The sequence below is a fragment of the Atractosteus spatula genome, assembly GCF_055471065.1.
Source record: "Atractosteus spatula isolate fAtrSpa1 chromosome 10 unlocalized genomic scaffold, fAtrSpa1.hap1 SUPER_10_unloc_8, whole genome shotgun sequence".
Taxonomy (NCBI): domain Eukaryota; kingdom Metazoa; phylum Chordata; class Actinopteri; order Semionotiformes; family Lepisosteidae; genus Atractosteus; species Atractosteus spatula.
In genome coordinates, this window is record NW_028296628.1 from 480,596 (window position 1) to 552,684 (window position 72,089).

A 72,089-nucleotide genomic window follows, 5' to 3' on the forward strand; every position below is an offset into this window, starting at 1 on the left:
GAAGATACATTTTATCAGTTGAATGCAGTCGATACTTTCGACTTTTTATATGATGATAGGACCTACAGTACATTTAGGGCTCAGTACTGATAACACTGCTGCTATTGATGGAGTAGAAATAACTGATGTACTGGCAGTTTTTTTTTCTGAGGCAAGAAGTCCTAGAACACCTCCTATAAAAATGTTAAGATTCAGAGCAAGAAATATTTTTCCACCTCACCTAATGCTATTGCATTAACGAGGCTGAAGTTGGCTTCTTATTCGCCAGCTGCTGCTTTGCGTTTTTCGTTCCATCTTAAATGCTGCTGCTGTGATGTTATGTCGTCTTTCGCCTGTAGATGGCTCTCTACAGTCATTTTTAAAAATACTTATCCGGATGTATTACTGTACATTTCCTCAGTAAAGGGGAATATGTAAGTAGAGACTGTCCAAATTGCATTTTTGTATGAAACACATTTCAGAAACACAACTCACAATAAAACAAACTGGCATGTTATACCAGGAGTAAATAAGACAAAGGCAAAACGTAAATTCACTGGCACTTTCTGCATATTTTCCACGACCTTGCCTTCTGATCATAAAAAGTCTCAAACTCTTGCATTTTACAAGAAATTTTAATATAGCAGTTTTAAATGGGACATTTAGAACATGGCATATGAGACTATATGGTTAACTGAGGATGAGCAGAGGGTGATCGAACCTACCTCCTGGTTATAAAAATGTCTAAAAATTCTGACACAGATGTGTGAGAGACAATGGAAAAGACTATCAAAATCCTGAACTTCAGGACATTGTACTGTACCGTTTTTGAAATACGACCCTCTGAACATGGCATGAGAGAATACATTGTCAAATGGTAAATGCAATGTTTGCTATATTGCTAGGGCCCTCCCTCCTGATTTTAAAATCGTCTCATATTTCTGACATCAAGGTGTGAGACACAATATAACAGACTGTCAAAATCCTGAACTTCAGGACATTTTATGATACCATTTTAAAAATATGACCCTCTGAGCATGGCATGTGAGAAAATGGCATGTGAGAATGCATTGGGAAAAGGTGAATGCAATTTCTGCTGAATTGCTATGGCCCTCCCTCCTGATTACAAACTCGTCTCACAATTCTGACACTGAGGTGTGAGACACAATGTAACAGACACTATTAAATTGTGAAGTACAAGAGATTATACTGTTACGTTTTTTTTTAATATTGACCCTCTGGCATGTGAGGACTTGTAGTCAACAAAATAGCACACATTCTGCCAATTTGCTTTGTCCCTCCTTCCTCGTTACCAAAACATCTTAGTATACCGACACTAAGGTAAATGTCTCTAAATCCAGAAGTTAAGTTGTCAAAGTATATCGGAGTCAACCGATATTGATCAGGTTCTGCTGATGCCGAGCCCGCAGCCTTCACCATAAGGTCCAATTCCCCAAGCCTACTGACCTTATATGTCCATCCCTTCTCGTCAAAATTCGTATTTTCACAGGGTACCCTTCAGAAATTGCAGTATAGAATGAAAAAACTCCAATAGATCTCGGCCGCTGTTGGCGATTTTCCTTTAAAAACAAATGATTCTCCAGAGATTTTACGGAGTGTATCACTTACACCGAGACCGAGAAGTGTTAAGCTGTAAATGAGTCTTTGTGGCTCGGTTGTTAACCAAAAGGGTGGTGGTTTGAGACCATCCAGGGATGCTATGAGCCTTTTAATGAACACACACTCTTCACTTCATTTCTCCATGGCCGGTCTTGTACCGCAATCAAATACAGAGCTTAGGTTCTCATCTGCATGTTGCAGAGCCTTACGCAACTCGTACCAACAGCTGGGGTTTGATCCCTGCACGGGCTATTAGTTGAAAGACCATTGTAAATGACGTGTAACAGCTTTATCCAGCTGGCTTTCATGTTTCATACTAAATTGCTATCTTGAAACCAAAATAATTAGAAATATGGAACACAACCGTTGTTCCCCAAGAAGGAAAGCTGTTTTACACTGACGTCACTCCTTTTTATTTAATCCAGATTTTAAAGACAACTCCGCCCTCAAAGGAAATCAAAGGAAAATGTTGTATTAGCACGAGCTGCACAGGCTCTGAATCAGACCATTTCAATTAGTCTGATCAGTGCAGGACAAGTTAATGTAGAATTATTGCTTTGTCTATCTCTTTTTTGTATATAAATGAATGTCTCTGAAAACTTAATGTTAGTTTTTAATTTAGTTTTAGTTTTACGATGTAGGTCATGCGTTGACATATGCACAAACACACGAAATGTCTCATTCCTGATTCAGCTCATGCTCCATAGGAGAGAAAAGATTCCTCCTGTTTCTCGTACAACCATATCAGAACAGAAGCCCGTGTCACCCAGCTCTGATTCAAGATTGAGTCGCATCTTCAACATTTTGTTTTTGTTTCTGATCATTATTTTCTTTAGTTATGATCAATATTGAACTTTTTCTAAATGAAACAAAAATAATCAAACATGCAGGTAGAATTTTTTAAAAGTATTAGGAGTTGAAAGGGCGCTCCTTCGGAATAGTCGTCAGAAAATGTGAGAAAAGGAAGGTTACGTAAACTCTCACACACAGCATTAAAGATTGGAATCTGATCATAAAAAACTAGCTGTCTCCCCGTCGGTAATCAAACCCCAGTTTCCCGCGTGACAGGCAGGGACACAAACAACTTTACTAACTAGGAGCGCTTACTAGCTATTAGGAGGCATTTACTCTTAAGTATGTTACTGTTTTGGGTTTCGACTTTAATTTTCCCTATACCAGTTTTTTACAAAAGTAAAGGCACACGGCACATGTGTGGCACATCACGTCCGTGTTTAGTGACAACTACCTCAGAGATTGTAAGCTGGGTAGTTTCAGATCACTTTTTTTAAAGGTTCAAGCAAACCCGAATACCTTTGCAAGAGACATTTCAGAATCGCAGTCAAATCCAGTACGATTGCTGGATCCTTCGAATTCGACTGAACTATAGCACAGATCTGCAGTCCACGATTAGAATACTGTAGCTGTGTTGTATAAGCTATACCACCCAAAATAGTTCTAAAACAGGAGATGCATCCTTGTTTAAGAATGTGGTATAAAGTGAAATGGTCTGGGAAGAGTCCTACGTTTGAACAGTTCAAAATAGACGTAAAGGGGTATTTACGGACTCTTTCGAAATGTAAGAACAAGCTGTGCGGACCTTATCTTTATTTACCTTGTGTAATCGTTTTTCATAAAGTGTAATTGTATTATAGCATGTGCCCCTGACGATTTTCTTGATACGTTATATGTGCTCTTGTTTGTATTGTATGTAGTTTTGTTGTTCAAATAAAACGTAAAAGACACAACTTTCCGGATGCGGCTGCTGTAAAAATAAAATGACATCAAGGGTGCTGTACGCAAAGGTCTGAAACCTGCTCCACAGCAGATCTTTATCCAGAGGTGTTAAAGAAGTCGAGATCTCGCCATGAGAGGGGAAGCATCTCAGAAAAAGCAGGTGCAGTCGGTTCCACGGTCATAACGCCACTAAGTCGGGCGACAAGAGCAAAACCCACCCGACCTCCTCCGAGCAAGTAATGAGACAAAGAGACAATGCACAGCGGGTAGCGTGGCCGAGCGGTCTAAGTCGATGGATTAAAGCTCTAGTCTCTTCGGGGGCGTGGGTTTGAATCCCACCGCTGCCAGGTGCTTCTGTCGGGACCCCCTTTCAGCTGACTTCAGACGAAAGGGAGGGAACCGCTTTTTGGCAGTCTCTCGAGAAACTAAGCAAAGTGTTTAAAGATACTTTCTCAGCTTGACATCAAGGCACAAAACAAAAACCTTCTTGCGTCCTCTCAACCCAAAAGCGCTTTGCCACTTTTTGCGTTATGCAGGGAACGACATCTGCCCAGATCACTTTTGTGTCAATGCAAATCGTAGTGTGCCCTCCGTTTTAATGTTGGCTGTGCTGGCGTGCCGCTTCTGTCTGTGAAACTTGAATGTTCTGCTTCTTCACACCAAATCGTTGGCGGGGGTTGAGCTTGTTAAATCTTTGCGCATAGCGCTCCTTTGGAAGTACTTTGTCCAAGTTCAAAAGCGATCGTGGGATTTACTTCATGCGTTCAAGAAGCATGCCTCGCACGACAGATTTAAATGGGGAATGGAGCCTGCTTCTTGCTGTTTTTCCTGTGGTTGCAGTTACAAAGTTGATCGTGCTTTCACATTCTGTTAACAGTATTCACTGGCTGAGCTTTATCAGTTGGTTCCTAAAGGAATCTCTGCTTCGGTTCCAGAACAGTCATCTGTAGTGTGTTTTTTTCCGTGCCCATGGCAGTCTTTTAGAGCTGGTAGTAATGGCGGCGAAGTTAATTTTTTATCCTCTTTAAAAGAATAAGGATGGGCTGGGGTGAGCTGCATTTACCACTCTTTCAGCTAAACGCCGAACTCGCGAACTGATTACACTGCAGAGCCACAGGCTCCTCGCTTTTCTCCATTCTCTGGGTTAGGGTGAAAAAAAAACACTGCTGGTATTAGCTGGCCTGCTGGGAGTACCTCTTCTTCACTGATAAGCAAGATTTGTGTTTCATCTTTCGCAAGCTGTATAGATTTCTTTCAAAACAAGTTGTTCCAGAAAGGAAACGAACACTTGCATTCACCTGAATTAAAAGGCATGGGATTTGCCCATAAGGATAAATTCTGTACAGTAAGACAGGAAGAAAGGCACCGCTGGGAATCGGACCCAGGATCTCCTGTTTACTAGACAGGCGCTTTAGCCAACTAAGCCACGGCGCCAGCAAAGTGCCATCCTTTGAAAGCCACTTGGACACGTCTCAACTGCTCTGAGACATCTGCGTTCGGGGTGCACCGAGCCTGCTCGCCTTGCAAGTTGCCTCATTTACGTGCGATAGCTCCAGCACTAAGAGAAAGGATGATAAATAGCTTTTATCTGGCACTTTTCATGTCAGAGGATCTCAATCTGCTTTCCGTGTACAAGAGGATGTGCAAATCATGTAGCTAAAGACGTAGACGACAGTGCTCCGCTGAAATCTTGATCTCACAACCCTCGGCATGACTCCGCTGTGTTCTGCTTTAGACAAAGGGGGGAAAAGACTTCTTTCATCACACGTTTTGCACAGTTTACGGTGTTTGCAGTGCTCTTTCTTAAATGAAAACCAGGAATCGGCACCATATGAGGTGAGACTAGATAATATTGGAACAAGTAGCCTCGCCATTCCATGCGTGACGTGAGCAAAGTGTAATTCCTGTCTTTATAGTGTGCTTGTTAGAGACTTAGCTGGCACCCAGAGCGCTTTAAATCCAGGAGTCAGCAGCCCAAGATAAGAGAGCTTCCTTCGTCTACAGATGCAGCCATTCAAAATGCGTGAGGTATTTCGCGGCATACCCCGGTGGGCGTGTCGCAGTTTCACGCGGTATGACGCAGTTTACGTGGTGTCACGTGGTTAACTATCCGGCGTTGCCTTGTAAAACCGCCAGGGGGAGCTTAACCTCTCATGTACAGCATTTGAGCCTTTAATTTTGAACTGTGTATTACAGCACGTTAATCATCAGTCATTAAAATGTTGGTATATTTTATGAAAGCAAGATTGCTCAGTTGGACAAAAGTACACAACCTACCTTTATCAGAAATATTTATGCATCAAAGCCTTTACTGAAGATATTACTAATAGTATTAATAATGGATGACTTTGGACAAGCTGTATACTCAAAGTATAATTTCTTTAGCACATTTGTACAAGCACTTGGAATCTGTCCAAGCCATACTTTGTCAGGCATTTTGTTTTACTTCAACGGGCATAAAAACTTCCTTGCTTTTAACAGGGCGTTTCATAATTTCTAACTACGAAAATGATTTAAAATGCGACACCTATCATTCAACTAGAGCTTAAAATATCACAAGGATCCTCAAGAGCACAGCAAAGAGTGTTTTAAAAGACACTTGTATTTATCAACGCTTTCTTTTCCGTATACCAGATTTTATGGAACCACTTCAGAGGGGTGTCAGCCAGTCAGATTCCAGGAATCGGCACTTTAAAGGAAAAATACACACCGGTATTCCATTTCTCCCTAACGATTTTAAGCATCGAAGTATTTAACTAGCATGTGAAATAGCGTGTGAAAAAGTGGTAGTTTTAAGCTTTTCTGCTAATATAATATGGAATCGCGTATCTAAAGAATTTAATAACGGTATTCGTGTGCTGCGACAGGGCTGTGTAGGGCTGTTTTGCCTGCCTGTTCATGTGAGCTGTCTTGTAGCCGACTGGTCTAGGTGCGTGACTACCAACTGGCAGGTTGTGTGTTTGAATTCAGCTGGTGCTGGGCTTTTCTGTTAACAAACATTTCTTCGAAAAAATAGAATAGCGATATTATGGACAATCAATTGACTTTTATATTTGAAAATATCGCAACATGATCGATATTTGCGATATTTTGAACATATCTTCCCTTCTGACAGCGGTTCCTGCTTCTATTGTGTGTGTGTGTGCAACAGAGTAAATTTTTATGGAGAAATGGAGGCTGGACAGTATGCGTTACAATATAAACATTTATATTGATTTAAATCGTGTTCTGATTTAAATCGCAAACGCGTGTTTAATTATGTGTTTTTTAATCATAATCAGGCTAATGCATTTCTACATTTTCTGTATGAACCAGCTTAGAGGTTCATACAGAAAGACAGCTTGTGTTTAAATTGAGTGTAAGGTAATTTATGCTTCTAAAGTCATGGTCAGCATTTATTATTGTACTGTGCTGTAAACTTTTTCTGTGCCTAGTCACATTATTTTATAGCGTTTTTATTGCGTTATTAAATCCGGTGGCGCTGTGTGTTAGTTTCCTGACTCCTATTATTTAAACTGCGACACTGATCATTCATCTCTAAATAAACTTTATTTTATATAGCGTTTTAAGCGAATAGGTAATTAGATTGCTCATAAACCTAATCACTTTTTCTACATAAACACAGCGTGATTGCTCTCTGAAAATGCTTTTCCTTTATTTTTAAAGTAGGCTCAGATTTCAACTATAGATCGTATTATTATAAACTTTCTTGGAAAAATGTATTTTATGTAAACCATGTTTGCTATTAATTCATTTAGGGCTAAAATACGTTCAGTGTCTTCCAATCGAGTCGAGTTGACATTGGAAGCCTGCCACACCCGGACTGTTAAACCAACGCATTACCACGTCGGCAGTATTGGCTTTAGTATTCCCCCCCTCTCCCCTCAATTCAATTCAAGGTGTTTTATTTGCATGACAGATGGGTACAAGCAGTGTTGGGTATGTATATTGTAACGCTTACGGCAGACAGGCACTGTGTAAGAGCCGGCGCACCAGAGCAGCGCACCGAGGGAGCGTCTGCATTTATAACTTAGTTTTTAAAATTAGTCAAGCAATATGAAGCATCTCCTTTTACTTAGTGCCTGAGCATAAAAAGAATAGGAGCATACTGCAACGCGTGTGAAGTCCATAAACAATATTAATTTTGGAACTTAAACATACAGTATATGGCTGGTCTCGGTACTTTAAAGAAAACATACACACCAGTATTCCATTTCTCCCTAAACATTTTAAGCATCGAAGTCTTTAACTAATGCGATACCGGAGTCAACAAGCATACTTTTAGAATTTGATTAAAAGGGAATATAATATGGAATCGCGTATCTCAAGAATTTAAAGACCAGACAATCGCAAGCGCATTTTCAATAAAATTATTTTATTCATTCAGCAGTTTGTGAGAGGGACATCCAGCAGGGAGAGACACACACACCGGTTTTCATTGACAAAATTGTTTTTTTTCAATTCCTCTTGTCTAACAGGAATGTTTTGTTTGTGGACAGACTGTTAGACAAGAGGAAAAGACCGCCTCCTGCTACGAAGCATTTCGTTGATCCGATCACGAATTCTTTTCCAGTCGTACGCAGCAAGGGTTGAGAATCTCCGATTCACCATCGTACTAATGGTTTCCTGGAGATTGCAAGGCAAGGCACTTTTGCCTCTGGACCCATCGAAATTTACAGACGTGGTCCACCCCCAGTAAATTTCAAAAGTCACAAGATTTCGAAACACGAGGGCGGCGTAGCGGTCGGCTCTTGCTTTCCCGTCTATGCCGATGCACTGCAAGTACAACCCCCCCTCCATCTCCTGGGTGATGGGTAGCAGTTGGACATCTGGGAGAATTATTCGTCCCACTGGCGTCTGTGAATTCCGCTGTGCTTCCTGGGGGGAGATAGGCGGCGGGGACAGCATCAACAGATTCCTGCGCGGTGGTGAACTGAGAGGCCGGGATGGAGTGTCCTGAGGCGGTGTGTGCTCTGCGGGGGGCAGAGCTTCCGCCAGGCATTGCAACCTACGCGGCGGGGAGAGGCACTTTTCGGGAGACAGCTGCTCAACTGTTTGACTGCTGGAACATACTGTCTCCTTCCTCTGCATTTTCAGGAGTGTCTCTAGCCTCCCAATCCTCCCCAGTAATGCATCGTACTGCTCCCGCTGCAGCCGAAATGTCTCCATACAGGTGCTGCTTCTACAGGTTGGCACCCTGGCCAGTGGCCGAGAGCAGAGACCCACGGCCTGTGGCAAAATAACATAATTCATGTAAGAAATAAAGTCACACAGTAGTATTCATCAGTCGCGGAACAGACGTCAAAATAAACTTTTCTTTTTTTCCGTCTTACCGCTTTCTTTTTTACTGTCCTGGTGGTAGATCGTTTTGCCCGTGCGGTGTTTTCTTGAAGAACAGGCTACGAAGAAATAATTATAATTGAATTTAAAATTCAAAACGGCAATAATACCTTGTAATATGCGCTGTAATCGCGTATTTCAGATGAAGTCTGCTGTATTTGCTTACCCTTCGCTCTTTGGAAGCTGGGGCGGCAGAAGCACCCCGTCTCTTCCCGTAAAAGGTCTTGGTCTCCATACTGTACTATGGTCGCTGTAGTGCAGGTTCGCAGTTTTTTTTTTGTGATGGGAGCTCACCCAATCCCTTGGTGTCTTTATACTATATTCACATGTACGGCTAGAGTGTGTTCATTGTCTTCCAATGAAAGGCGGGTGCCTTTTGCCGAAGTCGGGAGACATTGGAGGCTTGCCACACCCGGACTGTTAAACCAACGCATTAGCACGTCAAAGCGCATTGAGGACCCGGGCGCAATAGTTGTTTTGTCCCTTGATTTACTGATCTGCATTAATTAAATCTTGTCAGTCAGGTCTTTTTTTCTCTATTTCAATTGTCGTTTACACATGCACGACTTTAAAAGCTAGCAAGACAGGTTTCGATTCACATTAGCTGGTGAGCCTTGTTAAAAAAACTAATGATAATGTAACATGCCACTGTTTGTTCATGAACAAAGTTATACTGAGATTTCCTTAGATACGCGATTAAAAAATAAATAAAAATTTGAATCTCCTGTGGAACACATTCCATAAGAATCAGCGGTTCTACAATATATATCGCCTTTAAAGGTGGCTTCTTAAAACGCTTTACGGGATAAAAACAACCAGAACAGCAGCAACAACAATATTGTATTTCATTGCACTTTGAAAACCAAGTAATAACTTAACTCAGTACGTGCAAACGTTTTGTATGTTGCTGTCGTGAATGCCTGCGTACCCATAAGTATCTTATTTGCCTTGAGTCCTGTCTACAGTATATTTGTCCCCCTACCCCCTCTCTCCCTCAATTCAATTCAATTCAAGGTGTTTTATTTGCATGACAGATGGGTACAATTCTTGTTGGGAATGTATACAGTACTTTGATATTTACACCCGGCGCGGCACCGAGGGAGCGTCTGCATTTATAACTTAGTTTTTAAAATTAGTCAAGCAATATGAAGCATCTCCTTTAACTTTTAAGTTCTTAAATTCTTAAAAATTCTTTAGATATTCTTTAGATTCTTCAGATACGCGATTCCATATTATATTCCCTTTTAATCAAATTCTAAAAGTATGCTTGTTGACTCCGGTATCACGTTAGTTAAAGACTTCGAAGCTTACAATGTTTAGGGAGAAATGGAATACTGGTGTGTATTTTTTTCTTTAAAGTACCAAGACCAGCTATATACTGTATGTTTATGTTCCAAAATTAATATCGTTTATGGCCTTCACACGTGTTACAGTATGCTTCTATTCTTTTTATGCTCAGCTACTAAGATTTCCCTTCAGTGGTAAAATTCAATATCTACAACGGGCACAGTAAAGACGTTTACAGTAAGTCTTTCTACGACAGACCAACGGACCACGAGTGCCCCTGTCGGTCAACCAATCACGCACCGCGGTATTTTGCGTCATCGCGCGTCACGATGCACGACGCCGTAGCCAATTACCTGCGGTACGTGTCTGTACCGCGCACTTTGAATGGCTGCATCTGTTTTTTGCGTGAAGGGGGGAAACCATGCGTGTGCTGCAAACGATCTTAGTATCGAAGTGCCGTCCCACATAACCGATCCGAACAATCTGCTTTACAGAGGAGCACTGCCGGAGCTTATCGTTGGCAAACTGAAGACCAGGCCGACCTCTTCTGTGACTCTTGAACACTGAATCTCAAGGTTGTGAATTCAAGCTCCACGCTGGCGGGAAATTCCATAGGTAATGATCAAATTCACTTGCATGCTAATCAAAAGAAATATTAAGAAACTTTTCCTGATACCAGTTTCATAGTGACTTTGTAGGTGACATGTTCTTTATGAGAATAATGTTTCGTATGCGATCAATAACAGCACCAGAAAAAAATACCGGAAAGAAATTATCTGTCACTAAGGAAATTCATTAAATGAAGCCAAGACATAATCAGAAAATCGATATCAAGGAAATGTTAATCACTTTACATGTTCTTTAGCGTTTTTATATATACATACTGATAGACATTCAAGGCGTTCTAGTCGCTGTACTCTAAATGAAATCACAGTACAGTACAGGACATGCAGTGAGGAGCTCACGCAACGAATACTCTTGAACGCAACAAAAGTAATGGCACACGGCACACGGCACATCACGTCCTAGTTTAGTGACAACTACCTCAGAGATTGAAAGTTGGGTAGTTTCAGATCACTTTCGATCTTAGTATCGAAGTGCCGTCTCCCACATAACCGATCCACAGAAGAACTGTATCCAGAGGTGTTAAAGAAGTCGAGATCTCACCATGAGAGGGGAAGCATCTCAGAAAAAGCAGGTGCAGTCGGTTCCATAGTCATAACGCCACTGTCGGACAAGAGCAAAAGCCACCCGGCTTCCTCCGGGAAAGTAATGAGACAAAGAGACAGGGCATAGTGGGTAGTGTGGCTGAGTGGTCTAAGGTGCTGGATTAAGGCTCCAGTCTCATTGGAGGTGTGGGTTTGAATTCCACTGCTGCTAGGAGTTTCTGTGTTACAACCACCAAGTGGAGCAATGTGTTAAAAGCTACTTTATCAGCTTAACATCAAAGCAGGGAGAAAAAAGTGTTTCTTCTTCTCAACACAAATTCTTGTTTCCACCTTCAGCAGGGAAGTTTGTCTACCAAGATCACTTTTGAGTCAGTGCAAATCACAGTGCGCCCTCAATTTTAATGTCGGTTGTGCTCCTTTTATCTGTGAAACGTTAATGTTCTGCATTTTCAAGTCGAGTCATCCTCAGGGGTAGAGCTGATTAAGTCTTTCCGCATAGCGCTCCATCAGAAATAACTTGTCTAAGTTCCAAAGAGATTGTGGGTTTCACTTCAAGCAATCACAAAGCATACCTCACATGTCAGATCTAAATGGGGAATTTGTTGGTTACAAAGCTGAACGTTTTTCCATGTTCTGCTAGAGTATCCACTGGCTTGCCTTTATCAGCTGTCTTGGAAAGATAAGCTGTGCTTCGTCTCAGGAAAAATCATTAGTACTGTCATTTTATTCTGTGCATATGGCCGATATTTAAAGTATATAAAAATCACGAGTTCATAGATTTATCCAAATATCAACGGCACCTTGTAAACCTGTGATAAGAATTCCTTCAATCCAATGGTTTCACTCCAGGGAAAAGGCAGGGAAACATAGAGAATTCTTATTTAAAGACAACATCCGTATTGGATTGCATGTCAGCAGGCATCACTCAGAATTCCTAATATGATTTTGAATTCAGTTTTGCAGTTCTTTAGTGTTTAACTACTTTCAGAGAGTCCTTTATTGACCTTGCTGAAGCAGAGAAGCGACATAATCACAAATGTGACCAGTGTTTCTGCTGTTTCTGGTTAATAATGATTATTATTTTGTATTTTGATTAGTATTTTTCGTAGCGTTCTTCCTCAGCTTTTAAGTTATTTGGTGAGCAAGAACCACTGAGAACGAGTCTGAATCAATCAAGAACACATACGGTACTGCTGTCCTGTGTACAACTGCTTCTTCCTAATTGAGCTTTTCAGTGTTGAAGAAGACGTTTCCAATTTCGATTGCTGGTTTCAGAGGATGTGCTACAAGATCACAGATTCATTTGAAAAGATTTGGAGATACATTGGCTGGGATTCAAACCTGGCTCAATTGCATGAAGGCACCTATACTCAGCAACGAGAGGAAAGGAGAAGGGGCCAGAGGTAGTGTGGCTGAATGGTCTAATATGCTGGATTTTAGGCTCCACTCTCTCAGGGGCGTGGGTTTAAATCCCACTACTGCCCAATGTTTTAAGACCTTACTTCCTGTGATTTGTAATGTGGTCAGTAAAAGCACTTTATGTAAGTATCTCTTATGTCAGCGCTACAAGTCACTTACTGCTCCACAGGTCCGGGGTTCAATCCCTGGCATCTTCAGGTGTTTTATATTACTGTACTCACATCGCAATCTTCTGTTGAGTGAGAACTCTTTGCTCGTGTTCATAGAGAGCCAGGTTTACCTTTTGAATCTCACCCGGGATTTCCTGAGAGATCATTCAGCGAGCGAGTCCTCCCTCTGGACTCGGCACTGAGCTGAAAGCTGCACGAATTCCTCACTGTGTGTCCTGTACTGTTACAGGTGGTCCAGCATAAATGTGCAGCACAGTGACATGAACACCTTCAACTTTTTCTGTATGTGAAGGAAAATGCAAAAGAGTATGAAAAGTATTGATTGTATAAAATATCCATGGTATAACTCGAGAAAAAACTGAAGCCCAAAACAACGACTTTTGATGATTACAAGAAATTCAAGAAACACAACCGTCCGCAGATGGATTTGGACCCTGAACTCTTAAGTTAAAAGAACAAAAGCGAAGTAAACTCTCTTCATTGTCTTATAGTTTGTGAAACAAAACAATTTCTTACTTTCTTAATAATTTCTTACGATTTATATAATTTTAACAGAATCACAATTACAAACATTTGGGGTTAAACTGTTATTCACATACTCTAACGAAGAGAAACGTTATTGTCTTCCGGTGTGTGAGCCCATTTCTCAAAAAATAAAAAAATAAGTTATATAAATTTAATTTTTCTATTTTTTAGGCTTGCATAGTCTTATTCATATTTCAGTTAAACCTTTTCTTCTGTAGTAATTTCATTTAATATTAAAATTAGTCCTGATTTACAATTTTTGGACATGGTTCATCTTAAAGAATTTTGTAATAAGTTTCAGTTTAGGAAAATCGTGCCCAGAAGCTACCAAAACTGGTAATGTTCACATAATGTGTAATGCAATAGCAGCAGTTGGGGTGGGACAAAAAAGGCATTTCTTGGTATGAATCCTAAAATTTCATAGATGGCGTTCTAGGACTTCCAGCTTCAGATGAAGCTGTCAATACATCATAGATTTGTACTCAATCAATATCAGCAGTGTTATCACTACCGAATGCTAAATATAGATCCTGGCAATACTTCATGAGTTGTTCGTTAGAAAATTGTTTATATTTTTTTAACATATTTTCCATACCAGACAAAAAGTCGAAAGTTTCAATTTCATGCAACTGATGAAATCTCTCTTCGATGGAAGTTATAAGTACAGTACATCCAAAATACTGCGGAATCAATCAAATTTACATGTTTCTTGTGGATCCAGAAGATCATTATGAGACTCAAAACATGCCTGTCTTTTCTTTTTTCGAGGACGAAGGAGTAGCAGCAGGAGTAGCAGTAATGGCAAGAACGTGTTTAGAGTTCAGCACTTCTCATTTTTAAAGCAGAGCCTCGACTCAGAAAGCAACGCCCGCGATAACAGAAATTGCAGAATTGGTCTGTTCATGCTGCCTACACGCTTTGAATTGCTGGCATTTTCTGCAAGTTCCTTTTTGAGGGTTCATGAAATTCCTCACATTTGAGCCAACACTAAAATATTTCATTCGGGGTCGCCTAATTCATAGTGCAAACCGAATCTACAGGGGAATGCTGTGGCACATGAAGCCGTTTGTTATTCTGTTGTGAGGTGTGAGGGGCGGAATGCAAATCGAGTTGGTGAATAGAAAATGAAACAGGAGTCACTTCTTGAGCTACGAATTCCAAAAAGTATGAAAACCTGTGCATTTTAACAGTGCAGAATACTCACAAATTGCACTGAGTTGCTTGCTTTCTTCTGCTGCTTTTATATTTCAGTCATTCACTGTCAGCTAGCACTGGAACAATTCAAGAGAGGTAAAAACAGAAGCGGTCAGGAGTGGGATTTGAACCCACGCCTCCATTTGGAGACCAGAACACCCAAGCCAGCTGGAAAGACACACATCCTTGAGTCTGGCGCCTTAGACCACTCGGCCACCCTGACAAGCGAAAGCAAGTTGTGTGCTGAATGCACCAGTAGTTGACTAAACTGAGTTTCTTCCCTGAAATTATTTGCTTGCGAAGAGCCAAGTTGCCTTGAATGGATCTTGGAAATCAAATATACGGATGGATTGTTATTCGGTTGTGAGTTTTGAGGGGCGTATTATAAATTGAGTTGGTGAAAAGGCGCTTTTTGTTAGTCTGTCGGGAGGCTGCACAAGGTGTTTAGAGGGAGAACTTCTATAAGGCAGGCTCTCTATGTTTAACATCAAGGCAGATTTTTTTTTTCTCAATGGAAATGCTCTTTGGCGCTTTCAGCTTTACGTAGGGAACAACGTCTGCCGAGATCACTTTTGAGCCAGTGCAAATGGTAATGTGCCACCAAGTACATTTAATATTGGCTGTGGTAGCGAGCTGCTTTTGTTTGTGAAGCTTTTACTTCTTTAAGCTGAATCATCAGCAGGAGTAGCTTATTAAAACTTTGCTCATAGCGCTCCATCAGAAATACCTTATCCATGTTCAAAAGAGATCAGGGGATTTACTTCATGCTTTCACATAGCATACCTTACACGAAAGATTTAAATGGGGAATTGATTGTGCTTCTTGATGTTGTTCCTGTGGTTGCCTTGGTTACAATGGTGAACGTTCTTCCACGTTCTGCTAGAGTATCCTCTGGGTGGGCTTTATCAATTGGCTCGGATAGGTCATCAGTGCTCCGTCTCCAGAAAAATACTCAGCACTGTCTTTTTTCTGTGCACATGACCATCTTTTAAAACATATAAAATCAAGAGTTCATTGATTTCTCCAAATAAAAACAATACATTTTAACCCAGTGGTTAGTATTCCTCCAATCCAATAGTTTTACTCCAAGTAAAAAGCAGCGCAATATATAGAGAGATGATATTCAAACATTTCAACGTTCTTATTGGATTGCCTGTACAGATGCAGCCATTCAAAGTGCGCGTTACAGACACGTACCGCAGGTGACGTCGCTCAGTATGACGCAAGATGACGCGTGGCACCGCAGTACGTGATTGGTTGACCGACAGGGGCACTCGTGGTCCGTTGGTCTGTCGTAGAAAGACTTACAGTAAACGTCTTTGCTGTGCCCGTTGTAGGTATTGAATTTTACCACTGAAGGGAAATCTTAGTAGCTGAGCATAAAAAGAATAGGAGCATACTGTAACGCGTGTGAAGGCCATACACGATATTAATTTTGGAACATAAACATACAGTGTATAGCTGGTCTTGGTACTTTAAAGAAAAAAATACACACCAGTATTCCATTTCTCCCTAAACATTTTAAGCTTCGAAGTCTTTAACTAACGCGATACCGGAGTCAACAAGCATACTTTTAGAATTTGATTAAAAGGGAATATAATATGGAATCGCGTATCTAAAGAATTTAATAACGGTATTCGTGTGCTGCGACAGGGCTGTGTAGGGCTGTTTCGCCTGCCTGTTCATGTGAGCTGTCTTGTAGCCGACCGGTCTAGGTGCGTGACTACTAGCTGATAGGTTGTGTGTTCGAATCCAGCTGGTGCCGGGCTTCCCTTTTAACAAACATTTCTTCGAAAAAATAGAATAGCGATATTATGGACAATCAATTGACTTTTATATTTCAAAATATCGCAACATGATCGATATTTGCGATATTTTGAACATACCTTCCCTTTTGACAGCGGTGCCTGCTTCTATTGTGTGTGTGTGTGCAACAGAGTAAATTTTTAATAGCGTTTTAAGCGAATAGGTAATTAGATTGCTCATAAACCTAATCGCTTTTTCTACATAAACACAGCATGATTGCTCTCTGAAAATGCTTTTCCTTTATTTTTAAAGTAGGGTCAGATTTCAACTATAGATCGTATTATTATAAACTTTCTTGGAAAAATGTATTTTATGTAAACCATGTTTGCTATTAATTCATTTAGGGCTAAAATACGTTCATTGTCTTCCAATCGAGTCGAGTTGACATTGGAAGCCTGCCACACCCGGACTGTTAAACCAACGCATTAGCACGTCAAAGCCCATTGAGGGTATTGAGCCAGTATTGGCTTTAGTATTCCCCCCCTCTCCCCTCAATTCAATTCAATTCAAGGTGTTTTATTTGCATGACAGATGGGTACAAGCAGTGTTGGGTATGTATATTGTAACGCTTACGGCAGACAGGCACTGTGTAAGAGCCGGCGCACCAGAGCAGCGCACCGAGGGAGCGTCTGCATTTATAACTTGGTTTTTAAAATTAGTCAAGCAATATGAAGCATCTTCTTTTACTTTTAAGTCCCTTAAATACATTGAACACAGCTTTCTCACCACTTAAGATTGCTCTTGATACCATCCTTACACAAAGCAGAAGGGAGATCTTAGTGCCTGAGCATAAAAAGAATAGGAGCATACTGCAACGCGTGTGAAGTCCATAAACGATATTAATTTTGGAACTTAAACATACAGTATATGGCTGGTCTCGGTACTTTAAAGAAAACATACACACCAGTATTCCATTTCTCCCTAAACATTTTAAGCATCGAAGTCTTTAACTAACGCGATACCGGAGTCAACAAGCATACTTTTAGAATTTGATTAAAAGGGAATATAATATGGAATCGCGTATCTCAAGAAATTAATATGCAATAACTGAGTCAAGGGACTCAGAGGATCCAAGGCTAGACTGAGTATAATAGGCTTCGGGCTTCTATTGTGACATCTACTGTAAATTACAGAAATGTTTAAAGTAAACAAAATAAAGTAACTAAAATGTGGTCTGAAATCACCCCTTTAGACACCCCTTTTACTTCACTGGTGTCAGATATGAAAGGCAATAGTCTCCCGTTCTGTCTGCTGTGTGTTGCAGCAGAGGGACTCCCTGCAGCTGAAAGGGGCAGAGTAACTTGCATGCCCTCTTACTAGAGTGTACAGTTTACACATGCACGACTTTAAAAGCTAGCAAGACAGGTTTCGATTCACATTAGCTGGCGAGCCTTGTTAAAAAAACGAATGATAATGTAACATGCCACTGTTCATGAACAAAGTTATACTGAGATTTCCTAAGATACGCGATTAAAAAATAAATAAATAAAAATTTGAATCTCCTGCGGAACACATTCCATAAGAATCAGTGGTTTTACAGTATATATCGCCTTTAAAGGTGGCTTCTCAAAACGCTTTACGGGATAAAAACAACCAGAACAGCAGCAACAACAATATTGTATTTCGTTGCACTTTGAAAACCAAGTAATAACTTAACTATACAGTACGTGCAAACGTTTCGTATGTTGCTGTCGTGAATGCCTGCGTACCCATAAGTATCTTATTTGCCTTGAGTCTGTCTACAGTATCTCTGTCCCACTACCCCCATCTCTCCCTCAATTCAATTCAAGGTGTTTTATTTGCATGACAGATGGGTACAATTCTTGTTGGGAATGTATACTTTGATATTTACACCCGGCGCGGCACCGAGGGAGCGTCTGCATTTATAACTTGGTTTTTAAAATTAGTCAAGCAATATGAAGCATCTTCTTTTACTTTTGAGTCCCTTAAATACATTGAACACAGCTTTCTCACCATCCTTACACAAAGCAGAAACTGTCCGATGACTCACAGTACAAGTGGAAAGATTACAGATTTTAATCGTCTTTAATTTTGTCTTTAATTTTGCCTGTGGAGTGTATCTTATTAAGCTCTAAATTGCATTTTAAGCGCGGTTTTTTACTTTTTTTTCAATTGCAATTTGGGCGCGGACAGCACATACAAGGGTTAATGAACTGCGCCAAGAAATTTAAAATAGTATTCTTTAGGTGTGAGGGTAGGAGTGGACCGCAGCAGGCATAATCAGCAAACCAGGAAAACAAAGAACAGGACAGGTGAGATGTGTATCCAGAAAGCGAGTGATCAGAAAAAGGAAATGGAAAACGCAGAAAAAGGAAACGCTTTACAGGATAAAAACAACAGTAGTGGCTGGGCAAACGATTTTTTTGATCGAAATACAAATTGAGATACTGTACTGTATAATGATGTGCATGAACAAAGGTATACTGCAATTTTCCTTAGATACGCGATTAATGCTTCGTAGGAGGAGGCGGTCTAACAGTCTGTCCACAAACAAAACATTCCTGTTAGACAAGAGGAATTGAAAAAAAACAATTTTGTCAATGAAAACCGGTGTGTGTGTCTCTCCCTGCTGGATGTTCCTCTCACAAACTGCTGAATGAATAAAATAATTTTATTGAAAATGCCTTTGCGATTGTCTGGTATTTAATTTGGTCCCTTTTAACTGTTTTTCGATCTACTGTATTGCTTTGAGATGCCACTTTTAAAGGCGATATGTAAAATAAAGTTTTTTTTATTATTGTTATAGAGAAACATGATCAGATTTTCCCTGGTTCAGAAAAAAGATCTAAAGTGCTACACATAACTTTCTTAATTCGATGTATTTAAAGCAGTGAACTACTGTAGGTGTCACATAACATTCAGAAATACAATCACGTATTTGACAAATAAAAACGATTATAATCTAATCTTTCCACGTTTGATCCCAAAATCCCAAGAAATATAAATCTTGACGGGTAGAAAGCTATGCTGAAAGTTTATTAAGATACTTAGAAGACAAAGATACTGTATCAACTTATGTTGCATTAGCCTGATTATGATTAAAAAACACATATAATTAAACACGTGTTTGCGATTTAAATCAGAACACGATTTAAATCAATATAAATGTTTATATTGTAACGCATACTGTCCAGCCTCCATTTCTCTATAAAAATTTACTCTGTTGCACACACACACACAATAGAAGCAGGCACCGCTGTCAGAAGGGAAGATATGTTCAAAATATCGCAAATATCGATCATGTTGCGATATTTTGAAATATAAAAGTCAATTGATTGTCCATAATATTGCTATTCTATTTTTTCGAAGAAATGTTTGTTAAAAGAAAAGTCCAGCACCAGCTGGATTTGAACACACAACCTGCCAGCTGGTAGTCACGCATCTAGACCAGTCGGCTACAAGACAGCTCACGTGAACAGGCAGGCGAAACAGCCCTGTCGCAGCACACGAATACCGTTATTAAATTCTTTAGATACGCGATTCCATATTATATTAGCAGAAAAGCTTAAAACTACCACTTTTTCACACGCTATTTCACATGCTAGTTAAATACTTCGATGCTTAAAATCGTTAGGGAGAAATGGAATACCGGTGTGTATTTTTCCTTTAAAGTGCCGATTCCTGGAATCTGACTGGCTGACACCCCTCTGAAGTGGTTCCATAAAATCTGGTATACGGAAAAGAAAGCGTTGATAAATACAAGTGTCTTTTAATACACTCTTTGCTGTGCTCTTGAGGATCCTTGTGATACTTTAAGCTCTAGTTGAATGATAAGTGTCGCATTTTAAATCATTTTCGTAGTTAGAAATTATGAAACGCCCTGTTAAAAGCAAGGAAGTTTTTATGCCCGTTGAAGTAAAACAAAATGCCTGACAAAGTGTGGCTTGGACAGATTCCAAGTGCTTGTACAAATGTGCTAAAGAAATTATACTTTGAGTATACAGCTTGTCTAAAGTCATCCATTATTAATACTATTAGTAATATCTTCAGTAAAGGCTTTGATGCATAAATATTTCTGATAAAGGTAGGTTGTGTACTTTTGTCCAACTGAGCAATCTTGCTTTCATAAAATATACCAACATTTTAATGACTGATGATTAACATGCTGTAATACACAGTTCAAAATTAAAGGCTCAAATGCTGTACATGAGAGGTTAAGCTCCCCCTGGCGGTTTTACAAGGCGACGGCGGATAGTTAACCACGTGACACCACGTTAACTGCGTCATACCGCGTGATACTGTGACACGCCCACCGGGGTATGCCGCGAAATACCTCACGCATTTTGAATGGCTGCATCTGTATGCAGATATCGCTCAGAATTGCTAATATGATTTTAATTCGGTTTTTCTCTACTACTTTTAGAGTCTTTTATTGACCTTGCTGAAGCAGAGAAGTGACATAATCACAAATGCGACCAGTTGTGCAGCTGTTTCTGGTTAATAATGATTAATGCGAAAAAAAACAGCTCCTTGCATTCAGAGCAAGAGCAACCAACGCGCTCGCTTGTTGAGTTGGGTATTTTCCGAGCTACTCTTCCTTAGCTGTAAAGTTATTTGGTAAGCAAGGACTTCTGAGAAGGAGTCTGAATCCATCAAGAAGACAGGAATTCTAATATTCTAATATTCTAATATTGAGATGCATTGACAATGCATCTCAAAAGGACGTATTAAATAAGAAAATGATCCTTTCTGTTACCATTCCTGTGGTTGGAGCGTTGTTTCACCCTTTTACGTTCTACAATATTTACAGACAAGGTTTTATCACTGGAGTTGTACAGAACAAGTGTGCATCAGTCCATGAAAATCATCAGTACTGCTGTTTTTCTATGCATAGTTTAATCAAGAGCACTTAAAAGATGCAAAAGATGGATTGTGTTCTGTGAGCATCTGCACATCTCTAAGTCACTTCCACAACCTTCTATGTCGGGGATGTAGCTCAGTGGTAGAGTGCATGCTTTGCATGTATGAGGTACTCTTTGCTCGTATTCATAGAGAGCCAGGTTTACACAATTAAACTTGAAGTGCTACAGTGCTCTCTGCAGTTTTAAATGTACCTCCAAAGCATTTAGTTCTGTTAACTACCAAAGAATGTGAACTAATTTAAAGTCACTTTCTGGAAATTTAGAGAACGTCTTCACACTTGTCGTGGCTGTTGCAGAAAAACCTCACCCGGGATGTTGAATCTCACCCGGGATTTCCTGAGAGATCATTCACCAAGCGAGTCCTCCCCCTGGATTCCGCACTGAGCTGAAAGCTGCATGAATTCCTCACTGCGTGTCCTGTACTGTGTAGCACAGTGACAAGAACGCCTTGAGTTTTTTTCCGTATGTGAAGGAAAATGCAAAAGAGCATGAAAAGTATTGATGGTATAAAATATCCATGGTACAACTCGAGAAAGAACTGACGGACAAAACAATGCCATTTGATGATTACAAAAGAAACACAACCGTCCGAACATGGGCTTGGATCCTGAACGCTTGCGTTAAAAGACAAAGCAAAGGATATAACCTGTCAATGTCTTCATGTCTTACAGTTTATGAAATAACACAATTTCTTCCTTTCTTAATAATTTCGTACTATTGATAGATGCTTTTTTGAATTTTAACAGAACCACAATTACAGACATTTGGGGTTAAACTGTTATTCACATACTCTAACGAAGAGAAACGTTAGTGTCTTCCGGCGTGTGAGCCCATTTCTCAAAAAATAAAAAAATAAGTTATAAATATTGAATTGTTCTATTTTGTAGGCTTGCATAGTCTTATTCATATTTCAGTTAAACATTTTCTTCTGTAGTAATTTCATTTGGTATTATATTAATCCTGATTTACAATTTTTGGACATGGTTCATCTTAAATAATTTGTAATTAGTTTCAGTTTTGGAAAATCACGCCCAGAAGCTACTAAAACTGGTAATGTTTGCATAATGTGTAATGTAATAGTAGCATTTTGGGTGGGAAAACAAAAGGCATTTTTTGGTATGAATCCCAACACTTCATAAGCGGCGTTCGAGGATTTCTTGCTTCAGATAAAGCTGTCAATACATCATAGATTTTTACTCAATCAATATCAGCAGTGTTATCGCTACCGAACGCTAAATATAGATCCTGGCAATACTTCGTGAGATCTTCGTAAGAAAATCCAAAAAAGTACAGAAGCAATCAACGTTTCTTTTGGATCGAGAAGAGGATAATTATGAGACTCAAAATATGCCTGTCTTTTCTTTTTTCAAGGACAAATGGATTATTGAAGTGTAAAGATGGGTTCAAAACCAAAATCATCTGCTATTGCTGCTGTTTCTTTGATAGTTTCTTCAAATCCTTCAATTGATCATTCATTTCGAGGAATAATATTATACAAATTGTGGTTTTCTGTTAATTGCCAATTTTATTGTAATTACATCTTCGTTTACAGATGTCTTGCATGTATCACAAGGTATAATAGTCGCCGTGTGTCCTCAGCTAAAATGTTTTAAAAAGTACGACAAAAGTTCAATATGCTTAACATCATTTATGGTTATACTGTATCTATATTAAAATGAAGGTAAATATACCAAGACATTAAAAAACAATTTTACAGTCCTAACCTAATAATTCTTGTGAAGTTTTCCAATAAATCCGAACTGTAATTTTGAAACATTACTTGCCCGGAGGAAGCCGGGTGGGTTTTGCTCTTGTCGCCCGACTTAGTGGCGTTATGACCGTGGAACCGACTGCACCTGCTTTTCTGAGATGCTTCCCCTCTCATGGCGAGATCTCGACTTCTTTAACACCTCTGGATACAGTTCTTCTGTAGAGCAGGTTTCAGACCTCTGCGTACAGCACCCTTGATGTCATTTTATTTTTACAGCAGCCGCATCCGGAAAGTTGTGTTTTTTACTTTTTATTTGAACAACAAAAATACATACAATACAAAAGAGCACATAAAACGTATCAAGAAAATCGTCAGGGGTTCATGCTATAATACTGTACTGTTTTCAGGTTCCCTCAGGAAAGGACAAGTGGCGACGTGATAGTAAACCAAGCGACAGCTTTATTCTTTTATCGAAGCCACACAAAACCAAACACAGGACATACACACACATGAGGAGACTGATGGAACACATTCACATCTCGGTGGTAATTACTTAACAACAGGCTATACACTTATAAGGCTACACAGGACACTAAAACTACTATAACACTATTTACATATGCAGGGTCAGTTGCTGGTCATCGAGCTGACCCTCAGACTCTCCCCGGCTACAACTCCCAGCCTGCTCCGCGGTACCATGAGTGCCTAGGTGCGCTTCCTCCTCACCACCGGGCCAGGGGGGTTACACTGTCCCCACCTGAAGCGTCTGGCGTCCCGCTGACATCGAACACCCCCTCAGGCTCTACTCATACTAGGCTAAAGGCTGTGGAACTCTGCGTGAGCAGCTGTTACGAAGCGGTGGTGGCCGGCGGCCCACGGTCACCCCATTGTAGGCCGGCTCTGGCCCTGGCTGCTCCTTCGGAGCCTCCCCGCGAGGCTCCTCCTCCCGGTCCCAATAGGGGGCCCGGCGGTCTCGGTGCAGAACCACCACTCTCCCCCGGTGGCAGACCTTGCCTACCACCCCGAGGACCTCAGCGGCCCCCTCCCACAAAGGCGCCAGCTTAGGGCTGAGGCCTTTGCGGCGGTGCGGGCTGTACACCCAAACCAAGTCCCAGGGCAGGAAGGCAGGCCCCCTGCAGCGCAGGTCGTAGTACCGCTTCTGCCAGACTCCCGCCTGAGTCAGATGGGTCCGGGTAAAGCTGTGCACCCGCCACATCCACTGCTACAGGTCCTATTCGTAGTCCGGTCCAGCTGGTGGTGCCGACTCGTCTCCGGGCGGCAGGCCGAAGACCAGGTCCACCAGGGTTTGCATTTCCCGGCCCAGCATGAGTGAGGCCAGGGTACACCCGGTAGATTCCTGGACTGCGGTCCGATAAGCCCAGAGCTCGAGGGGGAGGTGGCGGTCCCAGTCCCGTTGGTGACAGGACACCAGGGAGGCCAGCTGGGTGGGGAGCATCCGATTAAACCGCTCCACAGTCCCGTCGCTCTGGGGATGCAGCGGGGTGGTCTGAGTCATAGAGATCCCCAGGCGCTGGCACACTCTGGCGAAGACCTGGGACTTGAAGTTACGCCCCTGGTCACTGTGTAACTCCTCCGGCACCCCCAGCCTGGCAAACATCCCCTCCAGTAGTGCATTGGCCACCGTGGGGGCACTCTGGTCCGGGAGGGCATAGGCCTCCGGCCACTTCGTGAAATAGTCCATTGCTACCAGGATATAGTGGTTTCTGGCCTCGGTGCGCGGAAACGGGTCCAAAACATCTACCCCCACCCGCTCCATAGGAGCCCCCACCTGGTGTTGTTGGAGGGGGGCCCGAGAGCACTCGAGGGGACCTTTCTGCGCCACGCACACTGCACATGTTCGGCAATACCGCTCCACGTCCCGGTGGCAAAGACCCCAATAAAAATGGCCTCGGAGACGCTGCAGGGTTTTTTTACAGCCGAAATGCCCCACGCCCGGCTGGCCATGCACCACTCTGAGCACAGCCGCGCGGAGCGACTGTGGCACCACCTGCTGCCACCGTATCTCGCCACTGGAGGGTACCTGCCACCCCCGGCGCAGCACCCCGTCCTTTACCTCCAAGGCCTCCTACAGGACGCAGAGGGCCTTGACGGACTTTGGGTGCTGGGGGTGCTCCTCTCGCGCAGGCCGCGCTCCTGCTGCCTTCCAGCGGAGCACCGGCCCCACGTCAGGATCAGCTGCCTGTTGCTGTGCCAGGTCTGACATGCCCACCCCCAGCGGCCCCTCCAGGGCTGTGGCCGAGGTGCTTGCCTCCGTCACTGTGCAGACGGCTCCCTCACACTGCTCCCACCGGGCGCAGTAGTGGCAGTCCGCAACCTCACAGGGGTGCCGCGAGAGAATGCCGGCATTGAGATGGCGAGATCCAGCACGGTGCACAACAGTGAAGTCATACTCCTGCAGGACCTCTATCCATCGCACCATCTGCCCCTCCGGCTCCTTAAAGTGGAGCAGCCAGGTGAGGGACGCATGGTCGGTCCTCAACAGGAATCGGGTCCCGAATAGGTATGGCCTGAAGCTCGCGACGGGTCACGCAGTAGTTCCGTTCAGCCTTATTCAAAGCCCGACTGTAGTAGGCAACTACCCGCTCCCATCTGGCCCCTCCTGTGCCAGCACCACGCCCACCCCCAAGTCACTTGCGTCGGTATCCAGGATATACAGTAACCACGGATCGGGATAGGCTAGCACGGAGGCCCCCACCAGAGCTTCACGTAACCGACCGAAAGCCGTCTCGCAGCCCGAGTCCAAGTCAAAACGGCGGCCCTTGTCGGTGAGGCAGTGCAGCGGGGGAGAGATGCTGGCAAAGTCCCGGACGAACCTCAGATAATACAAAGCCAACCCCAGAAAGCTGCACAGCTCTGCGACGGTGCGGGGAGTTGGCCATCCCCTCACTGCAGCAACCTTACCTGGGTCTGTAGCCACCCCTCGCGGTCCAACAACATGTCCGAGGAAGGTCCCCTCCCGCCGCAGGAGCTCTCAATTGTTGTGGTTGAGCCTCAGGCCAGCACGGCGGATGCAGGCCAGTACTGCCTGGAGGTTCGTCAAGGCCTGGTCGAAACCCTGGGCATGAACCAGCAGATCGTCCAGATACAGCACACACTGGTTCCGCAGGACCGATGCCAGCACCCTCTCCATCAGCCTCTCGAACGTCGCCGGGGCATTGCACAGGCCAAAGGGAATGACAGTAAACTGCCAGAGGCCCTGGCCGATGGAAAAGGCCGTCTTCGAGCGAGCATCGGGAGCGAGCGGTACCTGCCATTACCTGCTTAGTGAGCCCAAGATCTCATCAAGAATTGTATCCAGCAACAGCGTTCGGCGCATTGTTCCATACTCCGACCACTCTCGGTGTAAACAGGTCCCTCCTTGAAATGCACTGGTCTCTGCTTGAAATGCACTTTCCTGCATTTGCTTTGGTGTAACTGGCTTCCCCTGCATGGGCGAATGTGAAGAAGATCCTTAGTAAGTCATTGAAGAAAACCGAGAAGAGGTCGGAGTGGCCTCTGTCGTTCATCAACGATCCAGTCAGGCAGTACTCCTCTGTAAAACTTCGTTAGTTCACATCGATTGGCTTTTTTATTGCCTTCTGCATGCAAGTAGTAAAAGCAGACACCCCTATTCTGCCGTGACCTGGATTCAAACCGGGGTTGTTAAGGCCACAACGCAAAGTACTGACCACTATACAATCACGGCGAGATACCGAGACACACGCGGTGGGGCAGAAAAGTCTGTGCCCTCTTCGTGTGACAGGAGTCGGAAAAGTCCTGATGTTGCATTTCAACTGAGCCCCAGTATACATCGACCCTTCGACACTCTAAGTGCAAACGGCAATTACAGTTTGCTTGCATGACACACGGAAGAAGGCTGCGTGCTCCCATATGGGCTAGTGGTTAGGATTCCTGGTTTTCACCCAGGTGGGCCAGGTTCATTTCCCGGTATGGGAACGTGTCAGTTTTGCCTCCTGCTTTCCAAAAGATCAGCACCGTGTACGAAGGAGCCACACTAAAACCACTCGATCATGTGCAAAACGTACAAGAAGAAGGGGTGCCTGTTTCCAACCGAGGACCTCTCGCTTGTGAGCCGAAGTGATCATCACTGCAGCTCGGAAACCTGCAGGAGGTGGGTGGGGTGACTCTGGTAGATAGTGTTGACCTTCGGCAATAGAATTTATACTCTCCAAGATGATATTTGCACTTTCTGGAGAGGAGATTTTCTCCACTTCAGTAGCCCGATTGCGTCGATTGCGTGGAGAGGGCTGTAGAATGTGGCGCCGCCTTTCCTGCTCCGTCCATGACAGGCGTGCTGGTCTCTGGTGAGCACGGTCAATCAGCGCACTCCAACGAAGGCACTGGAAGCAGCTGAATAGCATTGGCGAAGTTCAGCACTGGGTCACTGTGCATGGTTTCCCATCGTTTCCGTTGTGTAGTGGTTCTCACATTTGCCTCACACGCGAAAGGTCCCTGGTTCAAAACCGGGTGGAAACACAGTGGCCACGCTCACTGTTTGGGGATTCCTAGTGTGGGGATCTACGGGATCTGCACAGTGCATGTCGCAAAGCTTCCTGCTGTCACTTCAATGCGCATCCTGATGTCGAGTCGTGTGCTGTGCACAGGCTCTGAAAGTGAGAGCAATGAAAAGGTGCATGACGCTGTGAAAGAAAATGCAGAGAAGTGAAAGGCAGTCCTTTCTCTAAGGAGGTAGAAGGAGAGCAACTCGCTGTCGGGGAATCAAACCACGGTCTCTAACGAGGAAGACATCGCTCTCTCTGTCTCCCGGTATTTCACGTCTGAACGGAAAACACAAACGACCAACTCGGAATGACATGCTTTTGATGCTTTTCAAAGCCTTCTTTGTGCACGACGACTGCGCCGCCCAGCAGATACAGCTTCGGCTGTGGAGACTTGTTCGGGTGGCGTTCTGGGAGTCGCGTTTTTCAGAATTGTATTGAGATCGTTTTCCACAGAGCTCAGATGTCAAAGCACAGCAGCAGCTCTCCACAGCGATCCTCTATAGCGCCCTTTCTCCAGCAGCTCTGTCCTTATTGGAAGGAAGCAAGAGTGAAATAGTGCAGGGAAATAGACTGTGTGTAGTGTCTATGTGAGTATTAATGATCATGGCATTACTGATAGTTTCAGTATTAATGCTAGTATTCATGTTAATATTAGTGAGAGTATATCTGGTAGTTTTACTAATAATACAAGTATACATGTGACTTTGTGATGATAGATACTTTTAAATTTAGTTTTAATGCTAGTTTTCATGTTAAATTTAGTGATAATTATACTGTTAGTGTCAGAGTATTAACACTCATCATCATGTTAGGTTTCATGACAGTATTACTGTTATTATACATATTATTAGTCTAGTAGTTGTTTTTGTCAGTGTTAGTAACAATGATAGGGTTTGATGATAGTGTTAGTGTTGTAATATTGGCAGTATCTGCATTAGTGTTAGTTATAGTGTATCTGTACCTAAGAGTGGATGCGGTGTCTATGTGTGTATATAGTGTCTATTTGTGTGTCTGTGAATGTGTGTGAGTAAGTGTGTGGGTGTGTATCTGTGAGTGTCTGATTTTGTGTATATTGTGTGTTGTGTCTGTGGGTGTAAATGTATGTGAGAGTGTAGGTGTATATCTATCAGTGTGTGTGAATGTGTGTGTAAGTGGGCTTGGGCTCCACTGGTGTGTCTGACAGAAGTGACCCATCAACAGGTGTTGAGGTCCAGAGTCGCCTATGAATTTAAACACTTTCTAGAGTCCAGACCAACATCCAGAGATCTGTGAATGCTCTTTTTTTATCACTATTAGTAGTAATGACAGTAGTAATTCCAACGCGAATCATTATTACCGGAACAGCCATCAGAAAATATCGCCTTTGCAATGATGTCACTTAACATCATTAACACTGAAGTATTTAAAAGGCAAGAAATACTATCACTATGCAATTAATTGATGCAATTAAGCTCCTTTAAATGTAGGCTGATAAAATGTATAGAATTAGGTGACAATATCAGAATTAATTCAAATGCACAAGATCAATTTTCAGCAACAAAAATGCACTCAAGATGCACAAATATTTTACAAGAAAGAAACCTTACATTTGCCTAGAACACTGCGACACAGAGGCCAATCTCTTCTCCCTCATTATGCCGGATTACACGCTCATGATGAACAGTCCTTCAGCGATAGTCAGCTGCCATCACCGACTCAGACATGACATTCATGTACATATTATACCTTAATATGGCACCACGTTACAATAATTTGATCAAAACAACTGGTGAAAAATTAATAATCAAATATTTCTTTCCTTCTTTTAGTAGATAAAGACTTTGTCCAAAAAAGAAGCATTTATTACTTTCCTCTCCTACCAGCCCTTACAAGTCACCCAGTTTTTAGTTTAAAGCTGGATTAAAGCTCCAGTCTCTTTGGGGGTGTGAGTTGGAATCCCACTGCTGCCAACTATCTCCAACTATCTCAGTGTTAAGAAGCAAAAAAAACACACATTTGCTGCAGAAGGAACAGGAGAATTTGTGCCATTCAGCCTTATAGCGTGATGTCATTTTCTCATGCTCATTTTTAGATGCTTGTGATCGAATCTATGATTCTTATGAGTGTGCTCACCCTCCATAAAGGTAGCACAGATATAACGTGCCACATTTTCAGAGAATCGCATTAAATACAGGTCAGAAGAAGGCAACAAAGTGTCCGCTAGGCAGTCCAGCGATTTCAACAGTGTTCTCTGTTGTTTAGGTCAAGAGTGACAGCCGTTACAACACACAGTGTCAGGCATCAAAAAGACTTGATCCAGTGATGGCATCCAGACATTTCCTGCAACAAAGCCAGGATACGGTCTTTAACAAAACGAGTGAAAAGCTAATTCCCAACTTTTGCAATCCTTTGCAAAGAAGGACTGCATGTTCTCAGTGTTAAATGCACTGTTCATTATTAATAATAATAATAATCTTTACATTATATAGTGCCTTTAAAGGTGGCTTTTCAAAAGTGCTTTACAGAATGACAACAATAAAGTTAACAAAAAGCACAAGATAAACAGGATGAGAATACACAGTTAGAGGAGACAATAGATGGTGGTATTAAATACAGTAGGAACAGAGGGGTAAATAATAGTTCATTAAAGGCTCTTCTAAAGAAGAGGGTTTTGAGTCTGGATTTGAAGGAGTTTAGAAAAGACTCCAGCACAGGAGTAATGTGATCACAGTCCAGTGCTAATTTCTTTCTTGTGGCTGCTGGTTCATTTCCAACTGTGGACTCTTAAGAAGTCTTTTATTTGACTTGATCAACACCAATCCCTAGAGGATTTCGAAAGGTTGAATCAAAATGGTATGTGACTCTGGTGGGACTCAAACCCACAACCTTTGAATGACTTAATTCTACCAAGGAATAAAAGTCCAACATGCTCGCCATTGCGTCACAGAGCCAACAGATACAAAGTTACATAAAACAGCTGCAGAAAGCTGTAACTCATGCTTCTCCCGTTGTCTCTAAATTGAGCTCCATAAATATTGACAATGAGTGGCCTGTTGTCTACAAATAGATACCGCTGGGATTCATACCCAGGGTCTTCTGGTTTTTAGTGAGGCGTCTTAACCAGCTAAGCCAGGGCACCAAACCTGCTAAAAGTTATCCACAACTTCAAACACCTGTGAGAAACGGGCAACTGCAGTGTTATGCCTGCTGGCTCAACAGATAATCCTTTTCGAAGTTTAAGGAGAGGATTTCTTTGTCAATTCAATTAAACATTTCAGAAATGCTGAACGATTGATGTGTTTCACGCGCAGCGCGGGCTCTCCTTTGCTTACAAATATTTTTTTTACACCAATTTACTCAACTACGATTTTTTCTGAGCATTTTGTTTGATTGCTTCCTATTTTATACTGCGCTGATTTCTGTATTGTTCAATTTCCCTGTTGATATAAATTTCTTGTTTTGTAAGACAAGAAGACCGGCTGTTCTGACCTTACCTTGCACTGGAGCCGCTCTTTTCTTTCCAAAGGCGCAGAGAAAGATACTACCGCAGGTAACACCCCGTGAGAAACATCATGAGCATCTGTAAAAGCTCTCTACCTGCCCGCTCCCCACACCGACGTGTGTGAGCAGGGATTTATAGGGACATTCTGAAGTGTAGAAACATTTTATCGTTACGTACTTTTCTGTGCAGTTAGTTCTCCTTCAACTCCGACCGACAACGGAGGTCGTTTTTAATACAGGAGTAAAGGCACACTGCACATCTGCAAAACATCACGTACAGGTATAGGGAGAGCGACATCAGTGATTGGAAGGTAGGAAGTTTCAGGTAACTTTTTTATTATAGATTCAAGCAACCCTAAATACCTTTTCAAGAAACATTTCAGAATCCGTGTCACATCCAGTACGATTGCTACAGAGGTCTACAGAATACAAACAGAACACTGTTTGTGTGTTATATAAAACACACCGCCCAAAACATTTCTAAAACAGGAATTACACGTTTAGGAATGCGCCCTCCTTTATACATTAAATAAAAGGTCTGAAGCCTGCTCCAAAAAAGAGCTATATTCAGAGCTGACAAAGAAGTGATAGGAAACATCTCGGAAAATGAAGGTGCAGTCGTTTTCACGCGTCGCACACCAAGAGCTGAACCCGGCGTTCTCTGAAAAAAGTAAGGTGTTGGGAGTGTGGCTGGGTGGTCTAAGTTGCTGGGTTTGTACAAAAATTTCTTCGCAGGGGTAGGTTTGAATTTCGCTGCTGCTAAGTGTTTGTGGGTTAAGACCGTCCTTCTATTGCGAGTTCAATGGGTAAAAACTTTGCTTGACAGTCTGTCGAGAAACTGAACTAGGTGTTTCAAGATAGTATTTGTCAGCTTAACATCAAGGCAGAAAAAAGCCTCATTTTGTCTTCCCAACAGCAATGCTCTTTGGTCCCTTCAGCGTTATGCAGGGAACAACATCTGCCGTGATCACTTTTGAGTCGGTGCGAATCGTAGTGTGCCGTAGTTGTTTTTAAAATTAGTTTTGTCGGCATGCTGCATTTGTCTGTGAAACTTTAATGCTGTGCTTTTTCACGCCGAATCGTTGGCAGGAGCAAAGCTTATTCAACCTTTGCACTCAGCGCTCAATCAGAAATACAGTATGTATTACTATGAGTGGCACTGAGGTCACTATGGTGCAATTGAGCGATGTAAGACCAATGGCATAATGCATAACGCGTCTGACTTCAGATCAGGAAATTGTATGTTTGACTCCTGCCTGGCTTTTGTTGCGTTAAAACGATTTACCTTCCTTTATATAAATTAACTGCACCTGAAAGCTATAGAAAACACTTTGGGTAAATTGTCGAAATTCGCATGAGGCTGCAGACAACTTAACACTACTGTCTGGAGATCAGCTCCTTCTCTGAGCTCCATTGCAACGAAAACCCGTGGGTAGCAAAGTTGGAGAGCAGCTCAACTTGTGCTCAGTACGGTGCTGAGGGTTCAGTACTGGTGTTGTTCTAATTAGCACGAACTGCACAGGCTCTGAATAAGACCATTTCAATTAGTTTGGTCAGTGTAAGACACTTAATGTAGAATTATTACTTTGCCTGTCTCTTGTTTGTATATAATTTAATGTCTCTGATAACTTAATGTTAGTTTTTAATTTAGTTTTAGTTTTACAATGTAGGTCATGCATTGACATATGCACGAACACGCGAAATGTCTCACTCCTGATTCAGCTCATGCTCCATAGGAGAGAAGCGATTCCTCTTGCTTCTCGTACAACCATATCAGAACAGAAGCCTGTGTCACCCAGCTCTGATTCAAGAGCGACTCGCATCTTCAGCCCTTTTTTTTGTTCGTGATCATTAATTTCTTTAGTTATGATCAATATTGAACTTTTTTTAAATAAAAATAATCAAACACACAGACAGGTTTTTGAAAAGTAGGGTAGGGTTACCGATGAACCGGTGTCGAGCAGGGCCAGGCAGGGTTGGTCCTCGATTTGGCAGTGGAGGTACAGGCCCCGGCTACAGCCGACTCGCCCCACGGTGGCGTGAGGGGCGCCGGTCTTAACAGCGCTCTCCGGAGTGGGGGTTGAGGTGTTCAAGGGCGGGCAGCCATTCCCGCGCTGTGCCGCCCTGTTCCCGTTTCCCGATGCCGATCGAGGAGTGCGAGGTTCGGGTGCCCGGCAGTACCGGGCTCGGTGTCCCCTCTTCCCGCAGCGGTCGCAAAACAGCGTGCGGGGCTGTTCCGCGGTGGTTGCTGCATGGGCTGGCTCCTCTTCCCCCTCGCTGGACTCCTCCGTCGCCGCCTCGGTCAGCCGGCAGGGCGCACTGCATCTGCTGGCACTTCCAGCCACCCCGAACACGGCCTCAGTCCGTGTAGCAAGGGCCAAGGCCTGCTCCAGCGATGCCAGCGCTGCCAGCTGTACATGGCGCTGCAGCTCCTCGGGTGAGAGGGCCTTGAGAAAGGCCTGGAGAGCCATCTCCCGCTGCGCCTCCCGGGGAAAAGCTGGGTATCCTCGGCGGGCGAGGAACATGACATCAGCGGCAACCGGGCCCAGTCGCTCTCCTGGTCGGCGCCGCCGCAGGGCCAGCCTCTCCCGCATCAGGTCCGGCACCTCCTCCACGCCTAAGCGCAGCCGAAGAGCTGCTGCCAGTGCCGCATATTCTCCTCAGTCCTTCTCCGGGAAATCCAGGAGCACCAGGCAGGCTGCTCCTTCCAGCGCCACAGCCAGGTGGCTGGCCATCTCTGCCCGGTTCCAGCCATTCGTTCGGGCCGCGAGCTGGAACTGCGCCTCATAGGTTTCCCAAGGCGCTTCCCAGTCGTAGAGGTCGCACCCGCGCCGATGAGTGTGGGAATCGCTGGTCGGCTCCGGAAGGGAGGGTATCTTCTCTCTGGGGTATCTGCTGGCCAGGAGTAGCAGCCAGTTGCCCCAATTCTACCGGCAGAACCACTACTAAGTAGCCCTGGTACTGTGGGCTGTGGCCACCTGTCGCACCCAGGAGTTGCTCAGGCTCCATATGTGCGCTGCCGGTGGGTTCTGTCTCTTTTAGAGTCAGCCAGCGCTTGACAGAATCGGTTAATGTCTGCCACGGTTTGTCCATCCTGCCCGCTTCTGACACCAATGTAGCATTTACAGGTTCTTCTCAGGACAAAGGACCAATGGAGATGAGATAAATGAACCAAACGATAGCTTTATTCTTTATCAACCACACAAAACCAAACACAGAATATACACACACATGAGGAGACTGACGGAGCATGTAAACATCTTTAGGGTGGTAATTACTTAACAACAAGCTATACACTTATAAGACTACACAGGACACTAGAACTACTATGACATTATTTACACAGGTAGGGTCAGCTGCTGGTCATCGTGCTGACCCTCAGACTCTCCCCGGCTACAACTCCCAGCCTGCCCAGCGGTACTATGAGCGCCTAGGGGCGCTTCCTCTTCACAACCGGGAGAGGGCGTTACAATACGTATATTTGACGAATCACTGCCCACTGGCGTTGCTTTCCAGACACCACAACTATTCACGATGAATCTTATGAATACACATCTTTATGAATAATAGTATTATTTATTAATAATTAACTTTAATGTATATCTTTATTAGTAGCTGTATTAGAGGTAATGCATGTACAGCCTTTATTATGTGATAGTGAATTTGCAGGTATACTGGGGAGGGAAGAGAACTGAAATTAAGGAAATACATATTTAAAGGGGGTGTAAGTCTTACATCCGTTCTGTCACATCTGGGTGTTAACTGAATAGATTTGTGGTATTATTTATTGTGTTTGAACTCTATACTTGTGTTTCTCAGGAGACAGCAGAAATATTGGCGATCTGTGGCTACAGAAAATAGTGTGAACTTTATAGGCAAATGTAAGGTTACGTTAAAGAAAAAAAACTTATTGTCACCTTTATCAACGTGATTATTTAAGACAGTTGTTCGGAACAGTATCTCTTCTCATATCTGTGGCTGTTGTCCTACAACAACGGTGGTGAAACAGGCAGAATGTGTGGAAAGAACTGGAGATGGAACAGGAGACTCATCCAGTCAATAGTAAGGTTGTGTAGGACCGCACACACTAGGGGACAGTGTTGAGTAGCGTGGTTTAAAAGCTTCACGAGCCAGACAGGAATCGAATCTGCAATCTTCTGATTCGAAGTCTGACGCGTTATCCATTGCGCCACTAACCCTACTGTCACTTTAGTCAACTGCACTACAGTGAGCTCAGAGCCGCTACTAGTAATGCATTGCCCCTGTCCACATTTTCTCAATTAGATTCACGTGTTTTTTACGTGTGTCTAATTACTACGTCTTTCGTTTTGTCTGGTTTTAAAAAAAAATGTATCTTTAAAACAGACAAAGGGTTTATGTGTCTCCCTGAAATTCACACACGAGGGAAGTCACACGAGGAAGGAAAGATATCGCGTTTAAAAAGAATCGGGAGTGGAGACACCAGCGATTGAAAACGAAGCTTCATAGAGTACGTGCGCGCTACCACTGAACTAAACTCCCGATACCGAGTTTTTTCCGCAGGTCTTTAATTGTGTTAGGAAGAGTGAACCGTCAACAGTGCACATTTTAAAGGTCAAAGCAAGACAATCAGACGTGAGGATAGATCAGAACAGGAGCCTCTGCTTCTCTGTTTGCTGAGCGTTTGGTGAACGTAAAAGTGAAAGACAAATTCGCTGTTTTCACTTTTTAATTAAGGAGCAAGAAAACACCATCCTTCGAGCCGGATTCAAAACAGCGACATAATCGCCCGCTGCTTTTTTTAAACAGTTGTACGCTCTAGCAACTGAGCTATGGAAAGGTCGACTTGAAACGCCCACGTTTTGTCATACGCGTAGCCCAATGTAGTGTACTGTTTCTGTTTATTTAAATCCCAGTTCGACATCAAAATACTCAGTCCCATAGTCTCTTTTAGTAGAAGAAATAGACCAGGATTCTACTGTATATTCTACCAGAGATCTTACAAATCGTTTGAAGGGATATCAGTGCAGGCAGAAATTGACTCTTTTTCTAGTGGAATCAGGATCATACAAAACCTTTCTTTTGAATTGAGAAGAGGATCATGGTGACACTCAAAACATCCTTGCCTTTGTTTCTTTCGAGGACTAATGGATTATTGAGGTGCAAACATCGGTTCAAATCAAAACTCCGCTACTGCAGTTGCTTCTTGGAGAGTTTCTTCAAATCTTTCAACTGAACGTCGATATCTTGGGATATTAACGATGATATACAGAGTGGTTTTCTTTTGATCGAAAATTTTATTAAAATATGAGCCTCTTTTACCTTTGTCTTGGATGTTTCGCAAGGTATAATACTTTCCCTTGCATCCTCAGATAAACATTCTAAATACCACAAAGCTACAATATATGGAATAGCATTTACTTTTACTTATATTTTAAAATTTACTCTTATTTAAAGCTACATTTAGTGCTAGGTAAAGATAACGTTGCTAATACTGATGTAGTAGAAATGTAAGATGAATTGATAGCTTTATATGCGGTAAAAAAAAAGTCCTAAAACGCCTCCTGTAACAGGTAAGGACTCATATCTAGATTCAACTCCAAACGTTGCTATTGCATTGCATATTATTTAAACACGACCTGTTTCAGCTTCTGGGGAGAGCAGTTTTTCCTAATTGAAATTAACAAGAACATTTTTCAAGATGCACCATGTCCCAAAACCGTTCATCAGGACTACTATTAATATCAGGTGAAAGCAGTACAAAACATAAGTGTAACCTAAATATTAAGAGACTATTGTCTGTCAGCTACTGTTGTAAGCCATGTTCAGCCAACGCTAGAAATATTACTGCTCTACTACAGTAGCAAAAGTGCACAAACCCGACTTAGAAATGGATCACAAGTCAGAAGCTCAAGACGACGAGGATGGGATTCGAACCCACACGTGCAGAGCACAATGGATTAGCAGTCCATCGCCTTAACCACTCGGCCACCTCGTCAAGAAAGTCAGCCCCTTCGGACATGAGTTGGCGCGCTCAAGATCATCTTTCTTCATTCTTGAGGGTCATTTTCCTCTTCCACCTGCCATTTCACTATTTTGCTTGAGTGATGTCAATCCACCAGGCGTGTCCTGTGCTTCAGTGGCGAGTATAGAGGACACCCTGTTGTACACGGAAAGCACATCGATCTCCTTGGATATGAAAAGTGCCAGATAAAAGCCATTTCTCATCCTGTCTCTTAGTATCGGGGCTGCTAGTGCATGAAAAGGAGGCAACTTGCTCGGCGAGCAGGCTCAGCGCACACCGAACGCAGATGTCTCAGAGCGGTATGTCCACGTGGCTGTAAGCATAGTGCTCTGCCGGTGCCGTGGTTTAGCTGGTTAAAGCACCTGTTTAATAAAGAGAAAATCCTGCGTTCAAATTCTAGCGAAGCCTTTCTTCCTGTCTTGTTTTACAGAACAGATCATTTGGGACACTCACAGAGGGCTTGATTTGGTTTAATGCATGTATTCATTTCCTTTGTGGAATTTTTTTAAATCATATATCTTACGAAAGATGAAATGTGAGCGAATTTTGTGTTCACCAAAAGTATGTAAATGCCAAAAAGGGGCGGGTAAACGTTTCTGTGGTGCATTTGGTTGGCGTGTTCGGCTCTTAACCCAACGTTGGGTGTTTTGAGCCCACCCAGGGACGCACTTCCTCCCATAGTAAACATCATCACCACAGATATTTAATTTGTCCGCAAAACCTTAACTATTTTGATATTTGTAGTAGTAAACAATTGAGGGTTGGTCAGAGGTAAAGACTGCGATAGAGTCAACATTACCGGGAATTTCCAATAATTACCGACAAGGGCAACTTCCAAGCAGATAGTATTCACCCATGGAAATTTATGTTCCAATGTGTGGCGGGAGAATTCACTTATACTCCTGTTGCATCCTCAGCTAAAATAATTAAAAATACAGTGCAAAATTATCTGAGAACTTGACAAGCAAAAACGACAGATCGCCGGAGTTATATTTTAATATTTTCGTATATTTACCTTAATTTGAATTCTAAATGTTAACCTAGTGCTGTTCAATATAATGTAATTTTGTTGTACTTTTAAAATATTTTAGCTGAGGATGCGAGGGAGGATATTACACCTTGCCAAACATCTAAAATAACTGTAAAAGAGGCTGGCATTTTAATAAAACAGGCGATCAAAAGAAAGCTACAAATAGTATGGTATTATGCTCAATATCCCTCGATATTAAAAGTCAGATGAGGAATTTGAAGAAACTATCAAAGAAGCAACATAGCAGAGGATGTTGATTTTGAACCAATGTTTGCACGTCAATAATCCAGCAGTCTTCGCTTGCCAGACTTCCTCAAGATATTCGGTGTTCTATACAGAAAATCGAAAATAAAGCGCAAATGTGGCAAGAGGGGTGGTCCGAAGCAAAGACTGCGGTAGTGGAGGAAAAAACTCCGCACGATGACTCGTGTCTAATATTCAGCCCCTGAAAGGCATCATATTCGTTGAATTGCTTGTCAGCGTGTGATTTCGCAATGCCTGTGTACGGGCTTATAATTCCGGAATATCAATGGTCAGACGCTTACGATGAGTGATTGTGTTTTGTATTATTTAGATAATTGAAAATAAAACATTTTCAAATTTACAGCTCGAATGAAATAAAAAAGTTCATTTATCTCTTTTTTTTAACAACATTGCCATAACTATTCAGATACATCAGAATAGTAACTGAACGTGACAGGACTTTATTGGATTTTAGGAAATTTATTTTTGCGCATCTTCGCCTACGATCAGGAATACCTTCCTGTTTTCAGCGTGTTTATTGTTTCTGCCTGTGATCTCGGAAAGAAAGACCCAGTAAATGTTCACGGAGTTTGCTGTGGTTTGAGAGGAGTGTATGAAGGTAATAAAGGAGGGAGGACGCGTGCATTCCGCATGGGGAGCGCAGAGTAATGAGCCGCACCTGCAGCTCGCTGAGTCTTTTCTCATATAACCGCTCAGCCTGGACACACAGCGCCTCCAGCCTGTGTTGGAGATTTGCAGTTCAGAAAACAGCTGTGTCGAGCAGAAACTGATCTTCCTGCTTTAGTTAAGGTTATTGGACGGTTACTGTGGGGGTATAGCGCTTGTATCTCTCTGGCTAAACACTATCTACTGTAAAGTATAGAAATAGACAGAAGCTGAAATACAGCTACAAATACTTCAGTAAGGCCAGGCACATAGGAAAGTTTAATACACATGTTCTATGAATCACTTTGCCTAGATTTTCGAACTCTGTTCGAGCTGTGATATACTGTAATCGTCTCGGCTCCTGCCGCTGTCACTGGGAGAGTGACTGCATTCTGTAGGGCTACAGGTTGATTTCACAATGCCACATTTAGTGAAATACAGGAGAAACCGCAAGGAAAACAATGTTTTAATAAATCTTCTTCTGTTTTTTTTTTATTGCGGTCTTTCACATTTGAATGCATACCTTGCAGTAAATCTTTCCAGATTACAGGCAGCCCAAACAGTTCTTAAGGCAGAATTCGAAGCCTATTTGACTTTCTGCTGATCACATTGAAGAGTTCACGAAGCATTTCCCTGCCTATCATGTGCCCGCAAACTGGTTTCTCCATTTTTCCGTGTTAGCGAGCACAACAGTCGGGAAACATGTAAGATAGTAGCTGTAAGGAGTGGGATATGAAACCACCCGTCTATTCAGAGGACCGGGACACCCAAGCAAGGAAAGACAAGAGTTCTTGAGTGTGGCGCCTTAGACCACTCGGCCATCCTGACGAGCTAGATAAAACGGTCTGTTAAAAGCACCAGTAAAGTAAATGCTTTGCAGGAGACGCGCCAAGTTCCCTGTTGGAGCCTAAACGGTTCGCGGAAATCAAATTTTCGGATCGATTCAGAGTGTGCTTTACAGCCTTTGTGTAATATTTTGATCTGCTAGGGTGCAGTCGTCTTCACAATCTGGATTATCTCATAAAGAGCGACGTCAGTGTAAAACAGCTATCATTTTTAAGAACAGACGTTGTTTTGCATTATTCTAATTGGTTTATTTTCCTGATTGCAATGTATTGTGAAGCATAAAAGCCAGCTGCATAAATCTCTAATTCGCGTCTTTGATGAAGGCGTTTCAAATAGCAGCCAGTGCAGGATTAACGCTTTTAGAGCATGTATTACATTGTAAATAGTAATACATAAGCTTAAATTCGCACACTGTTATTTAGACAGTGCCAACCAGTCTGACCTCCTGCAACTTTCTGTGCCGGCTGACTAGGTCTTACAGCAGCTGCAGCCAGAGTAGCCGTAATGGCAACACAGTGCTTGGAGTTCGGCTATTCTTCTGCAGAACCAGCGGTATCGGAATATATTGATCCGCATAAGAAGCGCTTTCGGTTTCTGATCGTTTTTATTGAGCGCTGCTCTAAACTTTACATTTGCTCGTACTAGTTTTCCCTATGAACAAAACACATTTCCCTAATTACATGATTTCACTTTTTTCTTTTCAACAAGTAGAAATAAATAAAATATAATTCCATATAAAAGCCCCAGGCAGGATGGTTGGTGGTCTAAGGCGTTGCATTCAGGTTGCAGTTTCTCCTTGAGGCGTTTGTTGAAATTCCACTTCTGACAAAGAAGTTAGAGTAGAAACGATAAAATCCCTAGGTAGAAAACATCTCTCATTTCACGTGTTTAATGTTAATTGTCTCAGTGGTTGCCTCGGTGATTGATGGATCTTCTCTCTTGCAGGGTGACGGCAATCTTCTTCAGAGAGGGAGTCTCACACGCACGGCTTTTCTTCATCAAGAGCGGAAACAACAGAAACAGGCTTCAAACTGAAATGAATTACTTCATGAGCGTTTATGACCGTCTATAAAAAGCTGAGAGCAAGTGAAAACGTCTTTTGAAATGAGGAAATGTCTGCTGACAGTAAACAGAGCTCACGCTGAGCTGCGGACAAGCGCTCCTCATTAGTACAGTGCTGAGTACCCCCGCTTGTTGCGCGGGAGACCGGGGTACGTTTCTGTGACAGGGCGCTGGTTTAATTTTTTAACAACCTGACTTCACTTAAAAAGTGTGTACTGTGTGTACTGTGTTTCAGACTTGTTAGTGCAGTAGAATATGGAGATCATCTCCAGCTCCGAAATCAAATGCAACAAAAAGTCATACTGAACAAAGTCAGAGCCCAGCTGAACGTGTGCTCAGTGTAGTGCTCAGGACTCAGGAGCATTGTTGAGTTCTAATTAGTACGAACTGCAGGGGTTCTGAATCAGAACATTTCAATTTATCTGATCAGTAAATTAAAATGCAGGACACTGTAAAATAGGATTATTACTGTGTCTCTGTCTCGTTTGTATATAACCGAATGTCCCTCACAGTTTAAAAGATACCAGTAAGGACACACAACTACTAATGTGATACTTATTGGAAATAGTCCCAAAACAAGCACGTCTGGCAGCTGGTAGACTCCTGTAATTTTGCAGTGACAGAACACTTAGAAGATGTGCAATCTATTTAAATATGAATTTACTAAATTTCAGTTCTCTTCACTCCCCGGCATAACTGAACTCTCACTGTCGCATACTAAAGGCTTTACATGCATTAGCTGTGATAAAGCTTCTAATAAACACATAATGAAACTTAGTTTTGTTCTTCATGGTGATCCTCTTCTCGATCCAAATGAAATGTTTAATATGATCCCCCGAGACAAAAAATGAGTCCATTTCCGCCTGGAATGATTGATGCCTCATCAAACATTTTGTAATATCCCCGGACGTTTATACAGTAGAATCTTGGTTCGTGGGTTAAATTCAAGGTAAAAAAGACTAATAAACGAGTTGGAAACGATGTCGATCTGTGATTTAAATCATCCGGAACATTGCACAACATTGGGCAGTATGTGACAGAGAGCAGCACCTGACATTCCTTCGATAGCTCAGCTGGTAGAGTGAAGGACTGTAGTGGGAACAGCTGGGAATCCTTAAATTGCTAGTTTGACTCCGGCTCGAAGGAAGGTACTTTAATCAAATAGTTAAAATAGCGAATCTGTTTCATTCAGACGTTGATCAAAAGCTCAATAAATGAAGAAGCAGAGGCTCCTGTTCTGAATTCAGCTCACGTCTGATTGTCTTGTTTTGGCCAAGATCTGATCTTTCAATTAAGGGACTACTCTGTCTGCTTTGTAATTCAAAAATACATACAAATGTCAAGTTTTTTGTAGATATAAAGGTTTTCTCTGTTTTCAAAGGATAGCTACTTAATTGGCTTTATGATTTGGTATTGATTTTGTATCGTTGTATTATTAAGTTTGTGCTTTCTGTGTTTTTATCGTATTGTGAACTTATTTTTTAAACAAATGCTTACAAAGGCAGACAAGGCACACATCTGTTTATACCAGCGGTGAATTGTACATTTTTATTAAGTACAATCTACTGTGCACTTTTGGGAGTATAACAGGTTCGATATAAAGTGGCAAAAATATAAAAGGGAAAAATACCCCAGACTGCGTGTAAAGGCCTCGTTGTGACTTTTATTTTTAGATAAAGATGGCGTACTGTGCACAAAATGTTGCAGAAACACAATCTGATATTTTAATAACTATTATTTTAATAATTTGACAAGTATGAGGCCCCGGATCCAAATCTTCAGTCCTGATATTTTTAAAAATGATATCTTCCCTTCCTCTCGTGGAAGTCACGCGATGTGAACAATTGTTTTTTTTTTCACGTTGCGATCCAAAGAGCCTCAGACGCACAGTCAACAGTAACCAAACCAGGATGGATTCTGCTGGGAGCCGGACTGAGCTCATTCTCACTCCCTGTGCTGAAAACAGAATTATCTCTTCCCCGAACATCGTCTACAGCTGCTAGATATTGCTCTGCGTCCTACTGCTCCAGCAATTCCTTTGACCAAAGACAGATCACTTGTGCGCTTTTAACCTTCTTGCAGCTACAGGCGAGACTGAAGCTGGAGATGTGAAGGCACCCGCTGGTGCATGTTCTCCAAATTTCACAATCGCGACAGACTTCTCTTTTTTTAAAAAAGTAGATATAGCCCTGAAAAAAGCATTAGCTTTATCAGTTTTTACATTAATCAAACATGATATTTTTATTACATTTGTTTAAACATATATAGCGCTTTTCTGGACACTCCACTCAAAGCGCTTTAGAGGTAATGGGGACTCCCCTAGTGCGCCAGAACACTCACCACACATCAGCTATTAGTGGGGAGGAGAGCAGAGTGATGAAGCCAGTTCAGAGATGGGGATTATTAGGAGGCCATGACTGGTAAGGGTCAATGGGAAATTGGGCCAGGATGCCGGGGTTACACCCCTACTCTTTCGAGAGACGACCTGGGATTTTTAATGACCACAGAGTCAGGACCTCGGTTTTACGTCTCAGCCAAAGGACGGCACCTGTTTACAGTCCAGTGTCCCCGTCATAATACTGGGGCATTAGAACCCACACAGACCCGCCCAGCGACAGAAACCAGACGGTACCGTGTGTCGGGCTCGGCTGCGAGCAGGACAATGACGTTACGGGGACAAAGTAGAGAAAATCAAAACGGTTCTATAAAAGACCTGTGTCAGCTGTCAGTTCACAGTCTGGACTCTAAATCCACTGATCCAATTTCAAATATCTCTAACACCTGAGCTGCGGCTTCTTTCGAGTAGTTATTCAGGAGAACATTATGTTAATCATATAGATGAAACGTTTAATATATTCAGGTGGGTAGCTACGTCAGCATTCGAATCTGCAAAGGAACAAGTAATACTGTAGGTTTATTCCATGCTGAAAATAGAAGAGAGAAAACAAACCTGAAGAAGGTTTCACAGCTGAAACGTTATGTTTTCTCTCTTCTCTTTTCAGCATGGAATAAACCTATTCCCAGTGGGCGGTGATTCGTCGAATATACGTATATTCACAGCGAAAATACGGCTATACGTATATAAACGTCGTTGCGACGTATAATCAACGTCGAATTGCAACCGTAAAATTGACGACATTAATAAACGCATATATAACGTCGAAAACACATCTAACACAGTGCCTGAGGCTTTTTACTGTATATATCGTGTGTGCCGCAACTAGGAGTATACGGCACTCTGCATAGTGTACGAAGTAAATTTATTTTATTATTTTATTAATAAATATAATAAATAAATTAATTACTGTGAAAATAATTTACTTCGTACTTCGTACTTCGAAGTAAATTTATTTTATTATTTTATTAATAAATATAATAAATAAATTAATTACTGCGAAAATAATTTACTTCGTACACTGTGCAGAGTGCCGTATACTCCTAGTTTTAAAACTGACAAAAATGTAGAAAACACGTTTCTCACTTAGAATTTAAGATGGGGGTGGGGTATTACTAGTAGCGGCGCAGAACTCACCATGGTGCAATTCATTTACGTGACGGGCTAGTGGTTTAATGGATAACGCGTCTGATTTCGTTTTATAAGATTGTCGATTCGACTTCTCCCGGGGTTTTGTGATTTAAATCAGGCTTTTTGTGCAGTGTGCCTTTTCTCTTGTCGTGTTCAAGATGATTCGCTGCATAAGCTCCTGACTGGGTGTTTTGTACTGCTCTGTTATTTCATTCAGATTACTTAAGTGGTGTACAGATAAAACCCAACTGCGTGGTGTAATTTCCGGGTTCGGCAAACACATGCAACACAGCACCTGCAAACACATCAGCTGATCTCGACGTGAGTTGAACACACAACTTTCTGATTTGGAGTCAGACACGCTACCGTTGCACCACTAGGTCACTCGCCACAAGTGCTTTTAACTCCCCCAAAGAGAAAAATCAGCGTCCCTGAAAAAGATTTTTTTCATTCTCTCCTGTGAGGAGCGCCGCTCTTCCAACGAGGGTCTCTTCTTCCCAGACCACAGATTATTCTTCCCGCCAGTCTCTCTCACAGAGAGCAGACACACCGTCTCCACTAATGTGTTTACTACATCTATATATCTGACCCCCTACAGCCCCGATATACAGCCCGGATATTCGATATTCCCCAATAAAGAACAAAAAATATTCCTGGATAGGATATTTACCACCAGCCTCGTGAACATCTCATCTTGACCTCTTCAAGGAGGAGCACAATTAACACAGAATCCTCTCTCCATTTAGCAAATAACACAAAACACTGTTTACATGTCAAGACAGAAAACCAGGCTGCTCCAGGTGAGGCTTAAACTCACAACCTCGGCATGACCACTAATGGTGTCATTTTACATGGCCTGAACCAGGAAAGAGTTTGGAAGTTATGTCAAGAAGTTATGGTGTTGTTTTAATACTTGCCTACTCTTTTAATTTTTCGGTCAAATCTTTTATTTGGGAGTACTTTCAATTGATGTTAATCCTTGTCCCGATGCACGATTCTGGGCCATGGTGCATCTTGAATAATGTTCTTATAGGCTTCAGTTTGGAAAAGTGCGCTCTTCAGAAGCTACCGAAACCGCTAATGGTTACATAACACCTAATGCAAAAGCAACGGTCGGGTTTGAAAAAGAATATTACTTGCTATGAATACAAACACTGTTACAGGAGGGGTGTTAGGGCTATTTTAGCTTAGATCATCCATTCATCTTACATTTCTTCTCCATCTATATCAACAGCGAAATCGCTACTGAGCGCTAAAGGCAGGTCCTGGTAATACAATCTTCTTAAGAAAACATTTTTCAAACTATTTCTACTACCATACGTCAAGTAAAAGATACCGATTGCACGCAACTAATAAAATCTCTTTTCCAGGGACCTTGTAGCTAGATGCAAATTACAATCGAAAATGTATCAGCTTTAAAATGTTCTTTTGGATCCACAGGATGATCAGCATGAACCATCAAAGAGCCTGTAGCTGCAAGAAGGTTAAAAGCGCACAAGTGATCTGTCTTTGGTCAAAGGAATTGCTGGAGCAGTAGGACGCAGAGCAATATCTAGCAGCTGTAGACGATGTTCGGGGAAGAGATAATTCTGTTTTCAGCACAGGGAGTGAGAATGAGCTCAGTCCGGCTCCCAGCAGAATCCATTCTGGTTTGGTTACTGTCAGACTGTGCGTCTGAGGCTCTTTGGATCGCAACATGAAAAAAAAAGAACAAAAAACATTTGCTCACATCTTGTGATTTCCACGAGAGGAAGAGAAGATATCACAATATCGTGCACAGTACGCCATTTTTTTCTAAAAATACAGTAGATTGTACTTAATAAAAATGTACAATTCATCGCTGGTATAACAGATGTGTGCTGTGTTTGCCTTTGTAAGCATTTGTTTAAAAAAGAAGTTCACAATATGATAAAAAACACAGAAAGCACAAACTTAATAATATAACGATACAAAATCAATACCAAATCATAAAGCCAATTAAGTACCTATCCTTTGAAAACAGTGACATTTGTATCTACTTTTGAATTACAAATCAGACAGAGTAGTCTCTTAATTCAAAGATCAGATCTTGGCCAAAACAAGACAATTAGATGTTAGTTGAATTCGGAACAAGAGCCTCTGCTTCATCGTTTATTGAGCTTTTGATCAACGTCTGAGTGAAAAAGATTCGCTATTTTAACTCTTTGATTAAAGTTCACAAAAGCACCTTCCTTCGAGCTGGAGTGAAAACAGCGACTTAAGGATTCCTAACTGTTTCTAATATAGTCCGCCACGCTACCAACTGAGCTATCGAAGGGATCTAAAGTACTCCTCTCTGGCACATATTGCCCAATGTAGTGAAATATTCCGGGTGATTAATTCGACATCAAGTTTCCAACTCGTTTCCTTAGTCTTGTTTACCTTGAATTTAAGCCACAAACCAGGATTCTACTGTATAAACTTCCGGGGATGTTACAAAATGTTTGATGGGGCATCAATCATTACAGGCGGAAATTCACTCCTTTTTTTTCTCGAGGCATCATATTAAACATTTCATTTGGATCGAGAAGAGGATCATCATGAGAGACAGAACAAACTGTTTGATTCCGTCTTTATTGGGAGCTGTATCACAGCTAATGGATGTAAAGCCTTCAGTATGCGATAGTGAGAGTTCAGTTATGCCAGGGAGTGGGAGTGAAGAGAACTGAACTGAAATTGAGTAAATTCATATTTAAATAGAGTGTAAATCATCAAAGTGTTCTGTCACTTAAAACGTATTACAACACTACCAGGAGTGGGGATCGAACCCATGTGGACTTTCGTCTATTGGATCTTAAGTCCAACACCTTAACCACTCGGCCATCCTGGTCTATAGCAATATGCTGCTCAGTTGTTTAACATTTACATATGATTCAACAATTAAAAAAAATAAACCAGCGCCCTGTCACAGAAACGTACCCCGGTCTCCCGCGCAACAAGCAGGGGTACTCAGCACTGTACTAACGAGGAGCGCTTGTCCGCAGCTCAGCGTGAGCTCTGTTTACTGTCAGCAGACATTTCCTCATTTCCAAAGACGTTTTCGCCTGCTCTCAGTAATTAATGTCGGTTTGAAGTCTGTTCCTGTTGTCTCCGCTCTTGACGAAGAGCAGCCTAACGTAGGAGACTCCCTCTCTCCAGAATTTTGCCATCACCCTGCAAGAGAGAAGAGCCATCAACCACCGAGGCAACCACTAAGACACTTAACATTAAACACATGAAATGTGAGATGTTTTTTTACTTAGGGATGTTATCGTTTCTACTCTAACTTCGTTGTCAGAAGTGGGATTTGAACAAACATCTCTAGGGGAAACCACAACCTGAACGCAACGCCTTGGACCATCAGCCATCCTGCCTGTGGCGCTTAAATGGAATGATATGTTTTATTTATTTCTACTTGATGAAAAAAAAGTAAAATGTATTTAGGGAAATGTCTTTTTTCATGGGGAAAACAAGCCTGAGCAAATGTAAAGTTTAGAGCAGCGCTCAATAAAAACTATCTGAAACCGGTAGCGCTTCTTATGCGGATCAGTATTTTCCGATACCACTGGTTCTGCAGAAGAAATAAGAAAAGCTGAACTCCAAGCACTGTGTTGCCATTACTGCTACTCTGGCTGTAGCTGCTATAAGATCTACTCAGCGGGTACAGAATGTTGTATGAGGTCGGACTGGTTTGCGATGTCTAAATAACAGTATGCGAATTTTCAGCACAGGGAGTGAGAATGAGCTCAGTCCGGCTCCCAGCAGAATCCATTCTGGTTTGGTTACTGTCAGACTGGGCGTCTGAGGCTCTTTGGATCGCAACGTGAAAAAAAAAGAACAAAAAACAATTGCTCACATCGTGTGATTTCCACGAGAGGAAGGGAAGATATCACTTTAAAAAAAAAACAGAACTGAAGATTTGGATCCGGGGCCTCATACTTATCAAATTATTAAAATAATAATTATTAAAATATCAGATTGTGTTTCTGCAACATTTCGTGCACAGTACGCCGTATTTAACAATAAAACAACAGTCACAACGAGGGCTTTACACGCAGTCCGGGGTATTTTCCCCTTTTATATTTTTCCCACTTTATATCGAACCTGTTATACTCCCAAAAGTGCAGAGTAGCTTGTAAATAAAAATGTACAATTCACCGCTGGTATAAACAGATGTGTGCCTTGTTTGCCTTTGTAAGCATTTGTTTCAAAAATAAGTCCACAATACGTTAAAAACACAAAAAACACAAACTCAATAATATAACGATACAAAATCAATTCCAAATCATAAAGCCAATTAAGTACATATCCTTTCCTTTGAAAACAGAGAACACCTTTATATCTACAAAAAAAAAACGTGACATTTGTGTATACTTTTGAATTACAAAGCCGACAGAGTAGTCCCTAAATTCAAAGATCAGATTTTGGCCAAAACAAGACATTCAGACGGGAGTTTAATTCGGAACAAGAGCCTCTGCTTCGTGGTTTATTGAGCTTTTGATCAACGTCTGAGTGAAAAAGATTTGCTATTTTAACTCTTTGATTAAAGTTCACAAAAAGCACCTTTCTTCAAGCCGCAGTCGAACCAGCGACCTAAGGATGCCTCACCATTTCCACTACAGTCCTCCGCGCTACCAACTGAGCTATCGAAGGGAAGTTAGGAAGACTGTTTATCTTGAATTTAAGCCACGAATCAGGTTTCTGCAGTATGAACTTCCGGGGATATTACAAAATGTTTGATGGGGCATCAATCGTTCCAGGCGGATATTGACACCTTTTTTTCTCGAGGGATCATATTAAACATTTCATTAGTATCGAGAGGAGGATCACCATGAGACACAGAACAGTTTCATTCTGTCTTTATTAGAAAGTAGTGTTTGTGCTACATTAATACTATTTTCGTGGAAATATAGAAGTTGTAATTTTTAAAACTTATATTTGAATCGAAATGTGGTTTTGAGTTAAATATTAGCATGTTAATGTAATTAGTTTGTGTTTGTCATTACTATATATATTCCCATGTTACTATAATTTGAAGCTGAAGTTTACTAGTTGTGTTTTTTATGATGATTATCATGTTTATTACAATATTGTATAAAATGCATAATTTGAACTACATATTTTTCAGGTGTGAATAATTGTATATTTTCAGAATAAATTTCTAAACCAAATCATTGGCTTGATTTACTAGTTTCTACACCTGTAAGACCTATCTTTGATGTATAATAGACCTTTAACTACATAGGTATAACAGTCCTCTAAATGTATCCGTATAATAGAACTCCAACCATTTATGTATAATGGACATACTGTATAATCAGAGATGTCTAATTGACGTATAATGATATACGTATATTAGAATTTCATTCTAGACCCATTACGGACCACATTTATATGTCTAAGGTATGCGTTTAATCAACGTACTGTATATTCTACAGTACATCTTTTGCCCACTGGGGAGACACTACAACAGGTAACACCCCGTGTGAAAAATCATGAGCATCTGTAAAAGCTCTCTACCTGCCCGCTCTTAACAGAGACGTGACGAGGGTCTAAAGGGACATTTTGAGCCGTAGAAACATTTTATCATTCTGTACTTTCCTGTGCAGTCAGGCCAATTCCACTTCAACTGCGCCCGACAACGGAGGTCGTTTTGAAAACAACGAGAGTAAAGGGACACTGCACGTCTGCAGAACATCACGTCCGAGTTTCAGGACAGTAACATCAGTGATTGGAAGCTAGGGAGTTTCAGGTCTGTTATAGGTTCATGAAAGTTATACCTTTGCAATAAATATTTCAGAATCCCAGTCAAATCCAGTACAATTGCTGCACAGATCTGCATTCTACAATAAGAAAACTGTCCGTTTAATCAAACACACCGCATAAAGCATTTTTAAAACAGGAGATATTGTTTTGGAATGCATCTTTCTATAAAAATAAAATGATTTGAAGGGCGCTATAAGCAGAGGTGTGAAAGCCTGCTCTACAGAAGAACTATATCCAGAGGTGCCAAATAAGTCGAGGTTTCACCTCGTGAGAGAAAGCATCTCAGAAAACGAAGTTGCAGTTGCTTCCATGCGTCATAACACCACTAGGTCAAACAACAAGAGCTGAAGAGCCGCTGTCGAGAGTAACGCGGCCGAGCTCTCTAAGGAGCTGGATTAAAGCTCCAGTCTCTTCATGAGCATCTGTTGGAGTCACACCGCTGCTATGTATCTCCTTGTTAAAACTCTTTTAAGGTGCGGTGGCCAAGTGGTAAGGCATTGGTTTTATAAACCCAAGTTTGTGGGTTCAAGCCCCGCCTGTGTCTGCTTCATTTGTCACCACTTTCCTTTAGTTTCAAAGTCTTAAAAAAACTCGCAATGTAGGAGTCTCTGTAGTAAGAAGAACATAACTGTCGCCAGTAATTAGGGTTCTTGCATATTCTGCCCTGTTTTTTATTCTACAAAGCCTGTCTCTCTTCACACCCATCTTCCGAATGATCGCCTCAGCATTGGGAAGGAACGTGCATTTGGTATAGATCCACTCCACAGTCTGATCACAAACAGATCGAGTGAGCTGTCAGTCTAGGTTGGAAGTAAGGTTCGAAAGCACTTAAAATCTGACTTAGGAACGAGAAGACCGTGTTTTTTTTTTAAACAAGAAAACGATAAAATTATATAAGTAGTGGGACAAAACATTGTCTGCCTGCAAGACTATGTCATGCTTAACGCCACAAATTGTTTTCGTCCAGTCGTGTCAATCGTCCTAAAGTTACGGAAAATCGGATGCAACTGGTGCATTCAGCATACATTTCTTCAGGATAGTCGTATGGTTTAAAATTATGAATTCATAGGTTCGTGTCTTTTAAGCTTTGTGTTCCGCTCTCCAAATAGAGGCTTGGGTTCAAATCCCACTCCTGACAATTTTACCCTGTCTTACACTGTTCCAGTCCTCTTGTGCTCGCTGGCAATCACAATAGGAGGCAAACAGAGAAACTGCTTAGCAAGAACATAATGGACAGGAAAAAGCTTAGTGAATGCTTGAATGTGATTAGCAGAAGTAAGGTATGCATTCAAATGTTGAAGCCCGAATTATAAAAGCAGCAGAAGAAAGGTGCAGCACAATGCAATTTGTGAGAATTCGTGGGATTTTATGTTGCTTGGACTTCTTTCAAGCCTACGAAGGGAGTCACCCCTTTCCATTTTCATTTTCAAACTTCAGAACCGAATAACAAAAAGGTTTCATGTAAGACAGCATTCCGTTGGAAATACGGGTTCCACAATGTATTTGGCGAACCTGAATGAAATATTTTAGTGCCTGCTCAAATCCGAGGAATTAAAAAAAAAACTTGGAAAATCAACTCTTGCAGTAAATATCATAAATTTAAAGCGTGTAGTCTGCATGAACAGAGCAACGCAGCAGTCTGTAAAAATGAAGCCACAAGTCCTCTTTTATCTCGGGCAGTGCATTCCAATAAGATGGCTCTGCAGAAGACATGAGAAATGCCGAATTCGTTGTTGCCATTATTGCTACTCCTGCTACTGTAGTTTTAAGCTCTAATCAGCGGGCATGTACAGTTGTACAGGGGCTAGACTACTTTGCGCCGTCCAAATTCCATTATGTGAATTTAAGGTTTTATTAATAACAGAATTAACTATACAATGCGTGCTCAAAAACCGCTACACATTAGCTTAAAAAGCAGCCGTGTTTTAACAAAGTGTGGTATTCGAACAGTAAACACTGAAGTATTTAATACTTACTTGTGAGCAGATCTTCCTCGATTCAGACACACTCCTGCTCACCCGATGCTTTCAGAGCAATATCTGAAACGAGGCTCAAAATGGAAAGAAAGCTGAATCAGGCAAAGGTCATAAGGCACTCGGGATCACTGAACACTATCACGTCCTGCTTGCACTGTCCAACTAAAAGCTTAGAGGGATCAGAAAGGACACAAAAAACCCTTGAATCCACAATCTTGAACTTAAGGGTCGCCAGGTCTCCTCTATTACAACAGTAATATTACTAGCGTTGATTCAACATAGTATAGTAGGCTGAGACTTTGAATGCAATGGGATGGTGGCCAAGAGCTAAGTTGTCGGTCTTCTAAACCTACTGTGCCTTCCTTATTCACCGCCATGTTATTTTATCTAGCTCATCAAGTAACTTGCAAAACGTCTCTACTTGTTACTCTGTCTCAAAATTGTAGTGCAAAGTTATCTGTTAAAGCCTTAACAGAATGCAGAAATCAAATATATGGGATTTGTTAAGAACTTTATTGTCTTTTCACAAATTAATACAGAATAATACAAAGAAGACATTTTATAGTCTTATATTGAAACCATGAAACCTATGCACACATTCACAAGAGATTACAATAGAAAAACGCATTTGCTCCAGAAAATTAGATCGCATATGATGTTAAATAATTTCTTAAAATCACACTAAATTGCGATCTTGAAACCAAAATTAGAAATATTGAAAACAACCTTTGTTCCCCAGGAAGAAAAGCTGTTTTACACTGATGGGACCCGGTTTTAGGTAATCAAGATTGGGAAGACAACTGCGCCCTAGCAAAGGAAAATGTTACACAAACTTTGGAAAGCACACTCTGAATCCATCCGTATATTTGATTTCCAAGATCCGTTCAAGGCAACTTGGCTCGTCACAAGCAAATCATTTCAGGGAAGAAATTCAGTTTAGTCAACTACTGGTGCATTCAGCACAGCTTTTGCTCTTGCTTGTCAGGATGGCTGAGTGGTCTAAGGTGCCAAACTCAAGAATGTGTGTCTTTCAAGCTAGCTTGGGTGTTCTGGTCTCCAAATGGAGGGGTGGGCTCAAATCCCACTCCTAACAGCTTCCATTTTTACCTCTCTTGAATTGTTCCAGTGCTAGCTGACAGTGAATGACTGTAAAAGCAGCAGAAGTAAGCAAGCAACTCAGTGCAATTTGTGAGTATTCTGCACTATTAAAATCCATGGGTTTTCATACTTTTTGGAATTCGTAGCTCAAGAAGTGACTCCTGTTTCATTTTCTATTCACCAACTCGATTTGCATTCTGCCCCTCACACCTCACAACAGAATAACAAACGGCTTCATGAGCCAAAGGATTCCCATGCAGATACAGTTTGCACTATTTATTAGGTAACCCAAATGAAATATTTTAGTGTTGTCTCAAATGTAAGGAATTTCATGAAACCTCAGAATGGAACGCTTGCAGAAAATGGCAGCAATTCAAAGCTTGTAGGCAGCATGAACAGACCAAGGCAGCTCTAAGTTACAGCGATCTGAAGCCACAATTCCTTATTGCGCTCGGCAGTGCTTTCCGAGTCGATGGCTCTGCATAAGAAATGAGAAATGCTGGACTCCAAATACGATCTTGCCATTCCCAGTGAACAAAAGACGTATAGTATACGTCTATTAAACGCATACCTTAGACGTCTAAATGTGGTCCGCAATTCGTCTAGAATGAAATTCTAATATACGTCTATTGTAATACGTCAGTTATATGTCTATTATTAGATGTTCATAAAACATAAATGGTTGGAGTTCTATTATACGGATAAATTTAGAGGACTATTATACATATATGGTTGGAGTTCCGTATAACTTTAGAGGTCTATTATACGTATATGGTTAGAGGTCTATTATACGGATAACTTTAGAGGTCTATTATAAAATATTTTTATTTCTTGTCCAGAGTGAACAGAAGGAATCTTCACATGGGCTTCTGTGTTTGGTGGGCACTGTGTGAGTACAGTCTCCCTCTTGGCCTCCCTTTCCTTCTGTACAGAAGGCTTAGGAGCCTTGACCTGTTTCCACACTTTGCCTTTCTAGTGATCCACCAAAGGTTCCACTCTGAGTCGCATGCCCTTTTCTTTTTCTACCCGTTTGAGCTTGCTGTATGACATCAAACACCTTTCAACCTCAGTGTCAATCAATGTCTCACTGTGTAAGACATCTCCCATGGCAGCCTTGAGGTAAAAGCTTCCTGCTTTTCCTCTCTGTTTTACTGCCTGCTCTGTGACTTCAGGGGTGGAGTCAGCACTCGCTTGGGAGTGGCTGACCTCATCCAGGCAGGAACCCTTCCATTCAATCAGATAGACTGAGGGAGGGAGAGGGGGCGGGTCTCCGCCTCCTCCAGTGGAGAGTATCAGCTCATTCACGCTTCCGGCAGCCTTGGGGAGCTGTTGTCTCTGTCCTAATAAAACTTGTTCAAGCCTGGCCAGGCGGGCGGCTACTGAATCCTTCTGTTCAGCTTTATCTAGCCCTTTCCCTCCCCCGGTGTTCTCATGGCACTTAGGACGCTGGGTGCGGTCCTGTGTGCCTGCTTTGTAACGGGGCTTAGCCAGCTCAGGAGCCTGTGCTCCTTCGAGCAGGAGGGAGTTAACCCTGCTGGCTCTGATGGCGAATACAGTCGCTTTAACAGCTTTTTGCTCAGAGCGACGTTGGACATCATACTCCCAGGCTTTCTGCGCGAATCTCCTAATATCAGTCATTTTCATGGTCTGTGCATCTGTATGCATTAAGATCATCTTTCTGACTGACGGGTGGAGATTCGCAATGAATAAACCCTTGAAATGTGTGTTTTAGCAACCATCGTTAAACTAGTACGAAATCACAGTTTTACCACAGAAAACCACAAGATCAAGTATGCAATCAACCCGGTAGATCGCAAAAGATCACAAAACACTCAAGCACTGCTTAAAGAGCAAGGGGAACTTTTTGTCTTCGGCTTTCAGCACTCTGTATTGTCGTGTATGAAACCCACAGTGTTTTATATGAATTATTCCGCTTGGTTGACTCATTTAAGTCTTGCCACGCCCACCCAGGGACGCCAAATTAAATTTAGTGTGCTCTCTGAAGGCACCAGTTCTGTAGGGTTTTGGCATTTACTGGGACAATTATTAATTGTAGCAGTAAATCACAAAATGATTCTTTTAATGGCTTTAGAATCCAACCATGCGCTATAACTCAAACAACACACACACACAGGTACTAATACACGAGGATACATTTATTAATACATAGAATATGCATGTAAACCAAACAGATCTTATCGAGAGGGTTAACAGAATACAAAAGGTATATATTCAATCAGTTACGAAGAGTTACATATATCAAGAGGAAATACGTTCAGTATATCATTCAATTAGACCGTTTCGTAAATGAACTTGGTTATAACTTCTACATTGGATACTCAAAACAAGTACATAACTCTTAGGAATTAAATTGATATCAATTGGTTGGGATAACAATTGAATTCTCGAGCTGTAATGCATTGAAGTTGAATTCTCATCCAATCTCTGGGGATTCAGATCTCCTGCGGGCTCTCTGGCTCCGTGCCAGGCTGTGCTGTGCGGCTTGCGATGGTGCGCTGCTGACGCTCACTGACCGGCTAGTTAGTGTTGGCTTTAACTACCAAAGTTTGTGCACAGGAGAAAAGATGACTGTGGGTCCCAGCAAGTCAGGAAGAGGACCGGTTCGTTCCTGATGAAGCGCTAGTTCTGAATAGTGATTCAGCTGTCCACAGTTCCGACCTGTTCACGAGGCTTACTGCTGATGCTAACCTCGGGTGGATCCTCTGGTTACTCTCTGGCAACCTCCGCTCTAGACTCTTAGAACAAAGGAAAGTTCTGGCACTCGAACCCACTGGCCGTTCCGTGGTTGTCCGGGCTGAGTCTCAGGATGGTCAGGAGGCGCGCTGCGAGAATGTCCTTCCCTTGGGAGCCTTCTGCTCCTGGGTCGTCCTGCCCTGGAATTCTCCTTTGAATTGTCCGAAAAAGTTCACAGAATTCTCTCAGGCCCTCTGTGTTGCCTGTTGTTACCTGGAGGAACTTCAGCTCGTTGATTGGCTGAAAGTTCCATGGGCATCAGAGTCCCACGTGCGTTACTCGGCCCTACCAGTCCCTGATTGGTTGATCAAGGTGAGATATGAGTCACTTACTCCTGACACTTAGGAATGCAGTCCAGATGTCCATCTGGCACTCCCTAGACAGATAGGCACCAATGGTTGACCATTGATCATGATAGCCAGGCTTAGCTAAGTGCATCCCCCTTTGGGAGCTGTCCCTTATCAACAGAAAATATCTTTAAATCAGCCTACATGAATAGTTTCTCTGTGGCTGCACCACAGAGATGAACAGAGAGATGAGGCCTCATTTGGGAAAGCACCGCAACACTTAATTCTGTCTTATTAACAAGCATTACCGCTACACGGGTTTGCTTAAACCTTTGATAAAAAAAGTGATCTGATCTGAAACTACCCAGCTTACAATCTCTGAGGTAGTTGTCACTAAACTCGGACGTGATGTGGCACACATGTGCCGTGTGCCTTTACTTTTGTAAAAAACTGGTATCGGGAAAAGTTTCTTTATATTTCTTTTGATTAGCATGCAAGAAAATGTGATCATTACCTATGGAATTTCCCGCCAGCGTGGAGCTTGAATTCACAACCTTGAGATTCAGTGTTCAAGAGTCACAGAAGAGGTCGGCCTGGTCTTCAGTTTGCCAACGATAAGCTCCGGCAGTGCTCCTCTGTAAAGCAGATTGTTCGGATCGGTTATGTGGGACGGCACTTCGATACTAAGATCGTTTGCAGCACACGCATGGTTTCCCCCCTTCACGCAAAAAACATAGACGAAGGAAGCTCTCTTGTCTTGGGCTGCTGAATTCCGGATTTAAAGCGCTCTGGGTGCCAGCTAAGTCTCTAACAAGCACACTATAAAGACAGGAATTACACTTTGCTCACGTCACGCATGGAATGGCGAGGCTACTTGTTCCAATATTATCTAGTCTCACCTCATATGGCGCCGATTCCTGGTTTTCATTTAAGAAAGAGCACTGCAAACACCGTAAACAGTGCAAAACGTGTGATGAAAGAAGTCTTTTCCCCCCTTTGTCTAAAGCAGAACACAGCGGAGTCATGCCGAGGGTTGTGAGATCAAGATTTCAGCGGAGCACTGTCGTCTACGTCTTTAGCTACATGAGTTGGACATCCTCTTGTACACGGAAAGCAGATTGAGATCCTCTGACATGAAAAGTGCCAGATAAAAGCCATTTCTCATCCTTTCTCTTCGTGCTGGAGCTATCGCACGTAAATGAGGCAACTTGCAAGGCGAGCAGGCTCGGTGCACCCCGAACGCAGATGTCTCAGAGCAGTTGAGACGTGTCCAAGTGGCTGTCAAAGGACAGCACTTTGCCGCCGCCGTGGCTTAGTTGGCTAAAGCGCCTGTCTAGTAAACAGGAAATCCTTGGTCCGATTCCCAGCGGTGCCTTTCTTCCTGTCTTACTGTACAGAATTTATCTTTACAGGCAAATCCCACGCCTTTTAATTCAGGTGAATGCAAGTGTTCGTTTCCTTTCTGGAACAACTTGTTTTGAAAGAAATCTATACAGCTTGCGAAAGATGAAACACAAATCTTGCTTATCAGTGAAGAAGAGGTACTCCCAGCAGGCCAGCTAATACCAGCAAAGTTTTTTTTTTTCACCCTAACCCAGAGAATGGAGAAAAGCGAGGCGCCTGTGGCTCTGCAGTGTAATCAGTTCGCGAGTTCGGCGGTTAGCTGAAAGAGTGGTAAATGGAGCTCGCCCCAGCCCGTCCTTATTCTTTTAAAGAGGATAAAAAATTAACTTCGCCGCCATTACTACCAGCTTTAAAAGACTGCCATGGGCATGGAAAAAAACACACTACAGATGACTTTTCTGGAACCGAAGCAGAGATTCCTTTACGAACCAACTAATAAAGCTCAGCCAGTGAATACTGTTAACAGAATGTGAAAGCACGATCAACTTTGTAACTGCAACCACAGGAAAAACAGCAAGAAGCAGGCTCCATTCCCCATTTAAATCTGTTGTGCGAGGCATGCTTCTTGAACGCATGAAGTAAATCCCACGATCGCTTTTGAACTTGGACAAAGTACTTCCAAAGGAGCACTATGCGCAAAGATTTAACAAGCTCAACCCCCGCCAACGATTCGGTGTGAAGAAGCAGAACATTCAAGTTTCACAGACAGAAGCGGCACGCCAGCACAGCCAACATTAAAACGGAGGGCACACTACGATTTGCATTGACACAAAAGTGATCTGGGCAGACGTCGTTCCCTGCATAACGCAAAAAGTGGCAAAGCGCTTTTGGGTAGAGAGGACGCAAGAAGGTTTTTGTTTTGTGCCTTGATGTCAAGCTGAGAAAGCATCTTTAAACACTTTGCTAAGTTTCTCGAGAGACTGCCAAAAAGCAGTTCCCTCCCTTTCGTCTGAAGCCAGTTGAAAGGGGGTCGCAACAGAAGCACCTGGCAGCGGTGGGATTCGAACCCACACCCCAAAAGAGACTGGAGTCTTAATCCAGCGCCTTAGACCGCTCGGCCACACTACCCACTGTACCCTGTCTCTTTGTCTCATTACCTGCTCGGAGGAAGCCTGGTGGGTTTTGCTTTTGTCGCCCGACTTAGTGGCGTTATGACCGTGGAACTGACTGCACCTGCTTTTTCTGAGATGCTTCCCCTCTCATGGCGAGATCTCGACTTCTTTAACACCTCTGGATAAAGATCTTCTGTGGAGCAGGTTTCAGACCTCTGCGTACAGCACCCTTGATGTCATTTTATTTTTACAGCAGCCGCATCCGGAAAGTTGTGTCTTTTACGTTTTATTTGAACAACAAAACTACATACAATACAAACAAGAGCACATATAACGTATCAAGAAAATCATCAGGGGCACATGCTATAATACAATTACACTTTATGAAAAACGATTACACAAGGTAAATATTGATAAGGTCCGCACAGCTTGTTCTTACATTTCGAAAGAGTCCGTAAATACCCCTTTACGTCTATTTTGAACTGTTCAAACGTAGGACTCTTCCCAGACCATTTCACTTTATACCACATTCCTAAACGAGGATGCATCTCCTGTTTTAGAACTATTTCGGCCGTGTGGCTTATACAACACACCCACAGTATTCTAATGGTGGACTGCAGATCTGTGCTATAGTTCAGTCGAATTCGAAGGATCCAGCAATCGTACTGGATTTGACTGGGATTCTGAAATGTCTCTTGCAAAAGTATTCGGGTTTGCTTGAACCTTTGATAAAAAAAGTGATCTGATCTGAAACTACCCAGCTTACAATCTCTGAGGTAGTTGTCACTAAACTCGGACGTGATGTGGCACACATGTGCCGTGTGCCTTTACTTTTGTAAAAAACTGGTATCGGGAAAAGTTTCTTTATATTTCTTTTGATTAGCATGCAAGAAAATGTGATCATTACCTATGGAATTTCCCGCCAGCGTGGAGCTTGAATTCACAACCTTGAGATTCAGTGTTCAAGAGTCACAGAAGAGGTCGGCCTGGTCTTCAGTTTGCCAACGATAAGCTCCGGCAGTGCTCCTCTGTAAAGCAGATTGTTCGGATCGGTTATGTGGGACGGCACTTCGATACTAAGATCGTTTGCAGCACACGCATGGTTTCCCACCTTCACGCAAAAAACATAGACGAAGGAAGCTCTCTTGTCTTGGGCTGCTGACTCCCGGATTTAAAGCGCTCTGGGTGCCAGCTAAGTCTCTAACAAGCACACAATAAAGACAGGAATTACACTTTGCTCACGTCACGCATGGAGTGGTGAGGCTACTTGTTCCAATATTATCTAGTCACACCTCATATGGTGCCGATTCCTGGTTTTCATTTAAGAAAGAGCACTGGAAACACCGTAAACAGTGCAAAACGTGTGATGAAAGAAGTCTTTTCCCCCCTTTGTCAAAAGCAGAACACAGCGGAGTCATGCCGAGGGTTGTGAGATCAAGATTTCAGCGGAGCACTGTCGTCTACGTCTTTAGCTACATGAGTTGGACATCCTCTTGTACACGGAAAGCAGATTGAGATCCTCTGACATGAAAAGTGCCAGATAAAAGCCATTTCTCATCCTTTCTCTTAGTGGTGGAGCTATCGCATGTAAATGAGACAACTTGCAAGGCGAGCGGGCTCGGTGCACACTGAACGCAGATGTCTCAGAGCAGTTGAGACGTGTCCAAGTGGCTGTCAAAGAACGGCACTTTCCGGCGCCGTGGCTTAGTTGGCTAAAGCGCCTGTCTAGTAAACAGGAGATCCTGGGTCCGATTCCCAGCGGTGCCTTTCTTCCTGTCTTACTGTACAGAATTTATCCTTACGGGCAAATCCCATGCCTTTTAATTCAGGTGAATGCAAGTGTTCGTTTCCTTTCTGGAACAACTTGTTTTGAAAGAAATCTATACAGCTTGCGAAAGATGAAACACAAATCTTGCTTATCAGTGAAGTGAATTGTACGAGAAATAGGAGGAATCTTTTCTCTCCTATGGAGCATGAGCTGAATCAGGAATGAGACATTTCGTGTGTTTGTGCATATGTCAACGCATGACCTACATCGTAAAACTAAAACTAAATTAAAAACTAACATTAAGTTTTCAGAGACATTCATTTATATACAAACAAGAGATAGACAAAGCAATAATTCTACATTAAATTGTCCTGCATTGATCAGACTAATTGAAATGGTCTGATTCAGAGCCTGTGCAGCTCGTGCTAATACAACATTTTCCTTTGATTTCCTTTGAGGGTGGAGTTGTCTTTAAAATCTGGATTAAATAAAAATGAGTGACGTCAGTGTAAAACAGCTTTCCTTCTTGGGGAACAACGGTTGTGTTCCATATTTCTAATTATTTTGGTTTCAAGATAGCAATTTAGTATGTAACATAAAAGCCAACTGGATAAAGCTGTTACACGTCATTTACAATGGTCTTTCAACTAATAATCTGTGCAGGGATCAAACCCCAGCTGTTGGTACGAGTTGCGTAAGGCTCTGCAACATGCATATGAGAAACTAACCTCTGCTTCTTCATTATATACACAGTGATCTATATATGCGGGCTTACTGCCCCCTACGGGCTCTGTATTTGATTGCAGTACAAGACCGGCCGTGGAGAAATGAAGTGAAGAGGGTGTGTTCATTAAAAGGCTCATAGCATCCCTGGATGGTCTCAAACCATCACCCTTTTGGTTAACAACCGAGCCACAAAGACTCATGTACAGCTTAACACTTCTCGGTCTCGGTGTAAGTGATACACTCCGTAAAATTTCTGGAGAATCATTTGTTTTTAAAGGAAAATCGCCAACAGCGGCCGAGATCTATTGGAGTTTTTTCATTCTATACTGCAATTTCTGAAGGGTACCCTGTGAAAATACGAATTTTGACGAGAAGGGATGGACATATAAGGTCAGTAGGCTTGGGGAATTGGACCTTATGGTGAAGGCTGCGGGCTCAGCATCAGCAGAACCTGATCAGTATCGGTTGACTCCGATATACTTTGACAACTTAACTTCTGGATTTAGAGACATTTACCTTAGTGTCGGTATACTAAGATGTTTTGGTAACGAGGAAGGAGGGACAAAGCAAATTGGCAGAATGTGTGCTATTTTGTTGACTACAGTCCTCCCATGCCAGAGGGTCAATATTAAAAAAAAACCTAACAGTATAATCTCTTGTACTTCACAATTTAACAGTGTCTGTTACATTGTGTCTCACACCTCAGTGTCAGAATTGTGAGACGAGTTTGTAATCAGGAGGGAGGGCCATAGCAATTCAGCAGAAATTGCATTCACCTTTTCCCAATGCATTCTCACATGCCATTTTCTCACATGCCATGCTCAGAGGGTCATATTTTTAAAATGGTATCATTAAATGTCCTGAAGTTCAGGATTTTGACAGTCTGTTATATTGTGTCTCACACCTTGATGTCAGAATTGTGAGACGAGTTTGTAATCAGGAGGGAGGGCCATAGCAATTCAGCAGAAATTGCATTCACCTTTTCCCAATGCATTCTCACATGCCATTTTCTCACATGCCATGCTCAGAGGGTCATATTTTTAAAATGGTATCATTAAATGTCCTGAAGTTCAGGATTTTGACAGTCTGTTATATTGTGTCTCACACCTTGATGTCAGTGTAGCAGCGAGGCTTATTAATAAGGCAGAATTAAGTGTTTCTGAGCTTCCCAAATGAGGCCCCATTTCTCTGTTCATCTCTGTGGTGCAGCCACAGAGAGACCATTAGGGTGATTTAAGGTTTCCTAGGACAGCTCCCAAAGGGGGGTGCACTTAGCTAAGCCTGGCTATCATGATCAATGGTCATCCATTGGCGCCTATCAGTCTAGGGAGTGCCGGATGGACATCTGGACTGCATTACTAAGTGTCAGGACTAAGTGACTCATATCTCACCTTGATCAACCAATCAGGGACTGGTAGGGCTGAGTAACCCACGTGGGACTCTGATGCCCATGGAACTTTCAGCCAATCAACAAGCTGAAGTTCCTCCAGGTAAAAACAGGCAACACAGGCCTGGAGATAGAGATTCAACAAGATTCAGATTCGGGAGATTCAGTAAGATTCTGGAGAGGATTCTGTGGACTGTTCTAAAGGGAATTCAAAGGAGAATTCCAGGGCAGGACGGCCCAGGAGCAGAAGGCTCCCAAGGGCAGGACATTCTCGCAGCGCGCCTCCTGACCATCCCGAGACTCAGCCCGGACAACCACGGAACGGCCAGTGTGTCCGAGTGCCAGAACTTTCCTTTGTTCTAAGAGTCTAGAGTGGAGGTTGCCAGAGAGTAACCAGCAGCAGGCCTCGTGAACAGGTCAGAACTGTGGACAGCTGAATCACCATTCAGAACTAGCTCTTCATCAGGAACGAACCAGTCCTCTTCCTGACTTGCTGGGACCCACAGTCATCTTTTCTCCTGTGCACAAACTTTGCTAGTTAAAGCCAACACTAACTAGCCGGTCAGTGAGCATCTGCAGCGCACCGTCGCAAGCCGCACAGCACAGCCTGGCACCGAGCCAGACAGCGCGGATTGGACAGCAACAGCCTGCAACTGTTTCTTTGTGCCCGCAGGAGATCTGAATCCCCAGAAATTGGATGAGTATTCAACTTCAATGCATTACAGCTCGATAATTCAATTGTTATCCCAACCAGTTGATATCAATTTAATTCCTAAGAGTTATGTACTTGTTTTGAGTATCTAATGTAGAAGTTATAACCAAGTTCATTTACGAAACGGTCTTAATGAATGATATACTGAACGTATGTCCTCTTGATATGTGTAACACTTCGTAACTGATTGAATATATATCTTTGTATTCTGATAACCCTCTCGATAAGATCTGTTAGGTTTATATGCATATTCTATGTATTAATAAATTTATCCTCGTGTATTAGTACCTGTGTGTGCGCGTTGTTTGAGTTATGTCGCGTGGTTGGATTCTAAAGCCATCAAAAGAATCAACTTTGTGATTTACTGCTACAATTGAAAATTGTCTCAGTAAATGCCCAAACCCTACAGAACTGGTGCCTTCAGAGAGCCACTATGATTATTTATTTGGCGTCCCTGAACGGCTATGAAACACTACATTTATGGCGTCCCTGGGTGGGCGTGGCAAGACTGAAATGAATCAACCAAGCGGAATAATTCATATAAAACGCCGCGGGTTTCATACACGATAATACAGTGTGCTGAAAGCCGAAAGAAAAAGTTCCCCTTGCTCTTTAAGCAGTGCTTGAGTGTTTTGTGATCTTTTGCAATCTACCGGGTTGATTGCATACTTGATCTTGTGGTTTTCTGTGGTAAAACTGTGATTTCGTACTTAAAAGTAATACTCTTTAAGTTTAACGATGGTTGCTAAAAGGTCTGAATTCGAGTCGCTATTAAGCACTCTCTCTAGCAGCAACAAGTCTGACCACGATCTCTTCCATATCTCCGTCAGCGGAGAAGCTAGAAGAATAAATCTCCATTCTCTGAGAGAGCTAGCGAAGGACATAGAGAGATTTGACCCCGCAGTGTCAGAGAATAATATCGAGAGTTATATTCAGGACCTCAGGTATACCCTGCAGTACCTGCCAAACGCCACAGAACAGGAGAAAGTGTTTCTGGTCAGGAAAACTACCAGCAGAGCTGTACATGAGTGGATGGCTAGGCAGATGAAAGAAGTCTGTAATGATTTTGAGCAGCTATGTCATGCACTTATCGAAGAATACAGTGCGTTTATTGACCCGACTGCTGCGATAGCCGCCGCTCTTAACATTAAGCACGAGAGAGCAGAGTCCCCTCGCGAATATTACGAGAGACTTAGACGAACTTATTTTGCAGGGCGAAATTATGAGGGTTGCGAAGAGAACACACATTTCAAGGGTTTATTCATTGCGAATCTCCACCCGTCAGTCAGAAAGATGATCTTAATGCATACAGATGCACAGACCATGAAAATGACTGATATTAGGAGATTCGCGCAGAAAGCCTGGGAGTATGATGTCCAAAGTCGCTCTGAGCAAAAAGCTGTTAAAGCGACTGTGTTCGCCGTCAGAGCCAGCAGGGTTAATTCCCCCCTGCTCGAAGGAGCACAGGCTCCTGAGCTGGCTAAGCCCCGTTCCAAAGCAGGCACACAGGACCGCACCCAGCGTCCTAAGAGCCATGAGAACACCGGGGGAGGGAAAGGGCTAGATAAAGCTGAACAAAAGGATTCAGTAGCCGCCCGCCTGGCCAGGCTTGAACAAGCTTTATTAGGACAGGGACAACCGCTCCCCAAGGCTGCCGGAAGCGTGAATGAGCTGATACTCTCCACTGGAGGAGGCGGAGACCCGCCCCCTCTCCCTCCCTCAGTCTATCTGATTGAGCGGAAGGGTTCCTGCCTGGATGAGGTCAGCCACTCCCAAGTGAGTGCTGACTCCACCCCTGAAGTCACAGAGCAGGCAGTAAAACACAGAGGAAAAGCAGGAAGCTTTTACCTCAAGGCTGCCATGGGAGATGTCTTACCCAGTGAGACGCTGATTGACACTGAGGTTGAAAGGTGTTTGATGTCACACGGCAAGCTCAAACGGGTTGAAAAAGAAAAGGGCATGCGACTCAGAGAGGAACCTTTGGTGGATCACCAGAAAGGCAAAGTGTGGAAACAGGTCAAGGCTCCTAAGCCTTCTGTACAGAAGGAAAGGGGGGCCAAGAGGCAGACTGTGCTCACACAGTGCCCACCGAACACAGAAGCCTATGTGGAGATTCCTTCTGTTCCCTCTGGACAAGAAATAAAAATATTTTCTTGTTCCCCGGATATACAGGGAAGTCGTGTCCCGGCTGAGGTCACAACAGCCTCCCTGCCACAGGAGCGGTGCTCCAAGCAGCCGCCTGATCCACCAGGTAAAGCACACCCCTTTTACATCCCTAAAGAGGAGCAGATCTCCCCACCTGGCGATGAAAAGGAGCTTTCCCTGTGCACCCTGGCACCCAAGAGGTGTCAGGACCACCACCCTGCAGTGGTGGAAGGGATCCAGATGGCAGGAGAGCAGGTTGGTGATGTAGCCCTCACCCTTAGCCCTGAGAGGTCCTCTATTAGTGAGGATCTGCTTGAGCAGCTGTCACAGGGCCACCGCCAGGTGCCCCTGGTGCAACATTCACAGGTTAGACAGGAGGTCCAGCTGGACGCTGAGACTACTGCGCTGTGGACACACCTGATCCCAGATGCCGATTCCCTCTGCTGTGACCCAGGGAACCTGCAGTCAGGTAACATTATTTCTCACAACTACCAGGTAGTGAGTGAGACTGACCTGATTGTTCCTGCCTCGACAGCAGGGTTGCCAACACACCCAGTCCCCCAGAAGGGACAGGGAATGAAAGCCGAGCCGGTTTTCTTACAGCCACCAGCTCAGTCTGTCAGTCTGAGTCTGACCAACAGTGGTTCAGCCAGACTGGAGCTGGATGGTCAAGTCACCCGCCTGCCAGTGCAGGACATCGCAAAGAGGGGTGTCAGAATCCCCGCCTGCACTGACATGGGCCTGGTGGGTGATAGCGAGTTCAAAGACAGTGAACTAGCTATCCCAGTGCTGGGGCAGCTCCCTGAACCCCTAGCGAGGGAAGGGGGGAGCGAGCAGGTGTCCTACACCCACGCCCAGCGAACGATTGTAAACATGCCGATAGAGGGATTCCTCAATCAGGAAGGGTGCAGGGTGGACCTGAACAGTGAGAATGGGGTAACAATCCCAGATCACTCAGGTGCTCCAGATGACCACTCAGCCGAGGGTCAGGCATGGTCCACCGCTGCACCGCCCCCTGCAGGGTTCCTAGAGCACAGGCATGAACAAATCGAAAAAGCAGATGCCCTGGAAAAGGAGGAGCAGCATCAGCAGCTGCGTCAGATCTCCTCAGATTTCCAGGATGTTGGTGCCCAAGATGCCACATGGCATACTGAGAAAGACACCATGTACACGCTGCGCCAGCTTAGAAAGGCAACAGTCACTCAGAAGGAGATGACTGGGATCAGCCACCCGAAAAGACTTTTGGGAGGACTGATTGCTGCCGCCGCTGTTGCACGTTTGCTTTTTCTGGTAGGTTTGTGTGCTACTGGCACTCTCACCCTGACTGCCCCAAGAAGGCAGGTGTCAGAGAGGCCAGAGGGTAGTGACAGACTGTATCGACAGCAGCAAAAGTTGGAAAGCTTAGGGAAAATCCTACAGGCAACTTCCTATGCAACAGGGTTAAACCTTATTCCCCAACCAGTGGACATGATTGTTGGTGTTATACAGTGGGTTTATGCTTGTGTGCAACAGGCCAGAATGTTGACACAAGACCTGTTAAGGGAGTTTAGTGCCACTGTAGCCAGTCTAACCACGGCACAAATCCCAACCCACTCGATTCCACTCTTCTCAGTAGAGGAGTATGTGACATTAACCCCATCGCTCATAGCTCACCCAGAAGGCAATCCAAGATTGAATTCGGTTCCAAATCTTGAGATGGGTATGGCTACCAAAGCTATCCATTGGCTGTGTCTAAACGATTCACCAATGAAGGGTGTAAAGCTACTAATGGGCAGAGGAAGGTTAATGAACCCCATGAAGAGCAGGTGGGAAGTAAATGGCTGGTCAGCACACCACGTTTAACTGACACTGTGACTTGTGACAGGCATGATGCAGCTACCTAATAAAACAGTTCCTTTAAGTTCCTGAGGAGGCCATAGTACAGCATGGTAACTTAACACTGTACGGTCTAGAACCAGACAACATAAGACCAAACTTGAGGTCATGGATGCCTTCAGGTGCCACACTATTGAATTGGATAGAAATCCAAGAAACAGTAAGCCCTGAAGAGGTACAGGTAGTTAGTTTGCTTTAATGGAACAAACCTCCAAACCACCCTAGCAGATACCCAACACAGGTGTTGTGGTTTATCGGGGGGCTGGGAACAGGAACTGTTGTTATTGTAACACTACCGCCGGGTAGCTGGATCATGACTGGATGTACTCTGAATGCTGTACTCTCACATCAAGATGTACTCTGGGTAGCACGAATGAGTCAAAGGTAGCATGTCAAAAGAAAGGAAGTGACTTCTCCCCAAATATCTACCACAGAGGTATCAGATATTGACAGTGAACTTCCTGATGTGTAATTCCTTAGATAATGTCTCCTACCGTGTTTATACATACTCCAGATGTTATTCATCCTGTTTGTATCCAATGCTGGTTCCGGTATGAATTCTCGAGGAGTAATGTAGACATTTAAGATTAATGTTCTAATGGCAAGGGACATCACTTAACTCTGTTTTGTTTTGAAGGCAACAACGCCTCAGGACCTCGTGACCTTCAAAAAGGGGGGATATGTAGCAGCGAGGCTTATTAATAAGGCAGAATTAAGTGTTTCTGAGCTTCCCAAATGAGGCCCCATTTCTCTGTTCATCTCTGTGGTGCAGCCACAGAGAGACCATTAGGGTGATTTAAGGTTTCCTAGGACAGCTCCCAAAGGGGGGTGCACTTAGCTAAGCCTGGCTATCATGATCAATGGTCATCCATTGGCGCCTATCAGTCTAGGGAGTGCCGGATGGACATCTGGACTGCATTACTAAGTGTCAGGACTAAGTGACTCATATCTCACCTTGATCAACCAATCAGGGACTGGTAGGGCTGAGTAACCCACGTGGGACTCTGATGCCCATGGAACTTTCAGCCAATCAACAAGCTGAAGTTCCTCCAGGTAAAAACAGGCAACACAGGCCTGGAGATAGAGATTCAACAAGATTCAGATTCGGGAGATTCAGTAAGATTCTGGAGAGGATTCTGTGGACTGTTCTAAAGGGAATTCAAAGGAGAATTCCAGGGCAGGACGGCCCAGGAGCAGAAGGCTCCCAAGGGCAGGACATTCTCGCAGCGCGCCTCCTGACCATCCCGAGACTCAGCCCGGACAACCACGGAACGGCCAGTGTGTCCGAGTGCCAGAACTTTCCTTTGTTCTAAGAGTCTAGAGTGGAGGTTGCCAGAGAGTAACCAGCAGCAGGCCTCGTGAACAGGTCAGAACTGTGGACAGCTGAATCACCATTCAGAACTAGCTCTTCATCAGGAACGAACCAGTCCTCTTCCTGACTTGCTGGGACCCACAGTCATCTTTTCTCCTGTGCACAAACTTTGCTAGTTAAAGCCAACACTAACTAGCCGGTCAGTGAGCATCTGCAGCGCACCGTCGCAAGCCGCACAGCACAGCCTGGCACCGAGCCAGACAGCGCGGATTGGACAGCAACAGCCTGCAACTGTTTCTTTGTGCCCGCAGGAGATCTGAATCCCCAGAAATTGGATGAGTATTCAACTTCAATGCATTACAGCTCGATAATTCAATTGTTATCCCAACCAGTTGATATCAATTTAATTCCTAAGAGTTATGTACTTGTTTTGAGTATCTAATGTAGAAGTTATAACCAAGTTCATTTACGAAACGGTCTTAATGAATGATATACTGAACGTATGTCCTCTTGATATGTGTAACACTTCGTAACTGATTGAATATATATCTTTGTATTCTGATAACCCTCTCGATAAGATCTGTTAGGTTTATATGCATATTCTATGTATTAATAAATTTATCCTCGTGTATTAGTACCTGTGTGTGCGCGTTGTTTGAGTTATGTCGCGTGGTTGGATTCTAAAGCCATCAAAAGAATCAACTTTGTGATTTACTGCTACAATTGAAAATTGTCTCAGTAAATGCCCAAACCCTACAGAACTGGTGCCTTCAGAGAGCCACTATGATTATTTATTTGGCGTCCCTGAACGGCTATGAAACACTACATTTATGGCGTCCCTGGGTGGGCGTGGCAAGACTGAAATGAATCAACCAAGCGGAATAATTCATATAAAACGCCGCGGGTTTCATACACGATAATACAGTGTGCTGAAAGCCGAAAGAAAAAGTTCCCCTTGCTCTTTAAGCAGTGCTTGAGTGTTTTGTGATCTTTTGCAATCTACCGGGTTGATTGCATACTTGATCTTGTGGTTTTCTGTGGTAAAACTGTGATTTCGTACTTAAAAGTAATACTCTTTAAGTTTAACGATGGTTGCTAAAAGGTCTGAATTCGAGTCGCTATTAAGCACTCTCTCTAGCAGCAACAAGTCTGACCACGATCTCTTCCATATCTCCGTCAGCGGAGAAGCTAGAAGAATAAATCTCCATTCTCTGAGAGAGCTAGCGAAGGACATAGAGAGATTTGACCCCGCAGTGTCAGAGAATAATATCGAGAGTTATATTCAGGACCTCAGGTATACCCTGCAGTACCTGCCAAACGCCACAGAACAGGAGAAAGTGTTTCTGGTCAGGAAAACTACCAGCAGAGCTGTACATGAGTGGATGGCTAGGCAGATGAAAGAAGTCTGTAATGATTTTGAGCAGCTATGTCATGCACTTATCGAAGAATACAGTGCGTTTATTGACCCGACTGCTGCGATAGCCGCCGCTCTTAACATTAAGCACGAGAGAGCAGAGTCCCCTCGCGAATATTACGAGAGACTTAGACGAACTTATTTTGCAGGGCGAAATTATGAGGGTTGCGAAGAGAACACACATTTCAAGGGTTTATTCATTGCGAATCTCCACCCGTCAGTCAGAAAGATGATCTTAATGCATACAGATGCACAGACCATGAAAATGACTGATATTAGGAGATTCGCGCAGAAAGCCTGGGAGTATGATGTCCAAAGTCGCTCTGAGCAAAAAGCTGTTAAAGCGACTGTGTTCGCCGTCAGAGCCAGCAGGGTTAATTCCCCCCTGCTCGAAGGAGCACAGGCTCCTGAGCTGGCTAAGCCCCGTTCCAAAGCAGGCACACAGGACCGCACCCAGCGTCCTAAGAGCCATGAGAACACCGGGGGAGGGAAAGGGCTAGATAAAGCTGAACAAAAGGATTCAGTAGCCGCCCGCCTGGCCAGGCTTGAACAAGCTTTATTAGGACAGGGACAACCGCTCCCCAAGGCTGCCGGAAGCGTGAATGAGCTGATACTCTCCACTGGAGGAGGCGGAGACCCGCCCCCTCTCCCTCCCTCAGTCTATCTGATTGAGCGGAAGGGTTCCTGCCTGGATGAGGTCAGCCACTCCCAAGTGAGTGCTGACTCCACCCCTGAAGTCACAGAGCAGGCAGTAAAACACAGAGGAAAAGCAGGAAGCTTTTACCTCAAGGCTGCCATGGGAGATGTCTTACCCAGTGAGACGCTGATTGACACTGAGGTTGAAAGGTGTTTGATGTCACACGGCAAGCTCAAACGGGTTGAAAAAGAAAAGGGCATGCGACTCAGAGAGGAACCTTTGGTGGATCACCAGAAAGGCAAAGTGTGGAAACAGGTCAAGGCTCCTAAGCCTTCTGTACAGAAGGAAAGGGGGGCCAAGAGGCAGACTGTGCTCACACAGTGCCCACCGAACACAGAAGCCTATGTGGAGATTCCTTCTGTTCCCTCTGGACAAGAAATAAAAATATTTTCTTGTTCCCCGGATATACAGGGAAGTCGTGTCCCGGCTGAGGTCACAACAGCCTCCCTGCCACAGGAGCGGTGCTCCAAGCAGCCGCCTGATCCACCAGGTAAAGCACACCCCTTTTACATCCCTAAAGAGGAGCAGATCTCCCCACCTGGCGATGAAAAGGAGCTTTCCCTGTGCACCCTGGCACCCAAGAGGTGTCAGGACCACCACCCTGCAGTGGTGGAAGGGATCCAGATGGCAGGAGAGCAGGTTGGTGATGTAGCCCTCACCCTTAGCCCTGAGAGGTCCTCTATTAGTGAGGATCTGCTTGAGCAGCTGTCACAGGGCCACCGCCAGGTGCCCCTGGTGCAACATTCACAGGTTAGACAGGAGGTCCAGCTGGACGCTGAGACTACTGCGCTGTGGACACACCTGATCCCAGATGCCGATTCCCTCTGCTGTGACCCAGGGAACCTGCAGTCAGGTAACATTATTTCTCACAACTACCAGGTAGTGAGTGAGACTGACCTGATTGTTCCTGCCTCGACAGCAGGGTTGCCAACACACCCAGTCCCCCAGAAGGGACAGGGAATGAAAGCCGAGCCGGTTTTCTTACAGCCACCAGCTCAGTCTGTCAGTCTGAGTCTGACCAACAGTGGTTCAGCCAGACTGGAGCTGGATGGTCAAGTCACCCGCCTGCCAGTGCAGGACATCGCAAAGAGGGGTGTCAGAATCCCCGCCTGCACTGACATGGGCCTGGTGGGTGATAGCGAGTTCAAAGACAGTGAACTAGCTATCCCAGTGCTGGGGCAGCTCCCTGAACCCCTAGCGAGGGAAGGGGGGAGCGAGCAGGTGTCCTACACCCACGCCCAGCGAACGATTGTAAACATGCCGATAGAGGGATTCCTCAATCAGGAAGGGTGCAGGGTGGACCTGAACAGTGAGAATGGGGTAACAATCCCAGATCACTCAGGTGCTCCAGATGACCACTCAGCCGAGGGTCAGGCATGGTCCACCGCTGCACCGCCCCCTGCAGGGTTCCTAGAGCACAGGCATGAACAAATCGAAAAAGCAGATGCCCTGGAAAAGGAGGAGCAGCATCAGCAGCTGCGTCAGATCTCCTCAGATTTCCA

The 72,089-nt window shown here is 43.2% G+C and overlaps 5 non-coding genes across 5 annotated transcripts; 1 reads left to right on the forward strand and 4 right to left on the reverse strand.

Annotated features, from left to right (window-relative positions):
• Nucleotides 1-14,547: 14,547 nt before the first annotated feature.
• Nucleotides 14,548-14,660, reverse strand: trnal-caa (transfer RNA leucine (anticodon CAA)). Its single transcript has 2 exons — nt 14,623-14,660; nt 14,548-14,593 (listed from the first exon to the last, which is right to left on the reverse strand). It is a non-coding gene; the product is annotated as a tRNA-Leu (tRNA).
• Nucleotides 14,661-36,735: 22,075 nt separating this feature from the next.
• trnas-gcu (transfer RNA serine (anticodon GCU)) lies at nt 36,736-36,817 on the reverse strand. Its single transcript has one exon. It is a non-coding gene; the product is annotated as a tRNA-Ser (tRNA).
• A 10,165-nt stretch (nt 36,818-46,982) lies between these two features.
• Nucleotides 46,983-47,065, reverse strand: trnal-uaa (transfer RNA leucine (anticodon UAA)). The gene has a single exon. It is a non-coding gene; the product is annotated as a tRNA-Leu (tRNA).
• Nucleotides 47,066-50,452: 3,387 nt separating this feature from the next.
• Nucleotides 50,453-50,524, forward strand: trnai-uau (transfer RNA isoleucine (anticodon UAU)). Its single transcript has one exon. It is a non-coding gene; the product is annotated as a tRNA-Ile (tRNA).
• A 7,961-nt stretch (nt 50,525-58,485) lies between these two features.
• trnal-aag (transfer RNA leucine (anticodon AAG)) lies at nt 58,486-58,567 on the reverse strand. The gene has a single exon. It is a non-coding gene; the product is annotated as a tRNA-Leu (tRNA).
• Nucleotides 58,568-72,089: the final 13,522 nt, after the last annotated feature.